This window comes from Amaranthus tricolor, chromosome 14 (assembly GCF_026212465.1).
Source record: "Amaranthus tricolor cultivar Red isolate AtriRed21 chromosome 14, ASM2621246v1, whole genome shotgun sequence".
In the NCBI taxonomy this organism is placed as follows: Eukaryota; Viridiplantae; Streptophyta; class Magnoliopsida; order Caryophyllales; family Amaranthaceae; genus Amaranthus; species Amaranthus tricolor.
The window spans coordinates 1,830,411-1,902,499 of record NC_080060.1 but is presented as its reverse complement, the minus strand read 5'-3'; the positions used below and the strand labels follow the sequence as shown (position 1 = coordinate 1,902,499).

The window sequence follows — 72,089 nt, the reverse complement described above, 5'->3', positions numbered from 1 at the left end:
TGAAAATAATTGATTTTTTTTAAATAAAACATATCACTTTCCAATAAATTAAATTTTCTACATTAGCAAATATTCCAAGCATTTTATTAAGTTAACGTGAAGTACATTATATGCAAAGGTGGGGAGGAATTTTGACTTTAATAGATAAAGAGATATTATTTTTTTCTATCTATCCCCTTCATTAATCAGTTGTTAATGCAACTTGGAAGAAAGGGAAGTTAATTTAGCAACGTCTTAACTAATAAAATAATGTGGTCCATGGGACCATCATAGACTCATATTACTACGTAATCATATTTGAAAATACCAAGATTTAGACATACGCATCGTATCAAATTAATCTATGGATAGCAATGTGTTAAATATTGACATAATACTGATTAAAATTGCGATAAATAAGAATTTATCAAAATAATATATAATATATATATAATATAAAAAGTATACATGATAAAAATTAAAAGTCAAACTCCTATTATTTAAAAAGAAAGATTTTCAACCACTGATAATTTTCGACTGAGAAAATCAATTTTTAAAGATAACAAATATAATTTTCATATAAAAAAATCCTTTATTCTATGTAAGGCCGCTCCTTGAACATCAACAACGACGTTCGATAGTGAAAAGGATATACTCATCTAGCACTGATCATATTCTCTACTTTATTTCGTCCCTTCGTGCATAAATTCAATTCATTAATATACATTTCTATATAATTCTTATACTTTTTATAAGCTGATATCGATATAATAAACACTTGATGTTGTGGCAATTTTCTAATCTATACATTTTTTTAAATTAAATAGGAGTGTGTCTTCGAGTTATTAGGTTGGTTTTGAATAAAGTGTTTTGGTCTAGTTAAGTGTTTTGGGTTATGATCAAATCTTGTCTTGTGTCTACATTGGTTTTTGCATAATCAAAAATATTTTTAAAGTCAGGTCAAAATTAAAATTTGTTATACAAGGCTAGATAAATGTTAAATCATGTCTGCTTTAAACACATTTATCCCTTCGTTTCATATACAAGGTGACTTTTTGAAGATGTTAAATATTAAGATAGTATCATTTATGTGATGTTTCTTGATATACTGTAAATTTATTACCATATCCGTTATTTTAAGGTGCAAAAAAGGTATAAATGAAATAGTAATTCCCTCCTCTATTTGGTATATTAAAATTAATAATAGAAAAAATAATTAAAAAGTTCTTGTAGTAAAAAATGAAATAATACCCAATTTGCATGTTAATCAAAGAACTGAGATATGGATGCTAATACGCATCATGACTCAGTGATATGACTTTAACAAATGATAGTGGATAGTAGTTGAGTCATTGAGAAATTTCTACGTTACTTCCAATCTTAAAAGACTCCACGTATAAATACCATGTATAATATTGTTTAATATTAATCTAATTAATTAAAATAGAGTATGACTGAATTTGCCCTAAAAATAATCTACATATAAAAGTCAAATTAAATTGTTAATATAAGATATGTACCTACGAGATATTATATAAATCCGCTTAAACATCCAAATATACACCTTTATATACATGCGAATAATTTTATTGATGAAGGTCGATCTATAATTTACATAATTAAAACTTAATAAGGTTGAGGTTATGTTTTTTAAAAACAAATTGATATTTCATATATGAGTATACATGTTAAAACGTTTTATCAAATTACTTTCTATGACTTGATTTTTCTTTCATAGGTTTAAGTTTAATTGTCATTTTTGAGCCAAATTATTTCTAAATTTTGTTGGGTTTGAGTTGATCAAGCTGGTCATATTATTCATGACTTTCTATTTTAAAAATTTTTTTAAAAACAAACAACCAAGAAAATTCATATAATCATATCAATTTAATTAAAAAAAATAGCCGAATATATATTGTTTTTAAGCTGAGCTTGACTTACTAAAATCTCTAGCCGAGTTGAACTTGAGTCAAGATCACTCGAACCAATTGAACCAGAAGCAAAAACACTCGAACCCCTACCCAAAAACTACCCCGAGAAAGGTTCTTTTAAGGGAGAAGTAAGCAAGGATAACCAAAATCCTGAACCCACAAACTCAGAAATCCAAAAATCAATAGAGAAAGAAAGATCATATATAGAAATTAAGAGTATGTTTCCAAAAAAATGAGTTTTTTATGGAGGCTATTTATTTGTTACCCTTATATAATAAAACTACCTAGATTGCAAATCTCCAACCCACTAACTTGCGAACTAACAAACCAACCCATATGTTCTACCTATTTACCCTTTAAACAAAATCAACCTAATTTTATCTTTGAATTCCAATTAATCGAAAAACCCAAAATCCAAATTTTTGACCCAAAACAAAAATTAAACCAACCCAACTTATTTTATGACCTTTTATCCAAAGTCAAAAAAATTAAAAATCAACTATGACTAATTTGTCGAAGAGATCATCATGATAAATAATTGATTTGAAATTAGGGTGAGTGATATCTAAATTATTGATTTTTTGTTGACCTAATTAAATATTTTCAAAGTCAAAAAAATTTTTAAATAAAATTTAAGTTGATCATGATAATTTATGTATGTTAAGATATGTTATACTATAATCTATTACTATCATAATAATATGTGTATTTGTCTTCTATACGACCAATCTTCAAGTTGTTGTTTTGACGCGATATTAATAGAGTATATAACTAATTTTGAAATTTTGACCATCAACTAATTAACTTATGTTTATAGCCTCAGGGTATGTTAAGTATCAAATGTTTCAACCGTAAAAGAAAATCGAAGCTAGGGTTCGGCTTTTCGAAGGGACAAAGAACTCAAAACGAAGAAAGAGGTGACATAAATAGAGTTTGGTATGACAATTTAGCATGGTGAAGTAGTAGGCTAAATTCCAGCTAATGATATACAAGTATGAGTAATATTAAGGCTTTAAGCAATGAAAATAGTCACTGAATGCTAGTAATGGTACCCACTCCATTCCCCCCTACTGCCCAAAGTATACCTAATTAATGTATAATATGACATGTGTACACAATAATACTCACATAAGATACTACACATACAAAAAACTGATAAAGGTTCTATGTGAGATTACATGTTTTTTTTTAACACGCAATTTTACGTGTGAGCCCGTTTTTTATAATTGGGCAGAAATGTAATTTTTTGAACCTACATGTTGTTTGTGGAAGTCCGAGATTTTTTGTTTCTAGTTGATTGGAAACCGTTAGATTTATTACCTTGATAAATTTGGCATTGGACGTGTATACAACAAGATCTATATAAGAGGAGAGTTGACTGTACACAAATCCGATAAAATGTCATCATAAAACCAATTAGTAAAAGGACTAGCACTTCAAGCTCGTATATTAGTCAATCTTTCTTTAAAACTTTGATATGAGATCATATGTGGTCAGGTTATTTTTCTAACAGAATAAAGTATTTGTTATTTATTTTGATTTTATAACATATTGTATTGTACATGGTTCAAGATTTAAAAATGTTGAATATAGTAATTGAAATTAATGTACTTCTTCCGTTCTGAAATAGTCCCTACATAAGAATTATTGGTGGTACTCATCTTTCAATCTTATTTTATATATTGCGGCTAATGTGTTTGAAAAAATATAGTCAAGTGAGATTTTATTTGAATCGTCTAATCAAATACTTTCATAATATCAAATTCTTATAATTTTTAGGTATGCATAGCTTAAGATATAAATGATCAAAGTTACGCATTGGATTGCATAAAAATTGAAATAAAAGCCTCAAAAAGGTTCAACAATGATAAACAAAATGAAAATTAAAGCAAAAGATGAACACAAGTGTTTATGAGGTATCTTGGATACTTCCCCCTCAAATGTAGTTTATTATATTAAATTCAACAATTACAAGTATAATAAACCTCCCTTTATCTTGAAAACATCTCTCTCAAGATCACAAAATGCTAAAACAATTATGAACATTCTTCAGTTTCAATCAAAGTAATAACTCTCTCTCTCTCTCTCAAAGTGTGTTTGTAGTGCACTTTGCTCTATGAATGATACTCCCTTTTATAGAGGAAAGAAAAAACCATTCATAAAGTCACACATTAATCACCATAAACTCACTTATAACACCCCAATTAACATGCCAATTAACTCTACAATAATGCATGATGATAAACAACTCAATAAACAACACAATAAACAACACATTAAACATAAGAATAAAGTGCCCACATCAATGCCATAATGAATCATAAAATGCAAAAGGAACCCGAGGAAGAACAGCTCGAACGAGCTGGATAATGCTCGTACGAGCACACACACTGATAAGCTACTGCTTGCTTTCTGTTCATGCTGCTTGAACGAGCCCTTTGATGCTCAAGCGAGCATGCCCACCTGCTGCTCACTGACTTGTTCTTCTCACTTGCCTCGATCAAGCACTTCACTCTCCATGCCTTGGGTTCCTCACTTCATTTGAACGTCAAACGTTCTATATTGCATCTACATTAACTCAAACGGAGCTCGTGTGAAAGAACGTGATGTTGCATATAACATATCTTAGACCTACAACAATTAATTTAAAATTTTTAATTGAATTAGTTAGTTTCTAACCATTTATAACTTTCATCTTTAATATGCCGAGTCAACAAAGAATTTAAATATGATTTTCCAAACATATGCTCCAAAAAAAGGCACATCCTATCACAAAAAAAATCTACAATTACACAATTTTAATCCCTATTTTAATCAAATGTTCCTTTTTTTTCCTTATTCAACAATAAGTCAATCAATTTTATTTTGTTTTTTTATTCTAATTAATAAATTAAAACATAGCTAAGTACAATCAGATTTGATTCGTTTCAATGTAAATTTTATTAATATAATTTTTTTAAATTTTTAATCAAACACAATTAAAATTATTTACAATTAAAATAAGGAAAAATTACCTAGAATAATCCAACTTTTTCATGATTTTCCTACAATAAGTTCACCTATTGATTAACCATGAATAATCCCAATTTTAAAGGGTATTTTCTTAGAGTAAACCCAATAACTGAATGACTTGTTATAGTAAGGTTTTTTTTAAAAAAAGAAAACAATTAAAATAAAATGTTAAAAAATTTATGATTTTTTTCATTATTCAGAATTTCTTTTTGTAAATTTTTAAAATATTTCTCTATTTTTAAATTAATTTTCAGTTTACTTTTTTGGTGAACTACCTACAATAACAAGTCAATAGATTAGCCAAGTTTATTCTAGGAAAATACCCTTAAAATTAGGACTATTCTTTGTTAATCAATAGGTGAGATTATTGTAGAATAATTATGAAAAAGTTGAATTATTATAATTAACTTTTTCTTAAAATAATATATCAACAAGTGTGCAAAATAATTTGATTGGAAAAGGAGTCAGTATTTTTATCTTTACAAAGGATTTGCCTTTGAACGTACTTACTTTAATGATGAGAAGTGAAAGTATGATGTTTATGAACATAATTTATAGCTTGTTCCAACCCGTTGGTCGGTAATTATGTGTGAACAAGGATTTGAGTGAGAAAATAGATAATGTAATGCTGCATGATTATTGGAACCCCAGAGAGCATCATGCATCTTGCCCATCAGCCAAATTAGCCATAGGGACTAGGGAGACCATCATGGATCATGTCACATACAATTATTATGCTAGCTTACTTTTCTTTATCATCTTTATTTTTATTTCTTTATCGTCTTAATAAAATTGCTATATTTTTATTACATAAGACTATAAGAGCTTTTTGATGAGAAGGTAGTGATTTCATTAGTAAGACGAGTAATTTTATTGATAAAAAGAAACGCCGTTTTTCTATTTATAATCTCTTTCAATTTTCTCGCATTCAATCATAGCGTTATTTGGATTTTGGATTGGTACGCCTCTAAATTACCACCTCGTCATCGCAATTTATGGTCTGGTGGTTCTGATGACATTCTTGTAGTATGAATTAACCTTCGAACTTTGATTGCCAATAAAAAGTATAATTTTAAAAATAAATGTGTTAACTTTTTTACCAAAAAATGAAAGTAATAGCGTTACTACAACATAATTTGTTTTTAGTGGGATATATTTAGCGACATTTCGATTAAATGTCACTACTTCAAATTTCTATATATATAGAGGATTTAGTGACATTTATTAGACCCTTTAGCAGCACCATAAAAAGCACATTAAAGTGTCGCTAAACCACTTTATAGTGGAACTTAAAATAAAAACCAATAATTATTACACTAAAACTGTGAATCGATGGCAATTTATAAATGTCACTAAATTCAATATCGCGAAAAGTTAAATTTGTTGTAGTGCGTTGTATTAAATTAAACTAATTAAGTTAATTGAAAAATAAATGATGAACATATAGTACTCTACGGGATGAACAAGAGTCCAAAACTCTACTCCTACCATATTAAGTACACAACTCCAATTTGAGGGTTTGGGTATAATAATTTAAGACCCTAGAGGCTCATGTTTCGATCTAAGTTCAGCTCTGGATCAAATCTTAGTTAATAATTGATTCGAGGAGAAAAAACTATTTGTTTATAACTAACATCTAACAAAAACCCTTTAAACTTTTACCAATTAAATCATAATAGTTGAATGTTAACATTTACTTGTTAGGACATTCACTCATTTTTCCGACACTGTAATAATTTAAGGGTATGATAAATTAAAAGTATATTTTTCATTGACTTTATAAATTGTCTTAATCATGTGGAATTTGGTTTTATCCAACCACTCAACCAGATAGGTGCTTTAGGGCATACCTTTAATAATACCCATAAGTAATAGAGGTACTTAACGTTATGCTCTTGGCTTAAGTTTCATTATTATAATAAAGTTGTATCCCAAGTCAAGTGGAATCTTGCAACATCTACACTAAAATAGGATTAATTAACATCTAGAAGTACATAATTAATTGTATAAACAAATAGGAGTACCCTTAAACAAAGGAAAAGGGTCTATTTGGATGAACCTACATCTATATGTTCCCATGAAATAAAGTGTCAACCCTTCTCCACATTGTACTCTTACAAGACACACACTATATGTCCCCTTTTTAAGTTGACCCTATGATCCCAAAACACCAACCCTAATATTATACTTTTAATTTAAAACTCTATAATTCATCAACACACGGTTTAATATCAAACATTTTATTTTTTATTTTTATTTTGTTTTTTACACATTAAGAAAAGAAGAACACTTTATATGATTGGCTAGTTGTCAACATACATTAACATAGCTTTGTAGGGATAACTAACTAATATTTCCCTGTTTCAAAATAGTTATGAACGTTTATTTTTTTAATACGCAATTCAATGCATTAAGTTAATCCTTAATATCTATAATTATGTATAATAAAAAGTTATATAAATTTAATATTAATAATCTTTACATCAAGACGAATCAAACAAGATCCCACTTAATTACGTTTAACTTATAGATTAAAAATTAATCACAAATTAAGGGAGATAAGTTAATAATGCAAGTATTTTCAATGTTGCCAGTAAATTAGAACGGAGGAAGTACCTTAACAAACTCCCTCCAATATATGAATTTGTTCGGTAATTGATTTTTTTGGTTTATTGGTTAATTCCTAGCTTTATTGGCCTAACTCGAACCGACAATATCTCTTGCAACAACCTCATTTGCAAAAATATGACTAGCCGCTCCATCTTTTCCTAGATCTTGTTCATAGCTTTTATGAGCGAGATAAACTGAATATAATGATGAAGAGTCGATTGTTAAGCCAAAATAAAAAAAGTTGCTACAAGAAACTTTTTTTATTGACATTTGGCATATTGACCCCCTTTTTCTATAATAAACAGTCAACAGGAGTAATAAATTTTAGGCTAGCTAGGTTGACAAGAAACTAAAAAAATAGTTAATGCTAATCTAATCCTTATGTTGAACAACGAACTAACTAAACTTTAATTATATTCAAATTGTTTATTTCAAAATTACTTTGGACTCCTCCTACACCCTTTCTGCACCTTACAACCATATGCTTTGCAATTGTCATTTTTCCTAGATATTTCCCCAGCCATAAAATAAAGTCTTCCCCTTTACCTTTGACTTTGTGCCAACATTAAAGATTAAACTATAATCAATTTGTATGAACAATAGTTGTAATTTTCTTATATGTTTCACATTTTGATCCCTACAAGCTAGGCCCATACTCTAAAAAACAACAAAATAACTCCCTATACTCATGTTTTTAGATGTATATGTTCCCTTCATTGGGGATCTCAAAAAATGAGATCTTAGTCAAAGCACAAACTTCATAAAACCCCATTAACTTCCATTATTTTCTCCCCTTTCTTTACTCTATAGTGATGGCTTCCTCATTTACCAATTTCCAACAAGGAAATAACACCCAAACACAACCTAACCACACTTCCAATTCAGATTTTCCTATAGCAATAGCACTTCTAGCCATAATGGCAATTGCAATCCTACTAGTAAGCTATTACATCTTTGTTATCAAATGTTGCTTGAATTGGCAAAACCTTGACCCCCTAAGAAGGTTTTCAATATCAAGGGCGAGCCCACGAGACTCTGATCACATGGGCTCCCTTATCGCGTTTTCCCCTATGATGGATGGTATCCACCATCGAGGGCTCGATGAGTTTCTCCTCAACAATATCCCTTCAATCCAATATAAAGCTAATCAACCTAACCCTAATGGCTTACGCCATGAGGGTAGTGTGAGCTTTAGAGGTTGCTCAGTTTGTTTAAGCCCATTTGAAGAGAAAGAAATGCTTAGAGTTCTTCCTAGATGTAAACACACTTTTCACTTGGATTGTATTGATGTTTGGCTCTTAAACAATGCAAGTTGCCCTCTTTGCAGGTCTAGTATTTCAGGTCGAACCAAGTATCCAATTGATCATATCATTGCACCAAGCTCTTCACCTCAAGAAATGATATCCCCTTACATTAGTGGGAACTTAAGTATGGTTAATTTTAACGGGGATGATCAAGATTATTTAGTTATTGAGCTAGGAGAAGAAGATCATCATAGAGATCAAGTCAATAATAGTACTAGTTGTAATCTCTCAACATTACAATCACAAAGAAAATTAGATTACAAGAAGTTACAATTAGCTAGAAAGTTACAAAATTTCTCTATAATGGGAGATGAATGCATTAATATAAGGCTAAAAGATGAACAATTTGAGGTTCAACAACCAATAAGAAGATCATTTTCCATGGATTCAGCTCAAGATCATGGGTTAATCTTGCAAGTACAAGAGATTGTAAGGAAAAATCATAGACCGTTAGTTGCTAATTACAATGGGGTTAATAGTATTAATGAAGAGTGTAATAATGGTAGTATTGGAAGGGTTAGAAGACCATCATTTTTCTCATTTGGGCATGGTAATAGATCAAGAAGTTCTTCAATACTTCCTATTGAATGTGATAGATAATGATCCATTATTTTGTTTAATCTTGTATGAATCTATTCATTTAATTGTTACTTAATGTTTAAAGTTTAGATTTATTTAGTTGTAGGGTAGTTTTTTAATTGAGATGATAGATGTTCAACGGTTCATGGATTTTGTCCAATATTGAAAATATTTGATTTTTAGGGATTATTTTTAGTACAATTTAAAACCACATTTTAAATTTGCATTTTCTTTTTTAATCCTTGTATATAAGTATTTGATTATATCTTAATTTCGAATAGCAGTAAAAGATGTGTGGTTATTTGATTTTGAATTATAATAAGCTGTATTTAAATGACTCTTTAAAATAAGTATTTATTCTTAGGAAGTTGTATATAATGTTTTCTATTACGGGTTCCTCGGTCTTTATAGGTGCTCTATTAATTTTAACTTGACAAGGGTAATTAAGTGTCACAAAATTAAGTGAAGTCTAATCTTCAAAGTAGTATAAATAAAATTTGAGGTTTTTAGATAATCAGGTATTATCTCAATTGGAGTAATTATCTTCTTTCTAGGCAAGATTCTGCTGGACTCAATTCTCATCTATCATTCTCCTTTCCTCAGCCTATCCTTTAATCCAAAAAACTTAAAATTTGCATGGTTTAAATGTTCATACAACCTTTAAAATTTTTCAAGTGCTAAATTGCAAATTTTTCTCATCTACAAACCAAAATTGTAAAATTTTAAATTTTAACTAGTCTTTATGTAACAATTTTGCTATATTCGCACATTTGGCCCTAGAATATTAAATTTCTAATTTTGTCCCAGCTCTAATACAATATCTATATTATCACTTAACAATTCTAAAATTATACACATCTAACCTTTAATTTCGATTTCGGTCTAGGTGGGAGCTACGTACTTAATGTCATTGGCTCATTAGAATGTTTTTTTTTTTTGTGTATAAATAAATATATAATTTTGTTTTAGGCTTTGATGTTAATCTGCATGATTGAAAAGAAAGGAGTTGCAAGCGTGAGAATCCAAAATCATTATATTCCCACTAATTTGGTTAGAATTTGGGTCAAGTTCTGTGATTCTCTATATGCTTGCTTCACTACGAAAAAAAATCAAGTTTCCGAATATCGCCAAACAGTCCAAATTTGCTGACCAAAATACCAACTAAACATTTACGGTTGGAATTTTCGACTAAATTCCTACTAACTGGTTGGTAGGAAATTTCGACTATTTACCGACGAATAAATTGGTCGGAAATATTCCGACATACGAAATATTCGGAATTTGGTCGGTAAATTTTTAGTGGAAAAGTTTGACGGTGATTAGTCGGAAGATCTTGAATTTCTTCTATAAATACCCTCCACCAACGAATAACTTTTTTCACTCATTTCACATCTTACTCTCTTTAAAATTTTCTTTCTCCTAAATACCTTAATTTCTTACATATAAAATTATTATATTTACATTATCTCTCAAAATTAACTAATATTCTTTACTATATTAAGGTATGTTTTTTTTCTGTCAATTACATTATTTATCCTTACATTAATTTTATTTATATTTTCATTAATTTAATTTTAGTTATATTTTTGTTATATGCATTATTTTATGTGGTATGATGTATGTTGTATTTATTTTGAAAAATAAAAAGTTTAATAAGCTTTTAGGTGCGGCCATTTTTTGTAGTAATTATAAGTACTTACCCGAAATAGTAGTTTTTCTTAATTATATTCTTGTATATGTATTATAAAAATGTGTTAAAAATGAGTAAAATATGTTCCTCAAATCTAATGAAATTCAACATCGTATTATTTACTTACATTAAGTTGAAACAATTAAATCTTACTAAAATTAGTAAAATAATTATTTGAGAGTTGGAGCTTCAAATTGCGCTCTTATGCTAATTACGGCTTGTATGTTTATTTTTTAAGGCTATAATTCGTACAAGAGCGCAGTTTTAAAGCTCTGATTCGGAAATTATTATTAGTAAAATTTGATCTTGCAACAAAATCAATAAGTAAATTTTCCAATGCTGAATTTTGTTAGATTTGAGAAACATATATTTAACATTTTCACTTTTTTATAGTACATACGAGGATATAATTAAGAAAAACTACTATTTCTATTTAGTACTTTCAATTTTTACGAATAAATGGCCGTCCTAAAAGCTAATTAATTTTTTTAAGGATTTACCGACCAGGCACAGTCGCAAGTTGGTCGGAAATTTGAATTTCAAAATTTGAAATTGAGTCAAAGATGCTCTGACAGGATTATTTATTGGGCTTAGCTTTACAGGTACCGACCATCTTCCGACTAAATTGTAGTCGGTGTCTGGTCGGTATTCTGAAAAGTTGCTGCTGCACTTGATAGTTTTTTTTTTTTTAATATTATACGTGCTACTTATTTCGCAGAGTCATGGACTTACGTAGTGAAGTTGTAAAGGAGTTTATAATATTAGATATTTAGAAGGGGTCGTAGAATTTATACAATTTGTATTGAAAAAAAATCCAGATGAGGTTAGATGTCCGTGTAAATGGTGTGATAACCGTAGATTGTTTGCTCCAGAAGTCGTTATAGATCATTTGTTAAAGAAGGGCTTTGTTGAAAACTACTACGATTGGTACCTGCATAAATGTTCAGAAGGTGCATCAATTAATGTGTTGGCTCCGGTAGAGCAACAGCAGAACACAATTCAAAATCCGTAGGCACAATTGGTGTATGATGCAGCAGCGAGTAATTAACTTGATACACATCATCATTTTCTACCTCATTGTTTTGATGTCGTCACTAATGTACCACACTCGCCCTTACATATTAAAGAAGATCGTAACCCTCAATCAACACAGTTCTTTGAAATGTTAAAAGCCGCCAACTTACCTTTGTACCCTGGTTGCGAAACTCATACTCAGATGTCGGTAATAGGAAGGATGGCGAGTCTGAAGACGGACTTTTGTATTCCCGAGAAACTTTACGATGCAATCTGTCAATTGATTATTAAAGTGTTGGTGAAAGATAATCGGATGACATCCAACTTTTATGATGCGAAAAAATAAATTTCAGCTCTTGGATTTTCGGTAGAGAAGATTGACTGTTGAACTAATGGGTGTATGATTTATTGGGGCCCCACAGCGAGTATGACACAATGCGATGATTGTGGGGTTTCTAGATGAATAACTAGATAAGACCCCTAGAAAGCAGTTTCACTACTTTCCCCTCGGTCCTAGGCTACAACGGTTGTGTGCTTCCGCGGCTACCACCAGTCACATGAGGTGGCATGCGGAGCATAGTTCAAAAGATGGCGAGATGTGTCACCCGTTGGAAGTGAAGCCTGGTTGACATTCAACGCGACCCATCCGAATTTTGCTAGGGAGACAAGAAATGTGAGACTAGGGTTGTGTACAGATGGTTTCAACCGATTTGGCAGCTCGGGACAACAATATTTATGTTGGCCTGTAATATTAACTCCATATAATCTTCCTTCCTTGATGTGCATGAAGAAACGACATATGTTTTTAACGGTAATCGTCCCCGGTCCTTACAATCCAAAACATAAGATTGACCTGTACCTACAGTCATTGATACATGAGTTGAAGCTGTTGTGAGAAGATGGGATCCAGACGTACGACGTATCTAAGAGGGAGAACTTTCAGCTTCGTGCGGCTTTGATATGGACAATCAACAACTTTCCAGCTTATTCAATGATATCGGGGTGAAGTAAATCTGACGTGCACGCTTTTTCGTACTGTATGGATGATTCCAAAGCCGTCTATCAAAGACACAGCAGAAAAGTGAGTTGGTTTGACTCACATAGGAGATTTTTAGATAAGAGGCACTCGTACCGCAGAAATCGAATAAATTTAAGTCATAGAGCTGTTGAGAAGGATATTGGACCCGACATACATACGGGAAATAAGCTGTTAGAGGAGCTGGATCGTTTTGGGTTTTTACGAGTATTTGAAGATGTTGCATCTGAGTACAACGTTGAAATCAGGAACTAGTGTGTTGGATGGAAGAAGAGAAGCATTTTTTGGAATATACCGTACTGAAGAACAAACATGTCACAACTTGGATGTGATGCACATTGAGAATAACTTTTTTGATAACATTTTCAACACATTAATGTGTGTGCTGGGAAAAACTAAGCATCATCTTAAGGCACGTCAAAATTTAGCCGAGCTCGGCATCCGATCGGAATCGCATCCAGTTGGTTCAACCATCCCCAAGGCCTCATACACACTTAATAGACAACAAATGGCTGTCCTTTTAGAGTGGCTTCCAAATCTAAGATTTCCTAATGGGTATGTTTCAAATTTAGCCAGGAACATCGACATAGCTAAACATCAGATATTCGGGATGAAGAGTCATGATTTTCATGTGTTCATGCAACGATTGATTCCCAAAATGGGAATTGTTGCCAACTAAAGTATGGGAAGCTCTAACAGAAGTTAGTCTATTCTTTAAAAGTCTTACTTCTCCAAAGATTTCTGCAGCTGATATGTGGAGGTTGGATGAGAAAGTTGCAGTGGTGATCTGTAAATTAGAGACTATATTTCCTCCAACATTCTTTGATGTCATGGAACATCTCCCTGTTCATCTAGCTTACGAGGCAAGAATTGCTGGTCCGGTACAATATAGGTATTAATGTATCCATTTGAGAGGTAAATTTCAAAACTAATTATTATTTAAGTTACAAGTCAGCAAGTCTTAATTAGTACTATTTAAAGCTTAATGTCAAAAATTACAGGTACCTTCGACATTTAAAGCTTAATATAAAAAACAAAGCGCATGTTGAGGCTTCGATCTGTAATGCATATCTTACAGAAGAAGCATCATAGTTTGTCTCGCATTACTTTGGGCAAAACGTTCGATGTAGATTTAGAGATCTTCCTAGAAACGATAACGGAGGCTTTAATAACGTCACATCATGTGTTTTGTCCATATTCACACATCCAATCAAATTCCATAGGAGGGGTAAGGTTCTTATAATGGATGAAGCAGATCTCAACATTGCTCAGACATATGTTTTGCGAAACTGTCCGGAGGATAATCACTTTTATGATCAATTTGTGGTTTCAACAGATTGTAAGTACACGTTTAACATCGTAATTTTGAATGTTAATAGTATTACAGAATAAGTTTAAATTATTGATAATGTGCAGTCTAGGGATGGGTTTCTTGATGGTGTGGAGAATGTTGAGATTTCAAAGGACGTCGTCGAGGGGCTGTTGGGGCGGTTTTGGGTGGTTTTATTAAGTTAAATTAATAATTATTAGTAGGTAGTAATCAAAATTATTAATTGTTGACATGATTAATTTTATTTTATCAAGCATGCCTAGAATGAGAAACAACCAAGGACAAAGGATTGACCCAAAAAATGGTCAACATTATGAGTCGTCCAACGACCACCCGGACTCAACATACCCTATTCCTCCTTCCCATGAACAACCTCAACCTCAACCTCGACCTCAACATCGTACCCGTTCTGATCCTCAACCTACACCTGATCGACCTCAACCTCTAGCTTTAACTTATTCTCAACCTACTCCGGGCTTAGAGGAGCATTTTCTGAGGAGTGAATTTATGAGGGAGGAGGTCACTTCCTCTTCAGTGACGTCGCGCGGTTCGCGACGTCCGTCTAGGACATCGGAGCCTACCACTCCACAGGGACTGCCGCGCGAAGATTCTTTCCCTGCGGTGGAGCACCTACGACCACACCTCCCATGGATGCCTGATAATTCTGGTTTTTAATATTCCGACTAATCTGCGACCATATAGATTGTTGGAAATTTGCGACTGAAGGCTAGTATGAGATTAGTCGGAATATACCGACAAAATTCCTACCAACAGATTTGGTCGGATTTCCGAAAAAATTCCTACCACCTCTTTTTTAGTCGGAATTCCGGCTAATATACTGACTAAAGCAAATTTCCGACCATTCTGAGCCGAGTAGACAGAGTCAGTCGGAATTTAGTCGGTTTAGCCCTATACCGACTAAATTCCGACCGTTTTATCTAGTCAGAAGTTTACTGTTTTTTTTGTAGTGCTTCTAGATTGGTAGAAATGATTTTAATTTTAGTTTTATAAAAATAAAATTTAAAATATATATTTTTTTATTTTGTTGGGTGGACCGAGTGAAGAGAAATAAAAATTAATTAAATTTTAAATTTAATACATTTTTTTAAAAATGATATTTGTTTGTTAAATGAGACAAGACTTGTCTTGCAATGTAAGCATTTCGTATAAGAAAAAGCATGAAAATATAGTGAGCCCCAAAAAATGACCACTAAGTAATGATTTTGATGCCTATTTTAAGTCTTTCTTCCCTGTATTTTGGCCGCTGGAAAGGAAAGTTCTTATTATCCAACTACATTTTGGCAGCTGAAAAATGGATTGGTTTTGTTTCATCACTTTCATAATGCTATCTCACTCACGCTTACTAGTAGAGTAGTAGTTCAGTTGTCCGGTCCCACCACATTTACTTCATTGATAATTTATTTATAAACCGAGAAAATTGCATAAAAGTGATATTTTATAGAATGGAAAAAAAAATGATAACTAAATAAATTGAAACATTTATTAACAATAACTAAGGTGATTAATATAGCAAAATATTTTGAATTAATAATTTCCATTAGGATGGAGAAATTAGATTAAGAGATTATTTATACAATCAACCTAATAAATATTTAATGATATCATTTGATTGTTAAATTATTAATTGATCAGATGTATTAATTAATTAGCATATAAAATTAATTGGCTTTGGTTTTTGAGAGAATATCATATAAAGATTATCATAAGATAATATTAATTTATCTAAATTATATAGTTTTAAGATTAAAATTGAATATATAAATACAATTTAAGTATTGACTAACTTGATATAAATAAGAAGATACTTAAAATTATGATATTTAATTTGTTGGGCCTAAATTGTAAATCTAATTATGAAACATATTATTTTAGCATAGTAAAAATAAATGTTAGCAATGAATTAGATTATTTTGAATTCCAATTAGTAGAAATAAAAAACTACGTTAGCACTTATCTTTTACACTGTCATAAGCTTATAATTATAATTGAGATAACACCAACATATCGACTAATGTGTAGAGATTTTTAGAATGGTTTTTATTTTAAAGATTTATGCATCGTATATTAGTTAATAACTAATTGTGATTTTTTATCATTTCATATTTATGATTTAATAAAACTAATACATTCATACATTACATAGATATACTTAAATAAAAATCACAAATTCTTGTGAGAGAGGGTCTCTTTGAGAGACCATTTGTAATTGAACCAATCCATTATATATTTTCAAAATATTATAAATAGGCATTAAGAATGATGTAAGTAGACATTTAAGATATTGAAAGTAGTCATTAAGAATACAGTAAGTATGCATTAAGGATAATGTAAGTAGGCATTAAAGTTACGGTCAGTAGGCCTTAATCTTTAATGGGTTGGACTTAAAGATATGTCTCTCAAAGAGACGGTCTCTCAAGAGACTAGTTGAATAAAAATTAGTGATTGATAATTATTATTGATTATTCTAAGACGTAAGGGATTGTTTTATCTAACAGCTAGTCTCTTGAGAGACCGTCTCTTTGAGATACATATCTCAAGTCCAGCCCATAAAAAATTAAGGGAAAATTACCTATAATCCAGCCGTTTCATTATTTTCCTACAATAATCCCACCTATTGATTAACCATGAATAGTCCCAACTTTAGAGGGTATTTTCCTAGAGTAAATCCGGTAACCCGATGACTTGTTATAACAAGTTTTATTTTTTTAAAAAAAATAAATTAAAATAAAATGTCGAAAAAATGTGAAAAAAATATTTTAAAAAATTTCTCATTTTTTTTAATTATTCGGAATTTTATGTGAATTTTAAATTTTTTCTCTAATTTTACATTAATTTTCAGTTCACTTTTTTGGTGAATTAACTACTATAGCAGGTCATCGGGTTACCAAGCTTACTCTTGGGTCTTGGCAAATACCCCATAAAGTTGAGATTATTTTGGTTAATTAATAGGTGGGATCATTATAGGAAAATTATGAAAAGGCTGGATTATTCTAGGTAATTTTTTCAAAAATTAATGCCTACTTATCGTATTCTTAATGCCTATTTACATTATCTTTTATGCTTACTTATCGTAATCCTTAATGTCTATTTTCAATATCTTAAATGTCTACTTATATCATTTTTAATGTCTACTTACAATATTTAAAAAAATATGTTATAGGTCGGTCCAATTAAAGATGGTCTCTCAAAAAGACCGTCACTCACAACAATTTATGTTTATCTAATGCTTCTAAAATTCAATAACACATGCTTGCATTATTCATTAAAAATTTAATATATTCTGATTCATACTAACAACTCTATACATTATAGGAGTATTAATTAACTCTCTTTAAATTTAATTTTTTATGGAGCATTTGAATATTAATATAATATCGATATAATTGGTTAATATAAAAAGAATCAAAAGCATGTGACGTACTAAATGTTATGAGTTGTTTAAGACATTTGTAAGCAAAATCTGCTTCCTAATTATTTTAATACAATTTACAAACACTTCTTACCCGTGTGATGCGCCAATACTTCCGCCTATTAGCCAATGTCAATATATTATGGTTGACTTGTTACTAAAAACACATTAAAAATGAAAGTCTACTTTTATTTTCATTTTATTTTTTCATACACAATTTATTTATTATTTATATACATAATATAAAACTTTGCCTATAGCTTATTTTAAGCACTCATAAAGTGTTCCTTTATATATGGTCAAATACAAAGAGTTTAAATATTAGTTTACATAAAATTTCATTTTTTTAGATTCTACTGATGAACGCCTTAGGGTATTTGTTGATAAAAAATATTATAATATAGCATAAAATTTAGAAGTTATCACCAAATTACGCTTCAAAATATATTAAATATTTTTACCGATGGTCACTTTTAACTTATTCTATCAATTATTTTGATTGTTATTTGATCTCAAAGTTTATGTATTTGCTTCATTGTTATTAATTTTAATATGAATGTTGTATGACACATAGAGACGGAGTAAAAGTTCATAAATTCTTTAAAAATCCTGTGCAACTTTAAAAATTATTATGATATTTTTTTTAATAATTTTGTATCTTTAAACACTTAATATATACAGTGTAATTTAATATTAAAATTTCAAATATTTTAAAACCTTATATAATTGAACGTGTTAAACATACTCAGAAGCACTAAAGATTTATAGAGTCATCGAATTTGTTAAGAGGAACCTATAATTGAAATCAAGCAATTTAATGGATTGGGTCAATTTATTACAGCACTACTGATTTACCTTAAAAGGATCACTTGCAAACAATCAGGAAATGATCTCTAATTATACACACTTTGTATGAATCCAACATGATTTACTACCCCTTCTTTAATTGTGATTTTTTGAGATAGAGATATTTAATAATAAAAATCAATATTCATTAGCCTTTAAAATAGAGATTCAATATTAAATAAATATTACTACTTCTGTTTTCTAATGTTCTTTTTGTTTTGAATATTTTTCTTCAAGGAGAGATAGATTTCAATAAAAATTTGTGAAACCTTTATAGAAGATAAAATATATCCATATGAGATTTATTAGATTCGTCACAATGTATACTTTTATATTATATATTTTTAAAGTTTTATGATATGTTTTTAAAGATATTAAGGTTTTAAACTTACTTCGAAAATTGTGCAAAAAGTAATTGACTATAACAAAAAAACAACAAAGGGAATAATTACAACTATAATTTATGATTTTGTCATAAATTTATAATTTAATAATGCTCCTTTCGTTCTCTAATGTTCTTCTCATTACTTTAAAGAGAGAAAATTGACTAAGGTTTTTGAGACATATGTAGAAGATAAAAAATACTACATCATTACGAAATCTTGTTAGATTCATTTTAATGCATACCTTTTTAGTATATATTTTTAATAATTTTTTTGATACGTATTGAGAGTTATATATTGAGATTAAACTGATGTGAAAGTAAATGGCAAGAAAAAAAATTAAAGCAGTATTATGCATTTTAATTGTATCCCTATTAGTAATCATACAATAATAAAAATATAAATCATAATTTTTTTTGTTTGCTATACTTTTTATTTCCTATAAAAACAGAGGTATTTGGATTTTTGAAAATATTCACATTCATTTTCATAAAAAATTTTCTGCATTAACAATGGAGAGCCTTCCATTGAGTGCTATGCCTATATTTGCAAAAAGCAAAGTTCAAGAAAAGTATGTTTTTCCTCCTGAGAAAAGACTAGGTGAACGCTCCCTATACTCCACCCCAAATTTAATTTGTATTATTTTTATTTTAAGTTATCCCATCTATTTATTATAATTTATTTATTTAAAAACTAACTCACCTTTTACTTTTAATTTCATTCATATATATATTCTAATTTTTTTCTACATAAGTCTTTCAAAATTAATATTATTTTGAAAATGTCATTATCTTATAATTGCCTTAGCATGATGACATTATATAGCTATTAATTTGAAAATATTAAAATAAAAATAGAAATACAAATTATTAGTTGTCTAAAATAAAGTGTTATGAGGTAATTTTGAAGTAATTCATGAAATAATTTTTCTAAAAAATTCTTTAGTTTCTAATGTAAAGTTTTACGATAAACATATATGATAATTCAAAACTGATTTACCATACTCACCTAAAACAACATAGATCTATTCTGTTGTAATTGTGCCACTTTCAAAATTTTACTAAAACAACTTGTAATGGGGCTTAATTGTCGTAAATGATATTTAATATGATAATAATTATTTTTATTTATAGCTCTAAAGCTCATGTCACATAATAAGCACAACGCTTTTAATATTCCGCCATTACGCAAGAGTGTTGTAAACATGATATTTATTATTTAACTACTCTTTTATTAAACTGTATAATATCCATCCTTTTTTAAAAGCACTCTATTTTCCTTTTGATGTTAATTCAAAAGGACGGAATACAACATAAGTTATAAAGTTATAGCCTTGTAGGTTTACATAATTTCTAAGTAAAATCTATTTAACTAGTCGAATTTTGACCAAAAATTGTTTATTAGGTCAAACTACAAGTACTGCATTTGATGGAACGAACTAAAGGTGTTTAAAATTGGGTCTGGTGTTTATATGGGTTTTTAATTAGTTTAAACTCATTTTGATGTCAAATCAAAATCGAATTTGATTTTTATATCGAGTATATATCATGTCATCAAATCTGTCTTGAACATAAGATGAACTTTGACTCTAGTTTCTATCCAACAGGTTTTACCTATTTGTGATATAAACAAGATGTCACCTATTGACGTGATTATACCTTCCTTTACACGTAGTATTATATTCTAATGTGATTGTACATTTGACAATACATCGCAATTGAAGCTTTTTTTTTACCGGTTATCGACATACTCTTAGCCGACTAATTGTAAGAGTAGTCAACTTCTAAATAACGTGTTTAATGGCCATATATTAATATAAGGATCTTGCTAAGGAAAATTCACTTTACTCATCACTTCTTTTGTTTTTTCAGTTACCGCTGGAACAATAAATATTCCAATCATAGATTTTCGTGATGATAAGAATTTGATCCATCAAATTATGACTGCTAGCAGAGATTTTGGGGTATTTCAGGTAGAAATATGGGTTCGGTATATCAGTTCTGTCGAGATTTAAATCTTAATTTATTTTTGTCTGAAAAAATTTTTAAAATATATTATACTTTTTCACACATTCATATAAAATTATTAACATTTTCAAGTAACAAGGATTTTCTAATACTTTATATTAATTGAGTGACCAAATACTTTCCAACATTCAAGTTCTTTAAACGAAATATCAATTAAGTCTTTCGGTTTTTAAAGTATAGATACAATGACTCCGTTTTATTATTTCAAATTATTACAAAGTTCCAAATCAAACAACTTAATACACATAATAGATGATAAATAATTTTTTAAAAAATATATGCAAAAGGTTGTCTGGGTTGAATGATCAGGGTCTCAAAAATGACTCGGGCTCTAAGGTCATGGACTCATATCTAACCCGAAAACATTTAAATTGTATTATGTTCTCTCAAAATCTTAAAGCCAAAATGCCATGAGAATTGAGAGGGTCGCGCAAAACATTTATTATATGTTCCTAACTATTAATTAAATATAGTATTTTGAAAATCTAATTTATCATTTTTCTATTATTCAGATGGACCTGAAGCACATTTCCCTCTTGTCCTTTTATTAATGTTCAAATTAATCTAAAAGTATTGAAACATATTATTCCTAACCTTTTATTTCTGAATCTAGGTGATAAACCATGGAGTGTCATTGGACTTGATGAATGATGCAATGAATATATTCAATAAGATATTTGATTTGCCTTTGGAAGAAAGATTTAAAATAAACAAGAAAGATGACCTAAATCAAGTCTGCAGATACTATTCAAGCAGTGTCAATTATAATACTGAGGAATTTCATTTTTGGAGGGAAATCTTGAAGCACAAATGTGAACCTATGAAGGAATGCATGAAATATTGGCCTGAAAATCCTAAACAATATAGGTAAATCAATACTCCCATATTCTCATCAAACTTCCAATTTATTTTTTATATTATTTACTAATTATTTTTAATTTGTACTTTACTTTCATTCTATAAGTTAAAACATCATTACGGGATATCTTATATGTTTGCATTCGTTTCTAAGTTTTATTAATATTAATTTTTTATAATTTCTAACCAAGCACAATCACATATAATTAGAATTGAAATAATGCATCAACAAGTTTTAGCTCTTTTTTACGTCAAATTCTTTAATGCTCGTATATAGTTTTATTAATAACTTATTGGTTGGCTTTCGAGTTTTTTTTTTATTGGATTTTAGTTTTGGCTTTCTAATTGGTAAAACTTCAAAAAAAATGTTTGATAAATAATTTTTAAATTAGCTAAAAAGCGAACTTTTAAACTAAAGCTAAAAAAATTTCATAAGCAGTGTTAAAGTTTTTTTTAGATTTTGGCTTTTTAACCTATTTTTTCTTTAATAAATAGCCAATAATTGCCATAACAATTGGCTCATAACAATTGGCTGAATCAATTAGTTTGTCAACTAGCTAATCAATCAATATTTTCAGCTAATTAAATCAGCTAATTAACAACCATTTAACCCTCAACATATATTTTGTATGCCTATCTAATTCATGGATGAACATTTTTAGGGAAATAATTGGATCATATGTCATAGCCTTGAAGGACATGTCAAAGAAGATTTTGGAGCTAATTTCCCAAGGGCTTGGTTTAGAACAAAAATATTTTGAAAATGATCTAAGTAAAGAAAAATTATTGACTATAAATCATTACCCAAAATGCCCAGATCCAAGTGTGACAATTGGACTACCCAAACACAAAGATCCAACCATTCTAAATATACTTCAAGTAGCTCCAATTGAAGTTCCCGGACTCCAATTCTTGAAGGATGGTCAATGGTTTGGTATTGACACTTCTCCTAATGCATTTTTGATCTTTATTGGCAATCAACTTGAGGTAATTATATTGTAATTTTGTATTTATTCTTCGTCTTGACTTTATAGGATGTTTGACAAACAGCTAGTAGTTCACAGTTGGTAGTTGATTACAATGGCTAATTTGACTAGTTGATTTTATTAACTGGTTGACCAGCTGATTTTGAACCTGCTACTATAGGTAGCTCGTTCAAAAACAGCTTATTCATAACAATAAGTTATTTCAACCGGCTAATTAACCAAACACTAGTATTGGATGATTTGACCACTTAACCCTCTTTTGTATCAAATAAGCTAATATTATATAATAAACTATTTTTCCAAATACTATAAAAATTTGCTAGGTATTGCCCTTAATATATATAAAAAAAATTGGAAAAAAATAAGCTCTAAAATTCTCGGGCCCAGAGCTAGAAAAGGGTTCAATGCCTCAATTGTTCAATGTTGTCACATATGACCTCAAACACCGATTGTAAATTTGAAAGGATTTATTTCTTTCATTTTGCCTGAAGCTTATAAAATATCAGAAACGTCACTAGCAATTAATTTGTTAGAAGTTCAATTTGAGGCAGGTAATTAGCAATGGAAAGCTGAAATCAGTTGTGCATAGAGTGATGAATGCCACCAAAGCTCGAACAAGTTCGGTGTTTTTCACTTCTCCATCATCTGAATGCATAATTGAACCAGCAAAAATTCTTGTTCAAGGAGAAACTCCACTATATAAGAGCTTCCAATATAAAGAGTATTTGGATATTCATATTGGTAATGATGGGGATAGAGATGCTATACTTGAAGGATATGGTTTTAAGATCAAATCTTGAATATTAATTTCATAATTAACATGTTAATTATAGTTTACAATTGTTAATTAGCTTATAATTGTGATACATTGAAATGTTTTGTAAATTAGAAAAAGTGTATAGAATTAGTAAAGACGGGTGAATTTAGAAAGTTGAAGCCTAAACTTCTTATAAGATGCCTAAAGTCGTTACCAACTAAGTTAGCACTAATCTTACGTTTTTATTCAATATAAGAATATGTATCTTTTTCGAAAAAGGACTAGCGCTTACTACCCCTTACTATGTTAATTATTTTTGATAGAATATAAAACATGAGTCTTTGTAATTCGGATAAGGAAAAGTGATAACTCCTTTAAAAGCTAAAAAAAGGTCCACTACTAAAATTAATCGGAAGTTACTCCTTAAGTTTATAAAGTAGTATAATTAGTATGATTAGATGTGATTGGAACTCATAAACTGGGACTTAATATTTGTTTTTGTTTTCTCTTTAAAAGAATTTATAGAATCTTTGTAATTAGTAGTAATCCCTAGTCCCAATGAATATAATTGACTCAATTACAATACATTGCACTGTATTACGAGACTCACTTGAGGTATCAAGCTTTGCAATTACTGATACATTTCTGGCTCCATCGAAAACATGTTTAGAAATTCTGATAAAATTCGAATTTTGAATACTAAAATCGCATTGAGTAAACGCATTTTTAGTTAGAGAATACTCTCAATATTAAATTAATATCTATAAGAATGTATATTCGTAGTCATAACCATTAACTCAGTATTCCGCTTAAAAACAAGTCTTAGGTGGGAGAAAAGATAACGAACAATCCATACACTTATCCAATCCAAAGAAAAAATTAAAAAAATATGGTCAATTTTTCTTCAAACAGTGAGAAGCCTATGCATCGAAAAAATATGGTCAATTTTTACTTCAAATAGTGAGAGGCCACTATAGACTATGCATCAAGTCCAAATCCTATTACTTGTAAAATGATATAGCAATCATATCATTCATCATATGACTCTTCATATCTCAAAAATTAATGGGCGTATATCGTAGACATGCATGCGCGCATTTGGGAAAAAGTATACGATATTATAAGATGACTCAAGGAAATTTTATTTTATTTTCATACAATTATTTATATATTCATACGAAATTTTACTTATACGACATAATATTAAAATTTTATTATCATATAAAATTTATTTTGGAGAACAAAAAATTAAGTTTTAAGCGACAAAAATAAATTGCATAAAATAGAATTTAGACGACATATCAAATTAGTAGCATAAACTACCATCTTAGGCGTCTAAAAATTATTATGTCCACCAAAATAATAATATCACTATCCAAAATAAAATTATTCAAATTAATTTTATCTTTTCTTATTTTACTATGAGTTTAAACTTAATTAAGATTAGGCTTTCACCAAATAATAAAAATTTTTAAAAAAATTATTCAGTACAATTAACAACACATTACCTATGGAAAAAAATAACGGAATAATAATCAATGAATAAAGTGTACTCATGATACGAACATGCAATATTCAACGACATTATAACATTTTTTCTAAATAACGGAAAGAGAATTTCATTAGCAATATATTAGCGACATTTAATTTAAATTTCATTACTTCAAGTTTCTAATAGTATATATATATATAATAGATTTAATACATTTATTAGATTCTTTAGCAGTATAATAAAAAATCATACTAAAATTTTTCGCCATATAGAATCTAGTAGCATTTCTCATAAATGCCACTATAGACTAAAGGCCAAATTAAGTCTTATTAAATTACTTTATAGAGGAACTTAACATATAAACCAAAAATTATTATACTAAAAATATTAATCGGTGACATTTTTTTAATGCCACCAAATTCAATATGGCGAAAAGTTTAATTTATTGTAGCGAATTCGGGATGATTTAATTGAGAAATTAAAGTCTAAATATACTTATGATTCTTATTGCATATATACTTTCGCGGTATAACATATTAATATCAACGTTATTAGGATGAAACAAAAAATTTAAATTAGTGGGTGCAATCAAAATATTATAGTGGAATGACTGATACACTAACAAAATAAACACTAAAAAGATATTATTGAATGGTAATAAACATTAATACTCCTATATCCATCAAATTTTCAAAATAAATGTAGATAGTCTGAATCAACAAGGATTCTACATTTATTATTACAAATCAAAATTTGTTTTTTTTTTTTTTTTATCTTTCAAGTATTTTACATTAAAGAAAAATACTTAATTGCTTCATGTATTGGATTATGACTGAATAAAAGTACATAAAATATTGTGAGCCGGTAAAAAATTACCAAATAATGTTTGTGCCTTTTATTAGGACATTAACTTGTTATTCACTTAATACTTCATTCGTTTTACTTATTTCGTAGTATATTTTTATCCAAAACTCTCATTTTAAAACCAAAAACATAATAAAATGAATTGAAGATAATATTATAATTAGGCGAGCTCATAAACCTCAATTTTAAAAGATGTCGACTTTCTAATCTTTATATATATTTTTTAATAAATTAACAAATGACGATATATTTAGGTGACAACTAATCGGTTATATAATTGTACCTCAATGATGTCCTTGTTATAAATTAATAAAACTGAAATTATTATTAATGTATTTTATAAAGTTAATCATTTTCATCTATGTTTTGTGATAATTTTAACTAGATATATATTCAAAATACAAGATAATAAACTTATTTTGTATCTTCATAAATAGAAATTATCAAAAACGATTTCATCTTGTTCTGTAACAATAAATAATACTCTCTCCGAACCAATTTAGTTGTTCCATTTCCTTATTTGGCAAAGTCTTTTTAGTTGTCCCATTTTTATTTTTGTCAATCTTTTTTTACCTAAATATCCTTAGTTCTCACAAGTAATTACGAATATACCCCATATACCTTACTTATCCAACTACCCTTCACTACTTACCCTTTACTACTTATCCTTTTTAATAGATCCCACACCATCTTTAATAACCGTGCTCAAGCAAATATGACATCTAAATTGATTCGAAGGGAGTATTAGAAACTCAATGTATATATAATTGTAAGAGCTGCCTCCTAAACTATAAATATACAAGAATTGCAAATTAATTTTTACATCTTAATTATATTATAAATGGCGAACCTTCTGTCAAGCTGCATCATTGTAAATTCTGAAATCCCCCAAAGCTATATCTTTCCTCCACAAAGAAGACCACGTAAGTTTGTTGCTTTATTATTTTACTACAATAATCGCCGCTAAGCAAATTCAAATATCCGATTTATTTGAATCAATCAATCTGATTGGATATTCGATATTCGAAAATTGTCAAATATTATACTTACCAAAAATAAATTAATATTTTATTTATTCGCTGTGAATTAATAACAACATCTATCAATTGTTTCCTACTAATTTCATCTTTTTTATACGTATTTACTCACAGCATACTCGTTGTGGGAGGGGAGAGATTGAATTATAGTGGTTTAAATAAATGTAGGATTATTCACGGCGGATAGGTAATAGTTTTTCACAAATATATGCAGTTACAATATTTTGAGTTTTTTTAAATATTTATTTGTAAAATGAATAAATAATAATTCTCAAAATATTGGTATTTCCATAAATTTTGTCTATAAATATATTGTCAATGTCAAACATGAACGTTGTGAAATGAATACTTGCTTATTTATCGTACAGCTCTATCTGGGAAAATTGACGTTCCCATCATTGATCTTCAAGATGAAATGAATTCAACCAAGAATATTATGAAGGCCATTCAAGATTTTGGATTATTTCAGGTTCATATTTAAAAATAGAAAATTACGTTATTTATTAGATATAATGATATAATTTTAATATAGAAAAAAAAGTGAAACCTTGCCAATACCTTACTATAAAAAAAGTGATATTTAATCGTCCAACCCAGACGGCTGATTCTCACCATAGTTAATTTTACTTTTTTTGGTATTTATTAATTTTATAAAGAAAATAATTAAGTTTTTATATTTATTTTTTCTCCAAGCAGGTAATAAATCATGGGGTTCCAAAAAATGTAACAGATGAAGCATTGAAAGTATTTATGGAAGTATTTGAATTAGTTCCAGAAGAAAAATCCAAAATAAACATGATAGAAGATAAAAAGGAAATATGTAGAATATACTCAAGCAGCTACAATTTTGACCATGAAAAGTTTCACTATTGGAGGGATGTTTTGAAGCACCATTGTAGCCCTCTTCATGAATGTATCAAATTTTGGCCTAAAAATCCTGAAAATTACAGGTAATAATGTATCAAATTTTGGCCTAAAAATCCTGAAAATTACAGGTAATATAATCAACCATTTTTGTCTTTCCGATTATTCTATTCGTTCCTTTGATTTTGCTGTAACACGTACAAAAAGTATCGTATAGCAAAATAGTGACACTAATGGATGTGTTTGGCAATTGCTTGTTGGTTATTACTCCCTCTGTCCATCTCAATTTGCACCTCTTTCTATTTTAGTTTGTCCGACTTATTTTGCACTCTTTTCTATTTTGGCAATGATCTCACTTTTTTTTTTTAAATCTCATCCACAAACTTTTTTTTTCTCTCCATCTTAACTGTTCATTTCTATCATCAACTTGTTTTTTTGTCTTATTGTCCAACCAAAATTCACCCAAAATAAAATGGGTGCATACTCATAGGGACGAAAAGAGTAGTTATTAACTTGTTTGATCAACTGATAGCATTAGTGTGATTTTTGTTAGTTGTTAGCTATATACTTAAATTAATTGTTTTGGAGATATTCAGTAAAAATTAAACGCTACTTGTTGGCTATTGGCTTGTTTAAGCTAGAGGTAGTATTGACGACTTATTTGTTAGTCATTAAGTCCGTTGTTTAAATCGGCTGTTATAGAGATATTCGATAAAAACTATAATTGTTATCTGATGGAGGTTTATTGGAGAAAGTTGGTCAATAAACAAAAAATGTCAACGGAAAGGCTACTTATTGGGGGTATTTGGCAATTTGTTGATGGTTGTTGACTGTTTGCTGCTTGTTTTTTTAACTGGCTTATTTGACTCGTTGAAAATATTGACCGTTTTGTTCGCTTTTAAGATAGCTGAAAAAGCCAACTGTGTTTGGTGGTGTTAGGTATATCTAGGTACCGACTGTTGACTGTTTATTATAAAAAGTAGTTCAACAAAAAAACAAACTAGAGTAGTTTTTTATTTTAGCTTAAAATCCAGTTTTTTCACTGGCTTAAAAGTTATTTACTAAATAATTTTTTTGGCTATTGACCAACCAATAAGTCAAAAGTCAAAAGTTAAGCAAAAAACCATGAACCAAACACCCCCATAGCATTTTTGTTTCGGGTTAGACTTAACATCAAGGGTCAACTTTTCCAGTTAGCTTAAAAGTTATTTTTCAAACACTTTTTCAACAATACGACAAAACCAAACGTCAAAAGTCAATTAAAACGCCGACTAAAAAATCATTTATCAAATACACCCATTATTAACTCTACCTAATTAACATGAATACTTAATCAATGAAAAATAATTTTCCCTCTATTTCAGGGAGACAGTGGGAGTATATGTTACAGCATTAAAGGAAGTGGGGTCAAGGATATTAGAGAAGATATCAGAAGGAATAGGACTAGAGAAAGGATACTTTAAAAATGAGCTAAGCCAAGATAACATCTTGACCGTAAATCACTACCCACCATGTCCTGATCCAAGTCTAACCTTGGGATTAACTAAGCATTCTGATCCCAACTTAATAACTATTCTTCAAGCACTGCCTGTTGATGTTCCTGGGCTTGAACTCTTTAAGGATGAACAATGGCTCAGTTTTTCTACTGTTCCTCATGCTTTTATCATCTTTGTTGGCAATCAACTTGAGGTAAAACTTTATCCGCTTAACTAGCTGACATCAACCATACTCTTTGAAGATCGGTGTATTTTCAAAAATTATGATATCTTTCTAATAATTTTGTATCTTTAAACGGTTAACATATATATATTATGTAATTTAATATTAAGGCTCTTAATTTTTTGAGTCCAGTGTGATTTAACATGTTTGAACCTACTTAAAAACTCCTCTGGTTACTCTTATTTTGCATCAGTTGTAAAATGAATGAAATTTAGTGGAATGGAAAGTAGATCGAGAAATAAGACAAAAAACAATAGAAGATAGAAATAATTAATTAAGAGGAGGAGAAAATATAAGTTTATTGATGAGATTAAAAGAAGAAAGTGAGATCATTGTCAAAAAAGAAAACAACACAAAATCAATTAAGATAAATTACAATAAAAAGTGGTGCAAAATGAGTAAAACAAATAATTTTTAAATGTTTTTCTATTACTATTAATTTTCTTTGTTGGGGCCTCTCACTTTACTTCTTTGATTTTTTTAGTCATTTTTCTTGAAAATTTGAAGGTTTTTCTTATATTAGTGGTGTGGGGTCATGACATTCACAACCATTAAGCAACCACTCGACTATTATGTCATTCATTTCTTTGGTGATGAAACTTTAATTTTAAAATAAGTATTTTTCTTTACGATTCCAAGTTAAGAAAAAGAATAATTTGAGTAAGAGAACCATGACTATAAACCTTATTGAATGATTTTTCTGGCAAAACAACACTAAATTTCAATTATTACTCTCGTCATTTAATATCAATAATCAAACGGACAGTAAGAAGTTCAACCATGTATGCACAAAGGTTTGAACTAATAGCAAGTACAATGTAATGTAGGTAGTGAGCAATGGGAAGCTGAAAGCAGCAGTACACAGAGTGAGCAACGCGATCGAAGCGAGAACGAGTGCAGCCTTCTTCATTAATCCATCATATGAATGCATTGTAGAGCCTGCAAAAGAGCTTCTTCAACAACACAACAATCCTCCATTGTATAAGGCTTTCAAATATAAGGATTTCTTTAAAGTGTATACAAGTCATGATGGGGAAAGGCATGCTATACTAGAAGACTTTGGTTTTAAGATCACATCTGGATTTAGTGCTTAAAGTTTCTAAATTTATACATGTTTATTGTGGTTTAAATATTGAGTATTTATGAATAATAAAAGCAGAATTCTAGCTTTTACTCTGGATGGTTCTTTGGTATTGATATGATATCAGAAGCCAACGTATGAAATATCACATATTTAAACTTTAAATCACATTCACCCGCATTTCAAATGCAATAGTTAGGGTCAGCCACCAAATACAACCTAAAAATGGAATGTGTTTTATGTACATGAATCAAACTTATTTTTATGCCAAAAATTATGCACAAGAAAAAATTTCAAATGTGTTTTCTCCTTAAGTCAACATAAAGGAGAAAATAGACCTAAAGTTATGTACCAAAAAAATGCCCAAGTAATGAGGATCAAGCGAACAAGAATCAATTCACATAATAGTGTTCAGGCTAAGTTCTCGGATCTGGATTCAAGTTCGAAGGTTCTGACAGATCCTAGACATCGGAAAAATAAAGCTTTAATTCTCCAAGACTAGTAGCAAAATCATCAGGATAAGCTGTCCTAGATAACTGGTGGTAATTCTTCCAATCAAACTAATCACGCTCATCTACGCTCCTTTCTGACGTGTTGATAGAGAACATTGACATTTTGGTAGTTGAGTTCTATAGGCTCGAGAAAGTTCGCTTGTTGCAGCCTTCCTTGGTCGCTAAAATCGGGAGGCTCGAGAAAGTTGCCTTGTTGTAGCCTCCCTTGGTCCATGAAATCAGGAGGCTCGAGAAATCTGCCTTGTTGGAGCCTCCCTTGGTCCATGAAATCAGGAGGCTCGAGGAATCTGCCTTGTTGGAGCCTCTCTTGGTCCATGAAATCGGGAGGCTCGAGAAAGCTTCCTTGTTGGAGCCTCCCTTGGTCGCTGAAATCAGGAACCTCGAGTAAGCTGCCTTGTTGGATCCTCCCTTGGTCCATGAAATTTGGAGGCTCAAAAAAGCTTGCCTGTTGAGGGTCTGCACGCCCAGAACGATCCCACCAACGACTCCTCATTAGAGGCAGCATGGTGCTAGAGTCAGGATGCCGGAAGACACTTTGATCGCCCAAAAAACCAAAAAACGATGCAGATGCTTGCACATTGCTCCTTGATCGATCCTCAAATAAATCGACCCAACTTTCTTCATGGTTTGCTTTGCTAGGTGACGATGGTATCCGTAACTCTTTACTTTCCTCATTGTCGTCAATATCCAAAACAATTGTCGAGGCATTGGTAGTATCGCCAAGTACTCGACGGGATCCAAACACATAAAACCAATCGAGAAGATAAGGATAAGTTTTAGAATCGGTTTCAATAAGCCAAAGAGAACCTAAACGATACCGTTGCACAGGAAAGTTGTAAGGCGATTCCCTTCTAAAATAGCGGTTTCTTGTGCTTTGGTCTCTGAAACACAGACTCTGCGACCACCGTCTGGATGGTGAGTATGTGTATCCCGAAATAGAACCATCCCGCAACTTTTTGTCCCAAAAAGTTCCGAGAGTGGTTAGAAATTGCATCCCTTGACTGTCTGGTTGCCAAAAAGGATAGCTCGTCTGAAAGCTAAAGATACAAATATAATTAGAATGCCAAATTTGGCACGAAAACAACAAAATAACGCTGAATTAGAGTAAAATCAGAAATGGAAAGAGAATGGAGGACAAGAAAAAGCCTACCTCAAAAAAGATTTTTCCATTTTCCCTTGAGAGCTCCTATGCGTGGGAAGCGAGTTGTATGGAGAAGCATAATTGCAATTGCCGTGCTTTTGAAAATCGAAGACACTGAAGCTGCAGGAAAAATGAGAAATGGTAAAAAAAAAGAAGTAGCATTCTCTAATGTTCAACGGAAGTTATCAAAATACGAAAACCTGCAAACATCACCAACTCCGTCAATGAATACCGTATTTTCAGCAATAAACTCCAGAATGTCATTTACACGCTGCGATGAAGAAAAACGGCTGTATAAGCTACAAATCTTCCAAATCAACTAAAATAACTACATTCCATTACCTAAACGCCATTAAGTGGCTCCCACCTAGGTGGGTTTGGGTTGTCGGAATCCAGTGTAACATAATTCGCTAGTTAATTCACCTTTTGTGTTGGCGATTCGCTCAAAATGACCCTAAAATAGCCCAAAACCAATCATAATTCGCTTTTTTTGATTCGCAATACGCAAGGAAGTTAGTGAATCATGTGACAATGAAGCAACCTTATGTGCACATGATAGCAAAGAGGTTGTTTTCAATTGACCCGTGATAGCAAACATCATCTACAACTTCATATAAAGTGCACATGAGTTCACGAGTCATTATACCAAAGTTTATTACAACCCGAAAACAAAAAACTATAAATCAACTAAAAGATAAGTAAAGCAATTTCAAATGAACGGAAGAAAAAAAAAAAAACCTTGGGAACAACAAATAAGAGCAAATACGGAGTCACGAAAATAGAGGCCATCTCTTCCAGCCACGTCGTAGCTGTATACTGTAAAAATACATACGTGTAAATAAAAATTTGAACCCCATGCTAATGAACAGCCAAAAACTAAACAACATCAAGCTTCCAGCATGTAAAATCACCTGAAATAAAGTTTCGAACTCCATTCGAACATTCTCTGTGTTCTCTTTACCGCGCCATCTCTTTGGCATGTAGTGAGTGTGTTGAACCACCAAAGACATTGCAACTTCGGGATCATGAACTAGAACTTCGTCTGTCACAGCAGCCCGACTGATGGCCGTTATAGCTCCAAATACAGCACCATACCATATTAAATTGCGCCCAAATATCTGCACGATTTACGGAAAATATGCAAGTAAAATCAATGATTTGTACTACAGCAATGTGAAAAATGAAGGAGATGAAATTTGACAGAATTACATGGCCCTCGACAAGAGATTCGTCTAGTAAAGCGATAATGATCAAGACTGCAGCAAAGCCACCAAATATGAAGGTAATAAATTTTAGGACGATTAAAATAATCGGAGACGGAAATTGCTTTAGGTAATCCGAAGCATGTATTATACTGCTGTCTACACGACGCCTAAAGAAGTGTTCCACCTGGAATGCAGAAAAACGTGGGTCAAAACAAAATCAACGGGTATTTTGTTGGAAATACTTTACATGTGAGTAAGATCCCACATCGCTAAAAAAGTGGGTTGTACACTTGTATATAATACTTAATGGGTGATTCTCCTAATACCATAGGATTTTGGGAAAGGGTAAACCTCATCAAGTATATATGCAAGTTAATATTTATTAACCGTGGGTTTGCGGGCCTGAATTTACAGGCCCATGGAGTGATTGTATGACAAATTATCACGGCCTAACATATTCCTCTCCGTTAGTAAAAATGGAAGGGAAAAAAACACCCGCTTAATGTCTTGGTAGATCATTGTCTAACAATGCACAAATTGGTGTCATTCTAAATAGTTTCTAAATTTTTACTAATGCTTTGTATTTGATCTATAATGTCCCTTACTTATTAATCGTGCGAACTTCTTGTTTACGTGAAGTTTCAAATGTTAATTATTACTAAGAGTCGATCAGAAATAATTTCTTTCTAAGTCTCGGGAAAAAAATCAAAAGAGTATTACTTGCCTCGTTGAATTCCCTAAACATCCACTTTGATAGATTTGACCATCGTCGGACTGATGCAGTTGCAGGGTGGTGATAGAGTATTTCAGCATGCCTCAAGAAATGAAATACCGCCAAAAATATAGTTAAAAATGGAGAAAGCGGAATCATCCCCAGTCCAATTACTACAAATCTATTCCTCAATGTATCAGGATTTGAGAGGAAGTCCTTCCTGACACAGAAATTTCTGGTGGCACAAAACAAAACTGATCAGCTACTGAATTAGAAACAGCGCAAATCTTTTCTTTTGAAGGATTTATAATAGATGGTACGTTACTTGAACTCGGGTACTGATGTTGGATATTGGTAGGTGTTCAAGTGTCGAATACGTCTAAATATTCAATTTTGGACCTAAAGTGAAGTGTTTAAGTGCCTAACAATGACCGAGTATCAAGGATCGTACACAGGTACGTGAAGCAAAATGAAAAGTCCGAGTAACATAGAATAGAAGATTACACAATCCAAGACGTATATTTCAACACTGCCCGTGGGGAGAAGTTTCTTTGACCCCCTCTCCTAGTCACAATCCAAAACTCATGTTTTGTATCTACATTGATTTCAATATAATTGTAAATTCATTTTACAGTCGGGTCACATCGGATTCGGTTACGAGGTCGATTAAATATCGGGTTATCGAGTCTGTTTTGAACACCTCTACTAGTCTGTCCAATTGGGTCAAAATTTACCAATTCTAAACTGAGTGAAACTTAAAAATCAAACCGAATTGACAAATTAGCTAGGCACTTAACAAAACCCGAAAACAATCCAACCAAAAACATCACTAATGAAGCATACTATTCAATAAAAATTTAGTGAAAAATAAGAGTAATTCAAGAGGTAGGTGTAGTCATCACCTGTCAAACATGCTGTGCAGAATGCACCAATTTAAGGTCCACTCAAGTGTGTTTGGCAATACAAGGCGTTGACAGCCCCTCGTAACACCGGACTTGACGATGGGACCAGTGCCAGGGATCATCGTCGAGATAGGGAAAGCAAGAATCCCTTTGTTAATCATGCCAATCAAGTAATTTTCCTTTCGCATCAACCGCATCACAATGTCATGAGCCGACAGATCTTTAACTACACATAACTTATGTGAATTCTGAACAAGAACCACTTTCTCAAGAACCGATGGCCATGGCATAGTTTTCAACTCATTATCGGTGACATGGAGACTGCAAAGACGAGCATCACCACAACATCATTAAACCCCACCAATAAAAGAGAAAGTGCAAGAGCAAGTGTCACATGATTCGCTATTCTTGGTCGGTTTTGGATATTCTTGGGCAAATTTGAGCGAACCGTGAATTCAAAAGGCGAATTATGTTACACTGGCAAGAACGATTCGAAGAAATTGGAACAAATAAAGTGGTGCTATATATGCTTACCGGTTGTAATAGAAGTGGCGTATCTTAAGAGTCTCTTTTAGCTGCACAAAAAACCTTAAAAAACAGAATACCCAATATGTCGAAAATACACACAAAGCCCCAAGAATAATCGCTTTATAAAGCGTAAGTGGGCTTAATGGGTGATCATGGAGAGCTTCTTTCGAAAGATCACAGGGTTCGAATCCAGATTTAACGGCATCTATTCCACATTTCGCATTACGGAGACCAATCCAATCAACATATAGTAAGAAAAATCCTGCAAAGCATATTGTGAAAGCAAGACTAAGGAGTTCAACTATCCATTTTACAATAACACACCAAAGCCCTTTTTCACAATAGTAGTTGTATAGCCTTTCAAAAAACAAGTCCAAATCAGAAATAGATTCTACTTTTCGGCTTTCGGAGTTAAGGAGCCAAGAGGGGGTTACGCTATCGGGATAGGGTACCTTTCCAGGGTTGGATAATTCAATCGCAGGAGGAATGTCAATTAAACCTGAAGATTCAGGATCGTCCGGTCTTTTCCACTTCAATATGCTCAGAGCATTTCTGCCCCATTGCCAACTCGACATTATTTGCAAACATATAACGTAGGCGTATATGGCAAGTCGATTCCCCACAAACGCTTGAACAATCGAGCAAAGGACCTGAAATAAATCAAGACGTCAGTCAGATCACCAAGGTGCATAGAAGCAAATCAAGATGCCAGAAACGACACATATTTCGATAGAAAAAAAGCAATGAATTGACACGTAAAGGGGAGGTTCTGAGCATGTTCAAACGCACAGGCTTTAAAAAATTAAGGGCCTAAATATTAAATTACATAGTATATGTTAAGTGTTTATTATATCATAATTTTTGAAATTGCACAGGGCTTTCAAAATTTTTCAATTTTTGCTCCGCCCCTGAACACGTAAAGCAGTGACATTTCGTTATACATCAAGGTATTCAATGTTAAGATCACAGTGCCATCCTCTAACATGGTTGCTAAGTATCAATCACTAGAAGTATCAACTACTATTGACAAAAAAAACAGATCATATGGACAATTGGCTACTAGCTATCACTCTAAACTATCTTTCCAGTAACAAACTTCTTAGATAGTCTATGTTCTAAGCCATCACTCTAAACATTCATAAACAATGTAGTGACAAGTGTTCACCATCTAAATGATGAATCAAACTAATAACCAGACAACCTCAAAACAAAAAACCTGTAAGCTCAAAGGTTTTATTATTAGGCTATTTTACTCGATTATAAGGCATGTCTCACGATGAGTCCGTCTTATACAAGAATTTGTGTAACTAGTGAATCTGAACAATGTCACATGATTCGTTAATCTGCTCGCAAATCAACAAAAGAGAATAATAATCAGTTTTGAACTATCTTTAGGTCATATTAAGCAAATTACAAATTTAAAAAGCGACCTGTGTTACACTAATATCAATAACCAATAAATTATGCAATTTCGACGTCTTCAAGTAATCTTTAGGATGATATAAGTCTTCAAAATCATCATAACAAACATGTTCAATTGCTCAAAGCTATTAAAGCTCCAAACTTTCCACCCTAAACACCACTTTCACCATTAAAATCCAAGAAATTTCATCCCATAAATCAAATTAGAGAAAAATGCGGTATCAAGTATCAACATTCAAGTTATTCCATAGCAAAACAAGCATAATTAACAACTCAAAAACTACAATTTTGTACTCAATTAACCATAATTTCCATCAAAGTTTCAAGCTTTAATGTTAAATAATAATCCATAAAACTTTAAAAATTGTTCAATTTATCATATAGCCCATAAAATTTCACCCATCATAATTTCCATCAATGTTTCATCCTTAAATTTCTAACAATAAAGGGTAATCGAAAATAATTTAATCAAAGTAAATAACATATTCTTCTCTAAAACCCTAATATCATAATTTAAATTTAAACAAAAACCCAAATCTAAACTTAGAAAAAATAATACAATTGAAATTACCTGAGACCCAACAATTGTTAGGATCAAATACCAAAAAATGGTTGTATTATATTACTAAGATTATGATTACTAAAATAGTAAGATAATTGTTTAATCGAAACAAATAAAACTTCTCAATGTTTGCAGAAGAAAGCTAGGGGTTTAACAGATTTCATTTTTTGTCAGTTTAGGTTTAACTATGAGTATATATAGTGTTTGTTGTGGGCTCTAATCGCCAAGCCTGATTAATTTTTTTTTTTTTTTTTAAAAAAAAGGGTTTGTAATCCCAAATTTATCCACTGTTATCTAATGTAGAGAGACCATCTCTCGACACAATTTGTGATTAGACGTGTTAATGAGGAAGGTCTATCTCGAAAAACTAATTTATTTTTTAATTATATTTGAAGTGTTTTTGTGTTTTAGTCTATTTTATAAATGTAGATATAGATTTATAAATTTTGACCAACCTGATAATTTAATTAGTGAGAGAAGAATTATATTTATTAATATTTTGACCTAATTTATCAATATTTTCAATTTGACATACTGATTAGTTATTGCTCATAGAAAATTAATATTAGCCAACTAGTTTGTATTTTATTTTTTTCCTTCAAATGTTATAATATTATTTCTCTTTATTCGCTGTTACTAAAAGCGATCAAAAGAATTTTTTTGATCGCTGTTAGTAACAGTAAACAAATCAACTTTAAACATAAACATGAAAACGCTTAATTTAGAAATTAAAATTTTCTGAAACTTATTTTGGAGATTTTTTTTGTTTAACAACCTATTTTATTCAATGTTTAACAAAATGAAAATTTTTAAAAAAAGATTTTTTAATAACTTTAATAAAAAACATAAGCTTTGGCCAAATTTTATTCCCAAAATAAGTGTTATTTGCCCCAAAGCTAGGCTCGGTTTGTAATCGTTGTTACTAACAGCGAGTACAAATTTAGTCAAAGCTAAAGTCGCTGTTACTAACAGTAACATATGTGTTGACTGGTCAACTATAAAGTCCCTATTAATAACGACCTTATGCGTGCCTAAATACAGCAGTCTTCTTCCTCCTTTCTCATTTCACCTTTGGTTCAGTATTTAGGCACGCATAATGTCGCTGTTACTAACAGCGACTTTATAGCTGACCAGTCAAACCATATGCCGTTGTTAGTAACAACGACTTTACCCTTGACTAAATTTTTTGACAATTTCTTTATACTCGCTGTTAGTAACAGTGATTACGTACTGAGCCTAGCTTTGGGGCCAAAGACACTTATTTTGAAAATAAAGTTTGACCAAAACTTATTTTTTGATTAAAGTTATTAATTTTTTTTTTTTTCGAATTTTCTAACAACATGTTGTGATATACACGGGTTACTCCAAAGTCCAAACATAATCAACCCAAACAGGTAAAAGCCCATAAATCCCCCGCGAAGATTCTCTTTTTGGCGGGAAAACATTCTTCCCGCCATTAAACCCTAATTCTTCACCTATATCGTATAAATTGTCCCTAATTCTTTCTTCCCTCCATATTTTCCCAATCCTCTTTGTTTGTCTTGCATTTTAATCCCCAAATCTTAAAATTACATTCCTCCTGATCTGATTATCTATGGAGTCTTCAGAATCGCCATTGACGACTCCACTCAAGTCAAAGAAACCACTTTTCTTCACCACCCTAAACGAGAAGAGAAACAACACTGATAGTGTGGGTCCCGCCGTCACTACTCCAGAGAAGGCTAGCTTGAGTCGGGGTAATCGGATCCGTGATCAGAACTCTTCTGATATACACCGATCTGGTTTGAAATCCAACCTGGCTGGGTCGGATTTCCCAAATGTGGTATCTGAGAAATTGTTCGAAAGTTGTGTTGGTCAGAAATCGAATGGATCTGAGAAATCCGCTAACATTTTGCCTGAAAAGTATGAATTCTGTGTTCCTCTTTTTTTTTCATATGAGATTTGATTGAATTTAGTGTATTTATATGCTTACATTTTTGGCTGAAGTTAATTTTTTTTGCTGTTGAGGTGTATTGAGTTTTAATCGTAATTTGAGATGTATTGGATCTGGCATTAAGAAATTTTGGGAATTAGGGTTTACCAATTCCATTAAATTAGTACTTGGTATGAATTTAAATTTAAATTGAAATAGAAGTATATAAATTGGAGGTAGATTCATTTTTTTGAACGATGCCCTAAAATTTGAGGATGTAATTGCATTGAAGTAATGAAATGTTAGCTTTAAAATTTTGGAAAAAAGCTAGGGTTTTATTAAAGAACATAACCCACAAAGATTGTTGGGCTTTTCAATTCTTGTTACATTGTTCATCATCATTAGATTACTTGGTAAATTTACTGTTAATTGCTTCTAATAAAGATAACACCTGGATAGGGGGTAGAATAAGTCTAAAATAAAACAGCATATTTGATCAAATCTTCCTTCCTTATTTATTTCCATTTTTCTATCTTTAGCTCATAGAGTTAATGTATTTAGTGTCATTTGTAAATTTTGAAGTCAGTTGGTTGAGAACTGAGGCAATGCACAGTTTGTATTAATATGTGGATAGTTGTGATTATTAGGTTTAAGAAAATTCTGTCAAATTTGTAAACTAGGTTTAAAATGGGGTAAATATGAGATGATAGTCTTTTTAAAACAGTGTGTTCATATTGGTGAATGTACTACCCCGTCCGACTAATGTTTGAAATGTAGCAAAATGAGTAGGGTGGAGAGAGTAGCTAACAATTGTTATGAGTTACAAGATTATGAAGCATGTTTGTGTTGGTGATTTTGCTCTGTAATCTGTACTAAACTTATTGTGTTTTATTGATAGACATGAAATGTTATGTGACTTCTTCACTGCAATGCTTAATTCGATTCGGCTGCTCCGTTTGAAAAAAGTGCGAGGATCGTTCTCTAATCTTGCTCGTAAGATCGAATCTTTGACAGACAGGTACTGCTCTTGGCCATCTAAAATCTAGTACTTTGTATGAACTGCCCATCTTGTATGAGACCATCTCACGGTGAGACGACCTCAATACAAGAAGCCCATAAGCTAAAATTTTTTATTATTGGACTATTTAATCCAAATATGAGGCACGTCTCACAGTGAGACCTTCTCATACAAGAATCTGTGTTGTATGAAACTTTGCTGATCTTGAATTCTTGTGTCTAGTTCTTTGTGTAATTCATTATTATTTGTAGGAGGTTCACACTCCATCATTTGGCCCAATTTAAATTCATAGTGTCAGAAGTAATCATGGCAAAGAAATATCTTGTTGAAGATGAAAAATCAAATTGTATGAAGGAAGAGCTTCTTGTGTCATTGGAAATGGGTGCTGTGGAAGTTGACGAGAATGCTAAAGGCGGTGATAGATATTCTAAATTGAAAAATATGTTCCGATCACGGATTGTTGACTATTACAAAACCCATCCTGAGGTAATGATCATCTTTTAACATATTTTTTGGTGTGGGTGTATTTGTTGTGAATCTGTGATACTGAACTAATTTTGGGTTGCATTCAGGATGATGATATTCCAGAGGGGGAATTACCTCATTTATTCTATGAACCCAAGAATGAAGCTGAGCCAATCGTGAACAAGGCCCTTGCACCATTTGCACCATTGCTTATGGCTCCCTCCTTCAGGAGGCGATTCTCTTTGAAGTCACTTGGTGCTTCAGATGTCAAGTCTATTCCCGCTAAATCATCATCTTGCTTGTCCGACACTCTAATCGTGGAAGCAACTTCTGCTGATGCTACTGACGGATCTTCCTGCACGACAGTTGAAGCTGATGCAGCACCTTTAAATCCTGCTTCAACACCTGCTAAACTTGCTTTAACACCTGCTAAACATGCTTCAATTCCAGTCAAACTTGCTTCAACACCGGCTGAACTTGTTTCAACTCCAGCAAGGCTGATGGCAGCTACACCTGCACTGCGTACCCAAAAACGTCCTCCGGTGACCCCAGATCATGACTGTAGCGATTTCACCCAGTCAGTGAAGCGTAGCAAGTCCTTGAAATTTGATGATGAGGATGACTTGAGCCGAATGGATGAGGAAGAAAGCATTGCTCCAGCGCCAGGCTCCTCAATTTCAAAGAATGACGTCCTGGAAGTACTTCCAGACAATCTTTTACAGTCGGTATGTAGTGTTTTAGCGTTTTGCCGTTTCGGTTGATTCGTTTAGCAGTGTATCAATGTTTTAATTTCAAATCACTTGTGCAGTTGATTGAGAAAGAACGGAGGACCTCACAAGAGAAGGACCCAATTGTTGTAAATGCACTGAGACGGAAACAGATGATGACCCAGGTTCCCAGACTTTTTGACATGATCCGCCTCTTGTTCCAGTCAATCAGGCGTTCTGTTATAACAAAAGAGGAGCTAATTTACAAGTTACTCGCAGGCAATGTTGAGATTATTGATAGAAGTAAACATCTGCTTCATAATTTTTGCCAGTTTTCAATAGATTGTCTTAATGTTTCTCACAGTGAAATTGTTTTACTTGTCTATTTTTACAGTTGAATTAGAGGAGCAGATTCATTTGCTACAAGAAGTTGCACCAGAGTTCATGTCCGAAAAGCAATCCATCAGCGGGGATACTCTTCTGAGGTACGAATAGTATCCTATTTTATTATGAACTTCTGTTCGGCATTGAATATATACCTTGCTATTTTTACTCATGGTTGCTACTTGCTAACGATATTGCTTTGGGATCTTTGCAGTCTCAACAAATGTTCAAGCCCCGACTTAATACGTGCCAAGCTGCTCGAAGCATAATGAGATGACAATTGCTTCCATAATTTCGTGCCTGAAAATGTAAATGAGGTCTTTATGGAGAGCTTCAACGCGGTTGCAATTTGTACATGTTTTAGTGTAGGAACTGATGACTGTTTTGTAAATTGAGCTGAGAAGTTTTCTAATGTAGTTAAAGTGAAATTAATCTATAGCATTCTTATTTCTTGATAAATTCAATAACTCCCTTCAATTGCCTTATACCATTTTAAGCTTAATGCTCTATTGATGGAGAATGAAAGGAAAATATATGAACAAGCACAAACGACACAGAATTGAAACCTCCTCGTCTTTGAGCTTTTCGATGGCCTTGCACTGCATTAACAATGTAAAGCTCACCTTGTAAATTACGCTACACATTACCGCACTCCACGTCTTCATCCTCGAGTTCCAATATGATATGGAACTCTAATACAATTCGAAATCTCATACTCTAGGAAGTTGAAACTGAGTTTTATATCATTCTATATCAACCGTCAATTCCAGTGGTGATATCCTGGGAATTATGAACATGTTACAACTTCTCGATCCTCTCCACAAGTGATTTTGCTTTATTTTTCATTTTGATTGGTCTTGTGGGGTTTGTTATATTTTTTATTTATGATCATGATTCATACACTTTCTTCAATTTTTATTTTCACGTTTAACTTATTTTTTATGTCGTCAACATATTTTTCCCACTTTTTTCTAAACATAATTGAAGTATATAAAATTATATATCTTTTCTCCATCTTTTTCATATTTATAACATGATTAATATCTCATTGAAGTATTCAGTCAATGTTAAAAAATGATGGTTACCCTCTGTAACACGTCCAACCTATGTGAAACCTTTGAAACCATACTTCACAAGTGCAAAACTCTCAACCATGTCAAACAACTTCAAGCTGCACTCATTACTTTTGGTCATCATTCCCAAGCTCAATTCTTCACTTTCAAACTCCTCCGTTTTTGTGTACTTCATCTTTCCAACCTTCATTATGCTCACTTGATCTTTAGTCACTTTAAATCTCCAAATGTTTACCTTTATAGTGCAATTATTAATGCTTATGCTTCAAAATCCAACCATTTTTCTGTACTTAGTTTGTATAAAGACATGGTTAATAAGGGTAGACCTAGGCCTAACCATTTTATATACCCTCATGTTTTAAAATCGGGTTTTGAAGTGTTTGGTATGTTTGGGATGAAAATGATACATACCCAGATTGTAAAAACGGGTTTTGGATCAAACCCAATTGTTCAAACTGGTCTAGTTGATTGTTATTGTAGATTTTGTTCTGATTATAAGACTGCACGTCAACTGTTTGATGAAATGTGTGAGAGAAATATTGTGTCTTGGACGGCTATGATTTCTGGGTATGCTAGAGTAGGGAAAATGGGGAGTGCTATACTTCTGTTTGATGAAATGCCTGAGAGGGATGTTCCTTCTTGGAATGCTATAATTGCTGGTTGTACACAGAATGGGTTGTTTCCGGAGGCGATTTTGTACCTTAGAAGGATGTTAAACTCATGTGAGCCGAAGGTTAAGCCGAATGAAGTCACATTAGCTTGTGCCCTTTCGGCTTGTGGACAAACCGGTATGCTTCAGCTTGGGAAGGAAATCCATGGATATGTTTATAGAACGGGAATTGGTTCTGATTCGCACATATTCAGCGCGTTGATTGATACGTATGGTAAATGTGGCTGCTTGAAGGAAGCTAGACGTGTTTTCAACATTACAATCGATAAAAGTTTGGCAACTTGGAATGCCATGATTAATTGTTATGCACTTCATGGGCAAAGTACGAGTGCACTTGATGTGTTCGAGGATTTGATGCAAATCGGGAATGATGTAAGACCTGATGAAATCACTTTTGTTGGTCTATTAAGTGCTTGTACTCATGGAGGCTTGGTTGAGAAAGGGTATTACTATTTTGATTTGATGACTAAAGTTTATGGTATTGAACATCAAATTCAACACTATGGTTGTATTGTAGATCTTCTAGGTCGGGCAGGTCGGTTTGGTGAAGTGATGGGTATTATCAATGGCATGAAAATCAAGGCTGATGAGATGATATGGAGTTCTCTGCTTAATGGGTGTAAAATTCATGGGAATATACATTTAGCCGAGTTTGCGATTAGCAAGTTGATCGAAATTGATCCCAGAAATGGTGGCTACATTTCGATGTTAGCGAATTTATATGTGGAGATGGCTAAGTGGGACCAGGCTCATGGAGCGTGGAGAATGTTGAAGGAGCAGAATGCACAGAAGATCCCTGGTTGCAGCTGGATTGAAGTAGACTGCAGAGTGCACCAGTTCCATTCTGCTGATGAAACACATCCCAGAGCTGAAGAAATTTACAGCACACTGGGAAGTCTTTTTGATACTATTAGTCAAGAAATACCATATTATGCTAATAATGGAGATTTTAATTTGAAATTTTAATAAATAAAATGGTTGAATTCAAATTAGGAACTTTCCCTTTTATTGTTGATATACAAAAGATGGGAATAAGTATAGCTGTTAATGTTCATATACTGAACATAGTTACAAAGACGGGACCTTTTACTACGTAGGTGCGATGAGAAACTTATGGTGGCGTTTCTACATATGTGCGACGCTGGAACCGAACAACATCGATTGGACAAAGCTGCTAAACAAGTTTGTGTTATTGATAGCAAGTGCAAGTATTCAAATTAGGCTTAACTATAAGATTTAGCTGATGAGTAATATGATTATACGAGTGTTATGATCGTGTGAAAACTAGTATGAGAATGAACATAATCAATATATGTATAAGACTTTATTCAAGTTATCGGATGATCAAGGCTTGTCTTAGTTGGAGCAAGTATCGTCTTTTCCGAGCAAAATCCTGGGATCGAATCTCACCTAGCCCTCCGCTTCCCTTTGCCTACCCTATTATCCAAAAAAAGTTAGATCTTGGTTATAATGTATCACGATCATATCGTTTTAAGTCGTCTTGGTTTAATCTTTTGAGCTGTGAGGTCTATGCTATGTAGGGTTGTTAGTTCTGTCCTTACACTTGGTATCTGGCTTGTGTCCAATTGTTCATTGTTGTTGGGGGTATGGGTTGTTCTTGGTATGCCTGTATGTTGAGAGATATATAATAAAATGCAAAACACTAACTTTCTCATTACGACATTTAAAAATGAAATATATGTACCTATTAAATAGGAAAACTTTAATTAATTACACATAAAAATATGGAATTCATCCCATAACTTACTCCATTAAATTAGAAATAACTACTAAAACTAGTAACTACCCACATAACCACTACCTTGACTATAACTAATATTTTGAATCAATCCTAACACTGTATGGCCTGGTGGCTTATACTGACTTCTAAGCCCCTATTGACAGGCTGCTTTCTCCGGCTGTCGGTAGGCGATAACTCATCAGTGCTTGGGTGTGGTAGTTATAAGGGAGCTCCTTGGGGTGATTGGCTTAGTCAGGCTCCACTGCTGCAGTTTAGGAAAATTTAAAATGTATAAGACAATTTATCAAAAAAATAAACAAAATAGTATAAGTTTCAACTTTATTCCAAAAGTAAGCGTGAAATTTTCAAACCTGAGGTTTCAGGCTGTTCGCAGTTAGTAACTGCGAACAGCTATTTGACCTGTTTTTGTAGAGCACATTGTTAACTGCCAACAGGTCAAAAAAGACAAAATAGCTGTTCGCAGTTATTAACTGCGAACAGCTATTTGACCTGTTTTTGTGGAGCATGCTGTTAACTGCGAACAGTTCAAAACAGGTCAAATAGCTGTTCGCAGTTACTAACTGCGAACAACTATTTTGTCTTTTTGGACCTAACTGCGAACAACCCCAAACCCCTGGTTTGGAGATTTTACGCTTACTTTTGGAATAAAGTTGAAACTTATAATATTTTGTTTATTTTTTTGATAAATTGTCTTATACATTTCAAATTTTCGCAATTTAGTCTGTTCTTCCAGAAGATAGGCTCAATGCAGCTATTGGGCTACGCTGTTATTATGCTTGCTCATGGACAGGTTATCCGTTAGGCATTGTCCATCCATCTTGTTAAACGGATGGATATGAACAATATTTATAGAAATAATAAAATTTTTAATATTTAAAGTTCTTCGTCTATTAAAATTAACAATTGAGAAGTGACATAAAAAATACTTGCGGACAGTCCGCTAGCCCTTTACTTATAATAGATTTTTAATCTAAAAAAATTACTCATTAACCAAATTTTTTACGAATTTTGTCAGTTATACATATTTAGTTTTAGTAATGACATTTCAGCCATACACCTTGCGCACCATTTATTATTAATTTAGCATTTTATTCCACTTCTCTATTCAGTAAAATTTTGCATGTATTAAAAATCGAAAGAATTATAATAATTAATTTTACGAAATATCCTTGTGGATATTTAGATATTTATTTTAAACCAGCATCATTTATTTTCCAACTGGATATAATAATCACGATAATATTCATCTTATATCCATCTGTAAGTACTTAGTACTTACCTATGTAACCTGCCCCATCCCCACCACATTCTTGCCCCCATCACCTTGAAAATTTTGATCTTAATTAGAAATCTTATTAAACAAATTACTATTGTATCATCTACCCATATCTAGATGGGTAAATTTAAAATGGGGTGGGTATTATCTATTATGAGATAAGTAAGCTCTCATATCTAACCTTTTATATTTCCGGTGTATATTTTTTTTATGTCTCAACTGGAACGAATGCGATACAAATTGATAAAATGTTGACTCGTATGCACATTGAAGAGCAAAATTATCATTATCATCATACGCAGTATATCCTACTCATAGAAAACTATGAATAGAGTCCGGATGAAAATTAAGTCAAAGATTGATATTTTTAATCTAAAATAAAACATGGGTATGTAACTCCTTAACTTCCAAAGGTAAGCGTATAGTGCCCAATGCCCATAAAAAGCATAAGTGTCGCTGACTAGTACCTGTGGCCTGCTAATTTTTAGTAGAAATAATATTCACCTTCGACTTATAAACATTATATCTAAGGCATGCTCTTGTCACTGAATTTGTTAACACTTTCTTTTAGCTTTCGGCATTAGGGGTGAAAGAAACTTTTGAAATGTAGATCTCTTAGTCTATAAGTTGTGTACGTGCATGTTTGGTATAGAGTTGGTTTGACCAGCTCGAAATATTGATTGATAAGCTGATTCTTTAAATCAATTGTTAAGGAGATGTTTGATAAAAATTATTTGTTAGATGTTAGTTGTTTATTAGAGAAAAGTAAGTTAAAAATTAAAAGTCAATAATACAAGCTATTATGAGTAGTTAAAACACTTTTTTATCTATTTGATCAACTAAAAAATCAAAAATTAAAAATCAACTAAAAAGTCAATAGAAAAATACAAATTACCAAACATCATCCTAATCATTTTGTGAGGCGGAAAAAGAATGATGGGGAATTAGGCTTGAACATTTCTAAATCATGATTGAATTTATTTAATAAAAACCTATTAATATTGAAACATATAATCGTATAATATACAAAAATAATGGATATATAAAATCGGTAAACATATAGAGGTTAGCGTTTAGCTACCTTAACTACTATCTTAAATTCATCCCCAATCAAAAATCAACTCAAATTTAGAGAGTTGAACCTACTTTTAAAGATTTTATCATTAATTATAGGTATGATAATATTGGATGATTTAATCTAAATCAGATTAAATAAACATATAACTTATTGCATTATAATTAATTAAATTTACTTAACAATTAATTTTGCCTGTAACTTAGAAGATTATACTGAGTTAGAGGTACTTACATATAAAAACTGCAATAATATTAGTATGATGTGCTATACAATGAATGACTAGTAAAAGAATTAAAGTAAAAAATATTTATATGATGAAACCAAAATAGTATAATTTAAAAAATTCTAGGTAATTAAATTGAGTTTAAAAAATCATTCATTCAAAATACGAAGTTTTATCTTTATAATGATATTATGCAAATTAATATTTGTTATAAAATTATATTTAAATAGATTTTTCATACTAAAAAATTATCTATACTAATATTCATATAAAACCTTTTCCCTTACTTTGATCCCTCCTAACCGCACTATCTAAAAAACTATTAAAAGTATACCTTCGTTCTCAAATGCGATCTAATGGATATTCAAATATGATAATCCATAATTTTCCAGCCTGATTATATTGACTATTAGAGAAGAAAAAGAGTGATTGTGGAAAAAATAAATAATGGTATGAACACTAACAAACAAGCTAGTCATCTCTTTAGATTACTATGTTAGTATAAAGCTAAGCTGCAAAATCTGCTTAGCTTGATTTTGGTTCCCTTCCTTTTGTAACACTTTTGAGTGTAAGTGAGTGAGTGAGTGAGGTATTTAAGCAATAACTTAAATTAGACTGGACTTATTGTCAATGTCAACACATTAACTGGGAGACACGAGGTGCACACACTTATAAGTCAAGGAGATATATATTATCCCAAAACCATATGGCTATGGGAAAGACTCCAATAACTTATAAAGTGGGCACACCATGTTCTATTTGTCAATGTGGGTAAGACATTACTTTCATCTTACGAAGTTTAAGATTGTTGCTGATAGTAACATGTTATGAGTATGATCGTCAATTAGTAGGGGCAAAGCAGGCTACCGTCTAAGGCCCCAAAATTTTTAGGGTTTAAAAATTTAATTTTCATATTCAAGGTTGATATTAATCAACTTGAATTAAATTTAGATATGCTTTACATTTTTTGCTAAGTAATTAATACGAGTTATTAGTGTTTTTTTGATTAAGTAATTCAAATATCAACAATAAAAAACAATAGAGTATATATTATTCATTATGCTTTAAGCTTTTAGGAGTCTTTTAACCTTTTGCTCTGAAGCTCAAAAATGAACGGAACAACCCTGATTATTAGGAGAAATAACATCACTATCAATAATAATCTCAAAGAAGTCATGTAGGGAATATATTTTAAATAGATTAACTTATAAAAGAAATTTTAAATGAAAATGATGAGGCTCATTTTAGAAATTTTGATGGTTTTAGAGCGAATCTAGCTAATATTATATGGTTTCGAAACAAGTAAAAGAAGTATTTAAAAAAACTTTTCTTTTTAAGAATCATGAGTAGTGATATTATATGGTTTCGAAACAAGTAAAAGAAGTATTTAAAAAAATTGTTGTTTTTAAGAATCATGAGTTGATTTAGTGATTAAAAATTTTTCTTTTCACTTTGTGGTATATGTTCAGTTCTCACCACACGTGTTAAAACATTAATTTCCTTTTTGTTCATACTTGTAGGAGAATACACTTACCTTGAAATCAACTCTTTTAAGAAAAAGTACGATTATTATTGTATTATTTTTTAGTATTCATTATAATAATCTTTATCCCACTTGTTGCAACCTAATTTTTATCTTCTTTAATAAGGATATTATCTACCATTTTTCATCTTCTCAAACGCTAAATTTATATCCAAATTATATTGCATATAATAATAAAAATTTTGATATTTATTAGATATTAATCATCTCACAAAAAAAATTCAAAATGCGCCCCATTTTACATGATTGATATTTGTCAATTCGAAGATTACACAATAGTTACCTCATATGAGAATATAAATTGCGTAATAGTGGACCAAACCAACTAGAAATTGAACACATATGCAATTTTGCTCGTACAACGCATTAGGGTTGACAAAAAAAGAGAGGAATTGTGTATCATTATCATTTGTCTCTTTCTACTCGATTCATCCTATTCATACCCACTTTTATAATCTATACATATATATCTTTTTATTTTCAATATTTATATAATTTCCCAATGGTATGAAAAAGACATGGAATGATTATTTTCATCACTAAACTACTTGTAAATTCTTCAATAATTAACTACCTAACTATCTTAATTTAAGCATATATTATTTTTTTTTAAGTTAGCTAGCGCTGTAATTGACCTAAGTAAGAGAAACACATTCACAATCCAATACTAACTGCACCCTCTTATTCACCCTAGTAGTCTCATTTGACTTTTAATATTATTTGTCATTTACTCTTAATTTGTATTTTATTCTTAATTTATAAGTTTATAGTCAAGTTAATTGGTCCGTTTCAATGCAAAAATCATTAATATCAGTTTTTTATAATTTTTACTTATGTACAATTAAGATATTAATGATAGAAATATTGAATTTGCAAATGCGCCCAATCAAAATAGAAGTAGTAAGGTAAACAGAAGAGAGTATAAGAGATCGGAATAAAAAATATACTATCCCTAATACTAATTATCCCTAATTAATTTTTACTTATTATCACAAACACTTATAAATTTCGAATTTTCATGTCATTCTTCATTCATACTCCCTTCAATTCTTTTCAATTATCCTATTTTTTTATTTAGGCAATTCACTTTAATTGTTCCATTTCAATTTTAAAACATAATTTGTGGACCAAAATGTCCTTATACCATTTATGTAATTACCAAAACACCCTTAGTTTTTACAAAACTACGCTATTCAAATGGTCCCTTCAATACCCACTGCATCACATGGGTATACTATTTAATGATGGTCCCTTCAATACCCACTGTATCATATGGGTATATTATTTAAGATGATCCCTCCACATTCTTAATATTTGTACCCAATTCAAATAGAACAATTGAAAAGAATTGAAGGGAGTATTATCTAGGCCCTATTCAACATACCTAGCCATAAGTTAATAGTATTTTCTTTCTTTTTTTAGATTCTTTTTGTAAGAGTGATATGGAAAGTTATAGTTGACCTAAGTAAGAGAAACAAGTAAACAATCCAAAATCATGCATGATGTTTAAGAGTTATTATTATTATTATTATTATTATTATTATTATTATTATTATTATTATTGTTATTGTGGTCGATAAATCTTTTGAAATAGTGTAATGTTTATTTCATTCATGCTTAAGAAAATCCAAACAGTTTCGAGTAAAGGAAATGATTTATGTGATCATAATTGCCTACAAATAAGGGGTACTCAATACTCGATACTAGCACTGAAGAGTCAATACTCTCCTTTTCAAAGTCGAATAAATTTTTATTTTCAGCCCATCTCATAATGAGACGGGTTCATATAATAGCTCTTTTTTTTAATTAATTACTTTAAGATCATAAGTAATTGTTTTAAGGTTATAAGTAATTATTATAAGACTATAAAAAGTAATTATATTAAAATTATAATTGATCACTTATATGTTATAAGTAATCATTTACGACTAAAAATATATATGGGCCAGCCCAATAGAGATGGTCTCACCGTGAGACTATTTCATTTAAAAATTAGTGTTTTATTTTTAGTCTGTCTTTTTTAATTTTGATATAATTTTTTATAATTTTTTTATAAAAAATATTTTTACTATTGTTAAAATTTTTCATTTATATTGATGTGCAAATTTTATTTAACCGCAAGCACACGGTGCACGTGTAGTCGCGGGTCGAACACAAGGAAGTTAGGACAAAAAACTTACTAATCTCTACTAATTATATTGCTTGAAGAGAAAAATGTTTGATTGGTTTTTGACTAATAAACTAAAAATGCAATATGAAATGGGTTTAAACTGTATGATGAAGAGACCTAAGGTGTCCGGAATCCCCTAAATTCTTGTATGATCAAACTCTTGTTAGTGTCTATGAAATGTCAAAGTAATTATGTGATTAAATATGATCTTGTTAATCTCAAACTCTCGCTCTGTTGATTTACTATTAGATTTAGACCCTATTAATTCAATTCTCACTTGCTAGTTTTATTGAATGAATTAATAAAAATTCAACTAAAATTTATCCTAAAGCAAAGTCGATCCTAATCTCACACGCTAGTTGTAATACCCCAAATTTAGCTTTAAAAAAACGATTGATAGACTACTTATATCAACAAGATGCATCTTCTTTTCTAGGGAGCCCATTTGCTAAGAACTCCACAATTAAGCGTGCTTGGTTAGGAGCAATCTTAGGATGAGTGACCTCCTGGGAAGTTTTCCCGGGTGCGCACGAGTGAGGACAAAGTGTGCTGGAAAGACTTGTGTTGGTTTGTGGGGCTAGTCTACAGTCTGCATGAGTAATCACCAGCGGTCCGAGGGGCCGGGGTGTTACAAATGGTATCAGAGCAACCCTGCGACCGTGGCTGATAGTGTTCAGTGCACCTAGTGGGGGAAAAGATCCTGAAGTTACGGTCCAACGAGAACGTTGTATTCTTAAGTGGGGGTGAGTGTAATACCCCAAATTTAGCTTTAAAAAACGATTGATAGACTACTTATATCAACAAGATGCATCTTCTTTTCTAGGGAGCCCATTTGCTAAGAACTCCACAGTTAAGCGTGCTTGGTTGGGAGCAATCTTAGGATGGGTGACCTCCTGGGAAGTTTTCCCGGGTGCGCACGAGTGAGGCCAAAGTGTGCTGGAAAGACTTGTGTTGGTTTGTGGGGCTAGTCTACAGTCTGCATGAGTAATCACCAGCGGTCCGAGGGGCCGGGGTGTTACACTAGTTCTTTGATTAGTTCGACAAGACTTGTGTTGGTTTGTGGGGCTAGTCTACAGTCTGCATGAGTAATCACCAGCAGTCCGAGGGGCCGAGGTGTTACACTAGTTCTTTGACTAGTTCGACAAAAGCATGTTTAATTTAGGGTTATTAGCACAATTCAACACTTTAATCCTAGTTTCATTGACACTTTTAATAATCAAATCATACTTGAATTATAAGTTTAAACTCTAACCCTAGAAAATGGATTTACTCACTATTCATATTGGAAGCGATGAACACAAACCCTAAGATGATACTAAACATGAATGAAAATGATAATATTGAAATTTGCAAGGAAAAACAATAATTAAACTATGAGACACACAATTAAAGATCCAAGAGACAAAAATATGAAAAACAATACTACTTTTAATAAATGACCATTTCTAGGAAAAACAATTAAAGTTTGATAAGGAAAGATTAAACTAATACAAATTTGATAAAGAAAGATTAAACTACTGAAAAGAAAGTAAATTAAAGACAAGAAATTAAAAGCTTATAAGTATTAAAAATGGAGTTCTATGAAAGATGATGAAGAAGGAAGGAGGAAGAAGGATAAAGAAGGGGTTTTTCAATCTCCCTCCTTATGCTCTCTAAAGGAGGCTTAACCTAAATGCTTTTCATTAACCCCTTAAATGAACCCTAAGAAGTTAATTAAAATAAAGATAAAATAGAACAATACACCATTAAAATGATGAAAAAGCACTGCCCGAAATCCAGAAGAAAAAGCCTACTCGGAGGCCATCTTTACGACAAGAAAGCCGAGTTGACTTTTTTGGCTGACAGTTTCAGCGAACTTCAAATGATCGTTATTTCTTACTCGATTATTGGAATTGAACATATGATATACCGTTGGAAAGCTCTTAAAGTCTAGTTTTCAATGCCGTAATTTTGCATTCATGCGATCTTTCTATCAAAATTTATGGCCAAAAGAGTAGACATGTATCAAATTTCACCTCAAAACTTTTGCATTAATAACACTCTTCTACTCTTTTGCTCATTTTCTTTGCAGAACATCTTCACCTAAGCTAAAATCTCCTTAGTGAACTCCGTCATCATTAAAACCATAAGAAATATGCTTTTAACAATCAAAATCACTCAAAATCAACATGAATAATCAAAACGAGTAAAATAGCATAAATTTTCAAAATAACCACAAAATTACTAACAACCACCATCATTAAGGAGTATAAAACGATATAAATAAGTGCAAATAATTGCACTTATCATATATATTTTTAAAATTTTCACACATAATTTTTTTCTTTAATATCATCTGTACAATTTAAATAATTTATATTTTTGTAATTATTTTGTGTCAAATATTATTATTAAAAACTCTGCAAAATAGAGGGATTACTTCATAGGTGTGCATTTTGATTTGTGACTTCCGACAAAGTGAATCTTCTTGATTAAAGCAACATTTTTATGTGATGATTTACCATGATTAATTTTTGTTATGATCATTTCACTTTTTTTTTCATCACTATTTTTGTTTCTACACCTACATTAAGTTTAGTAGGAGTATTTTTAATCCAGTAAGATAATTGAATCCCAATATAGGATATAATAAATATTTCTGAGTAAATAGTGATGAAATTAAATTTCTATCTAATTTATATACCAGTGGAGAAGATAAATCACTCAATAACTATATTCTAACTCATAATAGTGAACTGAAGTCATTAATTCCCGATAAATATGTCATAAGTGCGTTTATTTTCAACAAATAAAAATTAAAGATAAAATTATTAGAGAATAATCAATACATGAATTTATTTCAACGTATACAAAATATTATTAAATTTTTTTTTTATAAACAATTGGAGTATGAGAATATGATGAGCTTTCAATGGAAATGATCACTGTTGGAGACCACTGTCTTAGAAATCATTATACTTAGAAGGTTGATGTTGAGTTGGTGTGGTGCAAGAATTAAAACTCTCAAATCTCAATATACCATGTCATAAACATAAAGGAAATACATGGTTTAAAACTTATAATTTCTTATTATCTTTATCTCATGCTTTGGAACTTATAGTTCATTAATACAAATTTCCTTTTTTCATTTCTTATATGAACGGAATATACTATATGTGATGATCACGATGATAATAACTTATAGGTTATTTCTATCTTAAGGCCTTTAGTTAATTTGACAAATTACAATAAAATTAAGATACTCCCTCTAATTTACTAGTAATGTCCAATTTGCTTTTTGAACATTTTTTGAACATTATTCATCTCTTACTTTTAATTTGTATTTTATTATTAATCTATAAGTTAAAATATAGTTAAGTGAGATATTGTTTGAATCGTCTCAATACAAGGATTATGCATATTAATTTTTCATAATTTTTAATTTTGCACAATTAAAAATATTAAAAATTGAATAAGTGCAATGAATAAAATGTATAAAGCAAATGAGACTTTACTATTGAATTGAAGATAGTATAAAATATGATTATAATTTATAAATGATATAAACACATTACTATTTTGAAATAGTAAATTGGTAGGTCTATTTCTACTTATAGATAAGGAAGAGTACAAAAACATCATGTTTAGAAGATTTTCTCTAGGCTTAAATCTCACTATTATAATCCCAATTAAATGGAGAAAAATACCTATCAAAAGTTCAAAACCATATTAGAGATAAAGACAAAAAAGAGGGAGTACAATAGGGCAATTTAGAGAGTGGGTGGGTGTGTTGCAACTTTTAGCAGTAAAATCATTGGAGGAAAAAAACCCTTTTGTTTGAGAAAAAAGTGTTGATGAGAGAGGAATGAAGGTGGGTTCAAAAGTGATTTTTGGATATGTAAGAAGATTGATGGGAGGATAAGAAGCAATTCCTCACATTACCATCATATTGTTGGCCATTGTATCACTTCTCTTATGACCTACTACTCAATTACTTGTTGGATTTGATTTTTAATAAAAACCCAACAATTTTCCCCACTACCCTTCCAAAAACAAAATTCCCATCAAAATTTTCTCCCTTTTTGATCATTTTCTCTCCTTATTTGTAAAAGAGTACTTGTAAAATCACTATTTGAGCATAGTAATAGTAAAGAAAGAAGAAATCTAGTGATAATGGGATGGGTGAGTGCTAAAATGCACATAGTGTGTAGGATAAAAGAGGGGTGTGTAGTGGTACATGAGGTGTAGGTTAGAGTATTGCACTTCACATTGTACACTCAAAAGTAGAAAGAAAATATTAAAGAAAGTATATTTTTTAATAATACTTGCACAAAAGTAAGCCAAAGATCAAAACTTTGGCTCCAATTTGATATTTTTACCCCATTATTGAAAAAGAAAATTAAAAAAAGGGTCACTTTCTTTTTCAACTTTTTGAGAGTTTTTCACATTTAAAGGGTGGTCGTGATGGAATTGATTGATATTCAAAGGGTGAAGTTTGTTGCTCAAGAACTTCTTGTAAGAGAAAGAGTCAAATTTTGAGCTAAGTAAATTTCGTAACTTATTCACTTTCTATATCTTGCAACTGAAATTACTTCTTTTTTTCTATAAAGTTTCATTCTTTTAGTTAATTTAGTTGTGTTTTATAGGAATACAATAATTCCGCATCACTAATTTAATGTTGGGATTATCATTTTATGAACTAAAATGTCTTCTGATATCAGTTAAATTATAACCATCTTTGAATTTTAGAGTAAAGTTGGGATCTTTTTCTGGTGAATTTTAGTAATACCCTTATTTTTTGTGTGTTGAATGGATTTTTTTTTGAAGGAAGGTGTTTATAAGGTGTTTAGGTGAATTTTACTAATACCCTAATTTTTTTTTGTGTTAAATGGATTATTGTTTGAAGAAAGGTGTTAATAAGGTTAATTGTGTTATGGGTATAAATGGTTTTGTGAAATTTGTGTGATATTGAGCTATTTTAGTCTAGTTTGATTGGGATTGCTATTAGGGTCTGTGTTTAGGGTCTTTTATTAACTGAAATGGGGAGAGATTGCTTGCTGCTACCAACTGTTGGACCGCCAATAAAGCGGCGAGCCGGATTAAGGAGGAAACAAGCAGGAAGAGGATCATATAGAGGAAGCTAGATTAGAGAATTGAGATAATTAGGTTGGGATTTTTGTGTGGCAAATTGACATTTTTTTTACTAACAAACCCGGTTTCTGTGGGGTGCAAGTGTTCTTTAGTTGAAGGAAGGGGAAGGGGGGGTTTAGAATTTTGGATTTGCTGGTGAGTAGATAGATGGCTCCTCACTTGCAGCAGTTGCTTCGGAGCCTATGCTCGAACTCAGAGTGGAATTATGCCGTATTTTGGAAGCTCACACATCGTGCTCGAATGTAAGTTTTCCTTTTTCGCTTGATTTCAATTTTGTGTTCTACTCCCTTTTTATTGATGCTAGAGGATTATTTGATTGTTTTGTATAACTTACCTTGATATGTAAGAGTTGAAATTGTAGCAAACTTTAATGGCTATTTAAGTGCTTGAGTTTATGATCACACACTATTCCCTTATAACATGACCTTACCACAAAATGTAGTTGGTGAAATTGCAAACTAAAATGGAATAATGTTGTGATAGTGTTTGATGGAGCTTCCTTGTAAATATCAACCAAAATTGAGTTAAACACTTTGAAGCATTAGCATCAATATCAATGACTTGATCTCATTATATAGGGCGCCTGATTTGGGTTTTCGATCTAAAGCCCCGAATTCTCCATCAAAAACCATGTCTTTGACTTATAAGTATAATAAAGTAAAAACCCTCACGCCTCCTCTCTCTCTCTCTCATTTTTTCTCTCAAAAAACTCTAGCCTCCATTGTTAACTTTGTGGCTACTATCAACCTTATGGTTGATGGTAAGCCACCAATCTCTTTATTTTTGGTTTTTTCATTTTTAGTTACAAATAAAATTCTCTCTCTGTATTATAGAGTTATTCTATCCAATTATTAGATTAGATTTACTCATATATTGAAGTCTCTCATGGTGAGAGTTTGAAATCTACATATCATTTCGATGATAAAAAGGTATATGACGTCACTACGGGTGTCTATTCCTCTGATACAGTCAATAATATCAAACTTATGTCTACATAAAACTACATCAGATCAAAAGACCTCCTCGAAGGAAATGACGATGTGATATAGAGAATACTTCAGTGTCCGATCTCCTTTATAATGATCGTGGCTTTATCTATATAGAATTTTGTTTGACTAAAATGTTATGTCGTTAATCAAATATTATGCTGTTGTAGAGGTCGTACATTTTTATTCAATGAATTATTTGGTTACTTTCATAAAAATATATAAAAAATATAGTGATAGTATAATATAACATATTATGGGGCTTCCACCATAAGCTTAAGCTTATGGTTGTAGCCACAACCACATGGTATGTTATATACTCTTTCAGATAGGAGTGTATAATATATCCTAAGGAAACAACCAAAAGCTTAAGTCGATGGTTGTAGCCCTTAATATGTTATCTATTCTATCATGTCGCTTTAATGTTACACTTAAAAATAACTGGTTGAAGCTTGTCAAAGAATGGCAAATTTTTTCTGAATTATTTAGTTTGTTGGATCTTTGTCACCTAATTGGTCTTATAGAACCTTGAAAAACTAATTGATATCTGTAGTGAGCTATTTTGAGACACAGTTTTTAATGTTTTGGATGAGATGTTCAAATTTTCACATATTTTTATTATCTTCAAGTGTTATGATTTCATGACTCCAAAAGTCTTTCATTTCAAGCCTTGATCAACAAAAAAAAGCTTATTTTCCTTTTACGTTCAAGTTTCATTTCTAGAGTTTTTGATTTAGTGGTCCGAATACAAGTTTTGTTCAGAAATTATCAAATTTCTTGGATGTTTGTTACTTTTGGTTTAGCTACATAGAACATTTGTTAAGTCTTTGATGTGATGTTCAATTAATTTTACGAGACAAATCCAACTTGTATCCAAACATCGTTAGATAATCGTAAGTTAAAATCCTTTCTTTAAACCTTTTTGCAGGGTATTGACTTGGGAAGATGCTTTCTACAATAATCACTTCAAACTTGATCCATCGGAGAGTAAAAGCTTTGGCGAAACACTTGAAAGCTTGCATGATGGGCATGTTGCTCATGACCCTCTTGGCCTGGTTGTGGCAAAGATGTCATACCATATATATTCTCTTGGGGAAGGGTAAGTTTTGCCTTGTTCAAACGTTGCAGAATCTCTTCGTGTCAATCCGAATAATATTTCTATAGAGGACCTTGTTCTGAACGTTTTCCTGGTTTTGACATAATTCGTAAACAGGATTGTTGGCCAAGTGGCTGCTACTGGGAAACATCGTTGGGTTTTTGCTGGTGAACAAGCTATGAGTTCCTGCTCGCCACTAGAGGTGTGTTGCCATTCATAAAATGGTAGTTTAGTTTCATACGCTTCTAGGCTTCATTCGTTTCTCTTATCTGTTGTATATGGCCTGTATTTGAGCTTATAATATACTCTATTTCGGCCTTTCTCTAATGAAGTTCCCATAAGGAATGTTCACAGGAATAGGAAAAATACAATACTTTAGATAGTATATATATTAAATAATAAATTTGATGGAAGAAAAGTGGAAACCATAAACATTATAAAAATATTAAAAGAAGTTAGTGGAAAAGATATGAGGACCACAATCCACAATTAGAGTGATTTGTTGCCTAATTGGGGTTGAAAAATAAAAAAATTTCAACTATGGTGTTCTTTAAAACTTAATTCCTAAAATAGTGTTCATATAATAAAATAGTTTTACTAAGCTACATTTTTTTGGTTTGGTAATTTCAAATCTGCAAGAGGATATAGCTGTTTTTTCAAGCAAATATATGCGTTAAACAAATTAAAAAAAAGAAAAAATTACAAAAAACTACCTAATCTATATCACCTTTTGCAAAAAACTACCTAATTCAATTTTTTTTGCAAAAAACTACCTAATGTGATATATTTCTTTGCAAATAACTACCACTTAACGAAAAAGGTTAGATGACCGTTAAGTTTGAGGGTTTGACTGTTATCAAAAATGAATTTGGAAGTAGGAACTTGGGTAGTCCTTGCTTAAATGAACTAAAGCGGCAATAATATGAACTTGCTTAGCATCATTATTCATTAATTTTCGTATCGGTTGTTTCTGTCTTTCAGCTCTGTGATGGATGGCAAGCTCAGTTTGCAGCTGGAATCAAGGTATGCTTTGTCCCCAACGTTTTCATTGAACATTCTTAATTGGCTGGATTTATATAGAAAGGAAAATGTTTCACGATGTAGTTTGTTAGTGTGAAACTATTTACTGAGTCGATGTGTCCTTCATTCTTCTGCAGACCATTGTTGTTGCAGCTGTTGTTCCACATGGAGTTGTGCAGCTTGGCTCCCTGAATAAAGTAAGACGTTTATTCTTATTTGACTTTTAGCTGCTTTTACTACAATACAAATCGGTCGCTTTTTGTACTATGAAAACAGTTGATATTGCTCAACTCTGGGTGTGTCTCTTATGTTATTGCATATATACACCATACTTCAGATAATAGGAAATCTCTAAAACAAATGAATTGGTAACCTTGCAACTTTGCACAATTACCGACTATGTACGGCAAACCTCCCAAATGGGCCATTATGCCCTATCCAATTCCAAATTTCCAACTGAACCTAATAAGAAGTACTTGGAACTTTGATTAAGGCATTAATTTCCTATCAATCTCATAACTTACGTTTACCATCAATATGGCTGCTCTAAGGTGGTTACATATATGGGTCGAGGTGTTTTATTTGTTCATCTTTGTGCATGCTCTGAATTTTGTTTATCAATCACTACATGTTCCATTTCAGCTCTATGGATGTCATAATTTAATCTTAGTATAGCCGACGAACTATGTAAGAGACCGCCTCAACATGAAACAAACCTATATAATTAACCCATTTTTCTAATTAATCACTTTAAAATTATAAGTAATCACTTTAACACACTAAATATAAATGAGCCAGCCCAACAAAGATGGTCTCAACATGAGACCGTCTCATGTAAGAATTTGTGAATATGATATTATTGTTACGATGGCTGCATCAGATTGACAACAGAGCTTACCAAATATGTCATATATTTATAATACGTCATGTTTTTAAAACACTTTAACTTCCGAAATAAAGTCTCGATTTGGCTATGAAGGTGAACTAGTGAATTGAGGTCATTCTAGGAAAAAAATGATGCAAATGTTTTTGTTGAAGGGCTTGGTGGTTCATACTTCATTGGATGACATTGTTTTTCTAATCCTTGGATATTTCTGGGTGTAGGTCAATGAAAATATGCACACATTGACACATATTCAAAATGTATTTTCGTCTCTTTACGAGTCGGCATGCCAAATCCAGACTCCAATACATAGCAATCTTCAGAATGTGTTGCAAATGGTACGAGACTCTCTTCCCCTTTCACCTTTACTGCAACAACATTCCATTTTCCCAATGCCATTAATTGGCTCCTAGTCACCCACCTATGGGGGTTGGGACTAGAGGTGTTCAATAGGCCGGACCCCCATTTTAAGCCTTTATCTGGCCTGTTTTTAGAAGGATTTTGTAAGGGTCAGGTTAAATACGGGCCAAAACGGGCTCTACTATATTTAAAATAAAACAGACTATAAAAGGGCTTACGAAGGGTTGGAAACGGGCCCTTTAAATAACATAATTGATGGATGATTTAATTATTATAAATGACAATACCAATGGGAATTATAAATATTTCTACAAATTAACTATTAAAAATTAGTAATTGGGGATTATAATAATTTTAAGTAACAAAAATGGGCCGGATCGGGCTAGGTCCCATATTAAGTTCAAAGAGCCCTATCCAATCAGACCCATATATGCTTAAGCTCGACCCGACCCTTATCTGGTCCATTGAACACCCCCTATTTAGGACTTTGGGGTTCAAATGTATGTGACCTTACCCTAGTTAGTGATTACAAAGAGATTGTTTCTGATTAATTTTTGGCAGTAAACGTCATAATATATAAGAAGTGCACATAAATTAATGAATTATTTCAATACAGTCCATTATAATCCAAAACTGAAGAACTCTGATATTCACATATTGATCTTGTCTATCTTTTTTACAGTCAGATATTCCCGCAACAAATTTTAGCCCAGATGTTTTTCATGAGTGCTTACTTGATCTTGATAAAACTATGAATATCGAGAATACTTCCTCCAATCCTCTTGACATTCAATCTCCCAAGAGACACGTGCATCTCAACGAAGTGGTAGAGTTGTCGAGGGAAAATGGATTTGTTCATTCAGTATCCGGAAATCAGCAATCTATTAATCAGCTCAGTGTCTCCAATTGTGAAAGTAACGGTTATAAATTTCAAAATGGAGTTATTAGTGCATCCTCGCAAAGTTGCATAACAGAAAATAGCCTTTTTTATGGCGGTAAACTTTCAGCTGAGAATTCCAGAGTTCAGGACCATTTCTACGAGGAAAAGGGTCAAAATTTAGTAGCTTTTGATTCCTTGCAAAAACCAAACACAAAGAACTACGCGGAGAAGAAACCCGAGTTTAGTTGCCTGGATAGTGTTGGCAACTTAAAGTCATCTGTCATGTTCTCTGTTGGAACCGAGCTGCATGAAGCTTTAGGACCGGAAATTCTAAAACAATGCTACCCTTGGTCTCGGGAGTCTGAAATTCCCGATGATAGACTTGCTTCTCAGATGCCCGATGCTATGGAAAGTAGTCAGCTTACGACGGATTCTGGCACGGATCATCTTTTAGAAGCTGTTGTAGCTAATTTTTGCCGCAAGGAAGCTGCTTTGAAGAATTCGAAGTCATTCTCTACATCTGAATCCACGTTGACAACTGAAAAAATGCCGGAGCCTTCTATGAATATTAGTCATACAATAGGTCCATCATCGTATTATTCAATTGGGTGCTCGTCACTTCTAGATGATAGTACGCAAAACTGCTTGAACTCGTCAGACTCTTGTAGCCTTAGGTCTTCAGCTAGCGCATTTAGAGAGCCGCTAGTGAGGCCAGTTGAACCAAGTAAGCCTAACAAAAAGAGAGCCAGACCTGGTGAAAGTTCTCGGCCTCGGCCAAGAGATAGGCAGCTTATTCAAGACCGGATTAAAGAGCTTCGAGAACTTGTGCCAAATGGATCAAAGGTACATCTTTTTCAGTGTAGTTGTAAAAACAGTGCTCTTCAGATGGAATTTTACGACGTGTTTTGAAATATTTCCTTTACTTATGCAGTGTAGCATCGATTCATTGCTTGAACGGACAATCAAGCATATGGTCTTCATGCAGAGTGTCACGAAGCATGCTGACAAGCTCAGTAACAGTGTAAAGTCTAAGGTAAGAATTGAGTGTCGTTGTTTCCACCGCATTCAAATAACGGAACTTGACTCCCATGTACTTGGATATGTAGGGTTGTATTAATGAAATGGGAGTGTTCGGTTCTGGTTATGAGCAAGGGTCAAGCTGGGCGGTAGAGGTTGGTGGGCATATGAAAATTTGCCCAATAGTAGTAGAAAATCTCAACATGAATGGGCAAATGCTAATTGAGGTATGTTTATACATTGTTTCATCAATCTTGTTATTTCAAGAATTGTCAAATGTCGTGAATCGTTACATGGGTTGTGTGCTTGAAAACCCATCTCACCTGCCGACATTATCTTGAGTTTTATAGCTTACTTTTTGCGTCTACAGATGTTATGTGAAGATTGTGACCACTTTCTAGAGATAGCAGAAGCCATCAGGTGCTTGGGCTTGACTATATTAGAAGGCATGACCGACAATCACGGAGATAAAACATGGGTGCGTTTCGTGGTTGAGGTAAATTCTGAACCCAAACCTGTGACAGCTAATATATGTCATATGCCTATCGGGGGAGGGGGGTTAAAATAATTTTGCAAACCATGTTTTTGGTGAATGCAGATGTTTCGCGGTTATCATGGCCTATCTTGCGGTCTTGGTGACCTAAACAAATCCTTGCAATGTAGCCGATATTTTACGTTATGTTCTATGCTGCATAACTTGTCTTGCTAATTTACCTTTCATTACCGCAATGTTATTAGGTGGGTCCCACCTATAGGGGCGGAGGATCAGATGTACACAACCTTACCCTCGTTAATTTACTTAAGTAAAATATTTTCCCGTGACCTCTCTATACACCACACGTTTTATATGCTTGAATTACTTCCATCCCGAAGCAAAATAATGCATAGTCTGAAGTTTTTCGCTAAACGAGTTTTAATATTTGTCATTGCAGAGTCAGAGCAACAGGAAGTTGCATAGAATGGATGTATTATGGTCACTTGTACAGCTTTTGCAATCAAAAGCTACTGTCTGACGGCTTTTGCCTATCGGTGCTTTCGTTGATGTGCTGTGAGTTGTTTTGTAATGTCTTACGATGACCGTTAAATGTGTGTATTTCGTGTTTTGGATTTGTGTGCCTTCCGTCCTAGTATAAATAGTTCGTCAGAGAAAGAATACCCAAAGTTTCTGAAGAAATGGGTCTTTTCTTTTTGGTATTTGTTCCCAAGATTGTATATTTTTCGAGTTGTAAGCTGTCTAGAGCTTGAAACACTTTACACTTGTTAATGGATTTGAAGTGTGCGTTTTGATATCATTGCTCGACTATGTGTTCTTACTTTCCTTTCGTGCTATTTTGTGAACTGAAAATGATAATCACGGGGCTGACTGGTTCGCAATCGCGGATAGATCTAGCCCGTGTCACGTTTTGGGGCTCGTACAGTATTAGGTTCAGGCCATACACCCCTCCTTGATTAGCTCTAACCCAGATATCTTTTTGACTTTCCAATTATGGAATCCGCTCTTGAAAGGAAAAGATATCCGCCATTGCATACTAAAGTCTATAACTGGAAACCTCAAGGGAAGGGAAAAACCTTCATTTGATGAAAGATTTTCTTGTGGATGAACGAAAACCAAGGTATGATCGATATGCCTGAGTTTATAAGCCCTTTAACTCCAGCCTTTGTTTGATCGAATGCTTCCACTTCTTTCGCTTTCAGAGATGAGTTCATGGTTGGGAATAATAGCTTTCACCATTCTTTTGTGTTTGGTGAAGACAATTTAGGGATTCTTGGCCTTACCGTGAATTGTGAAATCTATCAAATAGTAACAAAATAAGAGATGAGGTTTAAGAATTAAGATATGTACACACCTTGCCTTTTTCCTTCTGAAAATTTCAAACAAATAAGCAAAAATATAAAAAACAAAGTCGAATAATAGGCAATTTTTAAAAATATTTCCCAAAGTAAGTAGTTTTTATCTAAACCTGTGCCTTGGTAATGTTCACACTTAATAACAATGGCCCATTACTATATTGAGTCAAAAAAAAGTTAGCTCAATAATTGGCCGCGATAGTCGATCAAAAGTCAAACAATGGAGGACTTGTTTAAAAATAAAGTGGAAGTCAGTCAAACAATAGGCCACTGTTATTAACAGCGGCCGAATGTTGACTAGTAAAATTTAGTGTAAACTATCGCCCACAATTAATAACAGTTGCCCATTATTTGACTGAATTTGACCTTTTATTATTTATCCGTTGTTATTAACAACGAACTTATCCTGACTACAGCTTCGTGCAAAAATTCTTAATTTTGGAAATAGTTTCAAAAATTACTTATTATTCAATTTTTTAATATTTTTTTCTTATATGTTTCAAATTTTCTTTCCTTCTAGAGCCAATCTCAAACCATTTACTATCCTATTATATTAAAGATATCAATGGTTTTATCAATTTAAAATAATATTAGCACAATAATATCTGAAAAAGTTTGACTTGAAGTTTGTTACTTTTGATCATAATGTTACATTACATTTGTAGTGTAAATGAATTTGGACTCAAAGTTAAGATGTAACAACTTTTTTACTAGACCTTAGACATGAGTTTTGATCGGTGGTAACTAGGGATGTGCAAAATGAGAACGGACCGAACCGGTTAGACCGGATTTGACCGGGTATATATACAAATAATTTTGAAGAGGAATAATATTTACGATTTTTATGTATATACTAATTTAAAGGGCTTGATATTTTTTATTTCTAACACAAAATAACTTTTTAACTCAAATATTTTATTTTAAAATAATTAATTTGCTAAATTATTTTAAAATCTTCCATTTCTTAATTTATTTTTGGTATCAAAAATTACTTTCGATCTAAACTCGGACCGAACCGGGAGGAAACCGGGTTAGATTGGGACCGGACCGGATGGAACCGGTCCGATCTCCGAACCTAAAATATTAAAAATTCCGATCTGTCGGTCTAACGGGTTTCGGCTGGTCCAGTCCGAGTCTAAACCGATGAACAACCCTAGTGATAACCGGTAACTACACTCTAAGACTTGGGTAAGGTGCACACTTGATACACAAAGTACAAGTTAAAGTTTTGGATTAGACTTGATCACCAAGGCATGTTGTCATACTATAGTTGGAAGATGCTTTGGGATCGAGCAAAGGGTAACCAATGGATCACATGTAAGGAAAACTACTCGAGCTAGAAGCTGCCAAGGATCATCTGTCGGAAGAACGAACTTCATGCTCGAAGGAGCAGCATGGTCAGAAGCCCATCAGGCCATTCCACAGTTGTTGTGTAATATTCGTGTCTTAGTTTCCTTGCCTATATACATGTCTAGTGTTGTTGTAGGTAACTATGTAAATGTAGCGCCAAGCAATATGCTTGAGCCTCCTATATTTTACCTTTCACTTCATAATTCTCTACTCATGTTTAATTTTCTCACAAACACTCATGTATTTCATTGATGGAATTCCTTTAACTTGCATTGAACTTCTTTCTCTTATATTCTTTAAACAAATAATAAATACACTAGCCTAAAATGGTAAATGTAGCTTTATTAATAATGAACCATCTTAAATCATGGTGTTAATATTTGAATTAGTTTTTTCACGTTTAAAATTATCTTAATACTTACAAATAACCTTGTTTCATTAGTACATCTTTAAGCAATGATTTTTAACCTTTCTTAGCATTTTTAGCTTCGCTTCCGCTCTCGATAGATCCCTCTAACAACACTAACAACATCAATATCAACATATTTGTCCTTTTTAATATGATCAAATGAAAAATTATGTTAAGGTTGCAAAGAAAAAACAAAAACCCTATTCTCACGTTAGAAAAGTCTATTTTCAATCGATTAACAAGTTTAACGCTAATAATGTGAGAAACCTTATATGAAATTGTCACCCAAGTTTAGTGTTAACAAGTCCTTTTTAAGTGTATATCTGCTCTTTAGCAAATATCTAATTACATATAAAATTGTCACCCAAATGTTAACTTAGCTTGTAAAGTATCTTTGGTAACAAAATGTAGTATAGAACTTGAAAAGTTTAAAGGGGTTGTACCGTTGTAGTTTGTAGAAGCACTAAAATTACAACAATGTCCATCGGGAATAATTGAATATTAAGGTATTAAGGTTGATAAGTCTTTTTTTTTTGGACATATTTTCACTTCGAATTAAATTGGATTACATCTGTAAAGTTTCGTTCTTAAACATATTTACCACCAACATTTTCAATAATAGCTTTACTTCAATTCAGATTCGCTTAATTTTGCAATATGCTCCTTCGTTCTTGACCTAATTTTGCAATCAAGTGTTTTGAACAATTAATGAGCTAATTAATATGAAAAATATGATTTTATTTGTCAATAAATCCATAAATTCTCCATCTAATTAGAGGAAAATGCTAGAAAACAATTGAATGACAATTGACAAGTTAATATTGCACAATTTATGAGCTCAGCAGAGGTTTGAATTCAAATTCCTCCTGCCAAGCCTTCGATATGTGCTTTCAATTCTAAATCAAAGTATGAGTCAAAATCATTTTAAAACAATTAATAATTTTAATCTTTTATGAAATATTGAGAGGAAAAAAAAAATCAAAAGTAGAGAATGATCAGACAGTACGAATACAAAAACTACACCATCATACCGGTGAATCAAACCAATAGAGAAACAAATTGTTCATCAATTCATTCTCTTCACAATGCGAATCTTTTTAAAATCAAATTTATAAATCAGAAATAAAAATGTAGTCGCTATTGAAAAGGAACTTCCAGGCTATGAATGAGCAAGAAAACCCCCTAAAATGGCGACCTAAAAACAATGTAGCACACTCCATGAGCTCAACAAGGAATTAATAATCAACTATATCCTGTAAAGCACTCGAGTATGCATTAACCGATTGAAAAAATTAAAAGAAAAATTTGAAAGAACAGATGAAGCGAAGAGATTTCGATCAGATAGAGCTAATACATAATATCGCCATCATATTGGCGAATCAAACCAATAGGGAAATTTGTTCATCATTTCGTAATCTCGATTGCCTAGATTTTCATACAAAAAGGTTGATTGACAAAAAGAAAACTACGAATTTGAGGAAAACGTAAAGGAATTGGAAAATTATAGAACCAATTTGGTTAATTTTTCCAATTGTAGATGATAGCGGCGAATTTGAAACCCTAATATAAAACCCTATAAATGGGTTGAATGGTGTTCTTATAAAGAAGTACCTGCAGTATTTATATTACAAGGTTAGGCATTTATGTGGTTTCCCTTACTCATCGAACTAAATGGGTCTTTTGAAAGCCCGAAACAAGTCGGCCCATTTACCACTTGCCAATTACGACCATCAAAAAGTCCGGCTCGAAAGTCAAAGCCGAAAGGTGTGTTTTGTTTAAACAGGATTGTTAATACTTTGGTACCCGGTTTTTCCGTCCATTAAGAAACTAAGTTGAAGTGGGTTGGGCCTGCACGCAGGATGCTCATGTACGACACAACTTCACAAAAGGCATAATAGACGCGACTACAATTTTTATGGTAAATACCATATTTTTGGATGGTCAAGCACAAGGCACAACATTGTTTATGACAATTTTAAATGTAACAATGTAACATAACACAACAGACACAACATGTGATATCATCCTTATCGCTAACATCACCTCTACCCTTTACTAACTCACCATTCAAGAGCATAAATTAACAATTACACTAATAGAGCTAACTTTTGTGAGTTGTGATAGACTTTCTCTCAGCGAGACAATCTCAAACAAGAAATTCATTTTATCATCATATATATTTGATGAACTATTTAACCTAAGTATAATATATGTATTTGCGAGATCGTCTCAAGTTGTGACACAAGTATTATCTTTTGGTGTTTTAATTAGCTACTCTTGTGAAAGACGATCTCTCAAAGAGACGATCTCAAAACAAGAAGCTCACATTTTTATTTTTTTCTTTAATTTGTATTAATTAGGTTATTTAGTCTATATATCTTATGGGTCTCTCACAATAGTTTGCGTTTTTTAATAACTGCACTCTCCAGCCCACGAGTTAAAATTGAGGATAGTATTCAATTCGGTGGTTTCCCCCTTCTCCATTCAGCTTCTATGGCGGATCTCTATCCACGAACTTCCTCTAATTTTCTCTCTTTCTCTTTCCTCAGTGAAACAAATGGCGAACTTTGCATTTTGAAAGAGAATGGCTAGGACTCAACAATGGTTGAAAACGATGTAGAAGATGAGTGAAAAACAGAGCATAAACAAGAGAAAACAAACAAGCAATAACATCAATGTGTTTATGAGGTATCTAATGATACATCCCCTCAAAAGATGATTCCTTTCATTAATATATTCAACAATACACTAATGACAAACTAAAGACACTTGTAAATAAGCTCTCAAGATAGTGATTCCATTCAACGATGGATATCACCCATAAACTAATACAATGAAGAAGAAAACACTTATGGTTTCTAACCCTAGCTTTCTCTCTCGTGTAGCCTTACTCTCATACTTCTAGTGATGTTCTAAGGCTCTCTTATATAGCCTAGCACATATTAGAAGCCCTAGCACCAATGGCTTAAAGCCCGCAAATAAAACAGAAACTCGCTGAACTCGTGTACTGGAGCCCGCTCAATCGAGCAGACCCATTCAACCAGTCGAGTGCCAATCCAGTAGCTACTGAACTCTCTGTTCCTCTTCAGTTGAACCGCTCGACCAGTTGAGCGGCTTTCATCCGAGCTCTCTGACCTTGTGAGTGCTGCTGCCTTGGAACACCAATCCTTATTCTTCGTTGCACCCTCGTCACGACACTCCGAAAACCCTGCACATGAGGGTGATTTAGAGCTTGCTTTTAACACATCTCATTACAATTTTGCATCAAATTGGTAACCTTTTTCCACTCCAATTTCTTGACCTTTATACTCGATGAAAGAAAATTAAAATTAAAACAATTTATGATATGTAATGTGATGCTCATCCGCTGTAATTAATTAGTAGTGTAATTTTTGCAGTAATCGTTGCATAATTGTGTTGATTATGTCTATTATCTTAATATATAGCATTTGTTATTGATGTATTCATGATTAAACGAGATATTCTAGTTGGTAATAATATTCAATTCAGGTTTTAGTCATAAAGATGGACAATTGCAATTGTTATACCACTAATTTGAGCAATACTTTGTGATGAACTCTGGGTTGATAATTGATAATCATTTATATCAATGATATAAAAAGGCAGTTCTGTGCACGAACCGGAAAGAAGTCCACCACAGAGCCACAGAGGTGTAATGGCCTGCATTTCCGCAAGAACACATAAATAATAAACTATTGAAGACATTTAAAGTCAATTACGAATAGCTTTAGCATTTTAGGTAGTTATTGATTTTCCAATCAATATCTTTTTTTTCCTCTTAATAACACCTGAAAAGTAAATGGCTAAATTTGATCCATTCATGTAATTAATGTGTTTGGTGAATAGTTAGAATTGAAGGGTTATCTTGTTCCAAGGCATAAAGTTAAAAACTATAATTGAACAGTTGTATTTTTCTTGGTGTATGCTCGTTCATGTCATTTGTATTGGGTTTTAAAGTACCAATTTCATAATGCTACTGAGAAAGGGAAAAAGGGATAACATAAGGTTCCGATTCGAGAATACCTGTGGTTTTGAGGCTTTGTATTATTAAGGTGAAATATGTTATGTAATGATGTGTGAAAGATCACAGACGTTAGCCAACTTAGTACGACATCTTTGGAAAGTTACATTTGTAGGTTCTTCTCCGAACTTGTATTGCATGGCACATTGAACTAAAGAAGCATAGCTGGGTTGATAATGCGGGCTGAGGCTGAAAAGGAGGGTTAATTTAAGCCTTAGCAATGAACCTTTTCCCTTTATGTATACTCTTCGTTCTAGTTGGTAAAAGTATTGTGAAATTATATTTCGGATTATAACGGACTGAATTAAAATGACTCGCTAAATCATGAATACTTTATAGCTACGTGAAGTTGTAATGATTTTCGCTATCATGGGTCAATTAGAAACAATCTTTTTTTTATTAATAACGTGGGTAAAGTTGCATACTTGCATACATTCATTCCTAAACCCCGGCTAATTGTAAGCCACTTAATAGCATTGGGGTAATGTAGTGTTGTAATTTATTTTCTTTTAAAAATAGATAATAGACTTGATAGTAAAAAAAAAGGTAAGGTTACGTAAATTCAGCTTTGCCCACTAGGATAGGTTGTTCCATTGAGTTCTTCCTGTCTTATCTCCACCAAAAAAACTGTAGTTTCTGCTGCTTTATCCTTTTCCAGTTTAAAGTAACGGGATTTGCTTTAATGTAAGGTTAAGCACTTAAACTAGTGCATTTACTGTTTATACAGTAATTCTGGCTTTCTGGCTTTTCACATTGAAGTGACATTTCCTATTAACTACCGTTCTTGTCTTCATTGGGAATTTGATTTTTCTGTGAAAATTGGTTGCTCTACAACTGGTTCTCTCAAGAAATATCAATCCTAATTTTTGATTGTTTTTTGTGATCATGATCTACATTCTTTGATGAACTAAACTTATCTTAACGTAGATTGAACCAATTTGAACCCAATTGAATTAGAGAATTTGGAAACATTA

The 72,089-nt window shown here is 32.0% G+C and overlaps 7 protein-coding genes and 2 non-coding genes across 9 annotated transcripts; 6 read left to right on the top strand and 3 right to left on the bottom strand.

The window, feature by feature from the left end:
* The first annotated feature begins 8,177 nt into the window (after positions 1–8,177).
* LOC130800466 (RING-H2 finger protein ATL16-like) lies at positions 8,178–9,599 on the top strand. Its single transcript, XM_057664013.1, has one exon. The coding sequence runs from the start codon at positions 8,345–8,347 to the stop codon at positions 9,434–9,436; it is 1,092 nt and encodes a 363-aa protein (XP_057519996.1). The 5' UTR covers positions 8,178–8,344; the 3' UTR covers positions 9,437–9,599.
* A 10,057-nt stretch (positions 9,600–19,656) lies between these two features.
* Positions 19,657–23,815, top strand: LOC130800127 (hyoscyamine 6-dioxygenase-like). The gene is made up of 6 exons (XM_057663483.1): positions 19,657–19,744; positions 20,737–20,814; positions 21,016–21,116; positions 21,785–22,038; positions 22,692–23,016; positions 23,567–23,815. Exons 1-6 carry the CDS (start codon positions 19,657–19,659, stop codon positions 23,813–23,815), a joined length of 1,095 nt encoding a protein of 364 aa, XP_057519466.1.
* Positions 23,816–26,969: 3,154 nt separating this feature from the next.
* Positions 26,970–31,251, top strand: LOC130800468 (hyoscyamine 6-dioxygenase-like). Its single transcript, XM_057664016.1, has 5 exons — positions 26,970–27,051; positions 27,534–27,634; positions 27,862–28,115; positions 29,394–29,718; positions 30,576–31,251. Exons 1-5 carry the CDS (start codon positions 26,970–26,972, stop codon positions 30,840–30,842), a joined length of 1,029 nt encoding a protein of 342 aa, XP_057519999.1. The 3' UTR covers positions 30,843–31,251.
* A 39-nt stretch (positions 31,252–31,290) lies between these two features.
* LOC130800461 (autophagy-related protein 9-like) lies at positions 31,291–37,956 on the bottom strand. The gene is given in 11 exon segments (XM_057664009.1): positions 31,291–31,419; positions 31,421–32,378; positions 32,492–32,602; positions 32,683–32,753; positions 33,221–33,298; positions 33,394–33,600; positions 33,692–33,871; positions 34,412–34,634; positions 35,302–35,622; positions 35,836–36,479; positions 37,823–37,956. Coding segments are annotated over 10 exon segments (2,847 nt in total). The 5' UTR covers positions 36,405–36,479; positions 37,823–37,956.
* Positions 37,957–39,280: 1,324 nt separating this feature from the next.
* Positions 39,281–42,758, top strand: LOC130800465 (CDT1-like protein a, chloroplastic). Its single transcript, XM_057664012.1, has 7 exons — positions 39,281–39,715; positions 40,624–40,743; positions 40,995–41,229; positions 41,316–41,933; positions 42,017–42,218; positions 42,310–42,400; positions 42,514–42,758. Exons 1-7 carry the CDS (start codon positions 39,408–39,410, stop codon positions 42,566–42,568), a joined length of 1,629 nt encoding a protein of 542 aa, XP_057519995.1. The 5' UTR covers positions 39,281–39,407; the 3' UTR covers positions 42,569–42,758.
* Positions 42,759–43,321: 563 nt separating this feature from the next.
* On the top strand, positions 43,322–45,645 carry LOC130800464 (pentatricopeptide repeat-containing protein At1g33350). Its single transcript, XM_057664011.1, has one exon. It carries the CDS (start codon positions 43,374–43,376, stop codon positions 45,006–45,008), a length of 1,635 nt encoding a protein of 544 aa, XP_057519994.1. The 5' UTR covers positions 43,322–43,373; the 3' UTR covers positions 45,009–45,645.
* Positions 45,646–55,667: 10,022 nt separating this feature from the next.
* On the top strand, positions 55,668–64,758 carry LOC130800462 (transcription factor EMB1444-like). The gene is made up of 11 exons (XM_057664010.1): positions 55,668–57,466; positions 59,139–59,309; positions 59,424–59,508; positions 60,288–60,329; positions 60,464–60,523; positions 61,431–61,547; positions 62,252–63,292; positions 63,381–63,482; positions 63,556–63,693; positions 63,837–63,962; positions 64,399–64,758. Exons 1-11 carry the CDS (start codon positions 57,372–57,374, stop codon positions 64,477–64,479), a joined length of 2,058 nt encoding a protein of 685 aa, XP_057519993.1. The 5' UTR covers positions 55,668–57,371; the 3' UTR covers positions 64,480–64,758.
* Positions 64,759–68,062: 3,304 nt separating this feature from the next.
* On the bottom strand, positions 68,063–68,150 carry LOC130800576 (small nucleolar RNA Z102/R77). The gene has a single exon (XR_009039452.1). It is a non-coding gene; the product is annotated as a small nucleolar RNA Z102/R77 (small nucleolar RNA).
* Positions 68,151–68,404: 254 nt separating this feature from the next.
* Positions 68,405–68,488, bottom strand: LOC130800574 (small nucleolar RNA Z102/R77). Its single transcript, XR_009039451.1, has one exon. It is a non-coding gene; the product is annotated as a small nucleolar RNA Z102/R77 (small nucleolar RNA).
* Between the last annotated feature and the right edge of the window lie 3,601 nt (positions 68,489–72,089).

Coding starts and splice junctions, on each gene's coding strand:
- LOC130800465 (XM_057664012.1), top strand. CDS start 39,408: ATGGAGTCTTCAGAATCGCCATTGACGACTCCACTCAAGTCAAAGAAA. Junction 42,219..42,309: donor TGTTGAGATTATTGATAGAA/GTAAACATCTGC, acceptor CTATTTTTACAG/TTGAATTAGAGGAGCAGATT. Junction 42,401..42,513: donor AGCGGGGATACTCTTCTGAG/GTACGAATAGTA, acceptor GGATCTTTGCAG/TCTCAACAAATGTTCAAGCC.
- LOC130800468 (XM_057664016.1), top strand. CDS start 26,970: ATGGCGAACCTTCTGTCAAGCTGCATCATTGTAAATTCTGAAATCCCC. Junction 27,635..27,861: donor AAGATTTTGGATTATTTCAG/GTTCATATTTAA, acceptor TTCTCCAAGCAG/GTAATAAATCATGGGGTTCC. Junction 28,116..29,393: donor AAAAATCCTGAAAATTACAG/GTAATAATGTAT, acceptor CCTCTATTTCAG/GGAGACAGTGGGAGTATATG.
- LOC130800127 (XM_057663483.1), top strand. CDS start 19,657: ATGGAGAGCCTTCCATTGAGTGCTATGCCTATATTTGCAAAAAGCAAA. Junction 19,745..20,736: donor TCCTCCTGAGAAAAGACTAG/GTGAACGCTCCC, acceptor CTTTGACTCTAG/TTTCTATCCAACAGGTTTTA. Junction 23,017..23,566: donor TTATTGGCAATCAACTTGAG/GTAATTATATTG, acceptor AATTTGAGGCAG/GTAATTAGCAATGGAAAGCT.
- LOC130800466 (XM_057664013.1), top strand. CDS start 8,345: ATGGCTTCCTCATTTACCAATTTCCAACAAGGAAATAACACCCAAACA.
- LOC130800462 (XM_057664010.1), top strand. CDS start 57,372: ATGGCTCCTCACTTGCAGCAGTTGCTTCGGAGCCTATGCTCGAACTCA. Junction 59,509..60,287: donor GTTCCTGCTCGCCACTAGAG/GTGTGTTGCCAT, acceptor TCTGTCTTTCAG/CTCTGTGATGGATGGCAAGC. Junction 61,548..62,251: donor TTCAGAATGTGTTGCAAATG/GTACGAGACTCT, acceptor TCTTTTTTACAG/TCAGATATTCCCGCAACAAA.
- LOC130800464 (XM_057664011.1), top strand. CDS start 43,374: ATGATGGTTACCCTCTGTAACACGTCCAACCTATGTGAAACCTTTGAA.